This window comes from Prunus dulcis, chromosome 4, assembly GCF_902201215.1.
Source record: "Prunus dulcis chromosome 4, ALMONDv2, whole genome shotgun sequence".
In the NCBI taxonomy this organism is placed as follows: Eukaryota; Viridiplantae; Streptophyta; class Magnoliopsida; order Rosales; family Rosaceae; genus Prunus; species Prunus dulcis.
In genome coordinates, this window is record NC_047653.1 from 2,156,816 (window position 1) to 2,217,965 (window position 61,150).

At 37.2% G+C, this 61,150-nt stretch overlaps 7 protein-coding genes, 1 long non-coding RNA gene and 1 pseudogene across 10 annotated transcripts; 5 read left to right on the forward strand and 4 right to left on the reverse strand.

Moving 5' to 3' along the window:
* Positions 1-6,702: 6,702 nt before the first annotated feature.
* LOC117624186 lies at positions 6,703-7,311 on the reverse strand. Its single transcript, XM_034355328.1, has one exon. The coding sequence runs from the start codon at positions 7,309-7,311 to the stop codon at positions 6,703-6,705; it is 609 nt and encodes a 202-aa protein (XP_034211219.1).
* Positions 7,312-10,475: 3,164 nt separating this feature from the next.
* Positions 10,476-16,884, forward strand: LOC117624189 (probable RNA methyltransferase At5g51130). Its single transcript, XM_034355331.1, has 9 exons — positions 10,476-10,504; positions 13,371-13,455; positions 13,976-14,090; positions 14,347-14,394; positions 15,162-15,423; positions 16,126-16,213; positions 16,385-16,450; positions 16,607-16,675; positions 16,795-16,884. Exons 1-9 carry the CDS (start codon positions 10,476-10,478, stop codon positions 16,882-16,884), a joined length of 852 nt encoding a protein of 283 aa, XP_034211222.1.
* A 5,150-nt stretch (positions 16,885-22,034) lies between these two features.
* On the forward strand, positions 22,035-28,355 carry LOC117624190 (annotated as a pseudogene).
* Positions 28,356-28,418: 63 nt separating this feature from the next.
* LOC117623992 (bifunctional epoxide hydrolase 2-like) lies at positions 28,419-30,150 on the forward strand. Of its 2 annotated transcripts, none has more exons than XM_034355077.1 (5): positions 28,419-28,571; positions 28,694-28,908; positions 29,103-29,279; positions 29,377-29,612; positions 29,720-30,150. In XM_034355077.1, exons 1-5 carry the CDS (start codon positions 28,502-28,504, stop codon positions 29,964-29,966), a joined length of 945 nt encoding a protein of 314 aa, XP_034210968.1. In that variant the 5' UTR covers positions 28,419-28,501; the 3' UTR covers positions 29,967-30,150. The 2 variants fall into 2 exon arrangements, with proteins under 2 accessions (XP_034210968.1, XP_034210969.1); XM_034355078.1 differs by having other exon boundaries at positions 29,112-29,279.
* Positions 30,151-30,268: 118 nt separating this feature from the next.
* LOC117623993 lies at positions 30,269-31,993 on the reverse strand. The gene is made up of 3 exons (XR_004585260.1): positions 31,543-31,993; positions 30,972-31,138; positions 30,269-30,739 (listed from the first exon to the last, which is right to left on the reverse strand). It is a non-coding gene; the product is annotated as an uncharacterized LOC117623993 (long non-coding RNA).
* Positions 31,994-32,757: 764 nt separating this feature from the next.
* On the reverse strand, positions 32,758-40,378 carry LOC117624508. The gene is made up of 12 exons (XM_034355800.1): positions 39,509-40,378; positions 38,830-38,929; positions 38,303-38,642; positions 37,699-37,811; positions 36,908-37,033; positions 36,578-36,671; positions 35,786-36,501; positions 34,957-35,222; positions 34,294-34,441; positions 33,809-33,906; positions 33,649-33,730; positions 32,758-33,205 (listed from the first exon to the last, which is right to left on the reverse strand). Exons 1-12 carry the CDS (start codon positions 40,033-40,035, stop codon positions 33,122-33,124), a joined length of 2,694 nt encoding a protein of 897 aa, XP_034211691.1. The 5' UTR covers positions 40,036-40,378; the 3' UTR covers positions 32,758-33,121.
* Positions 40,379-45,351: 4,973 nt separating this feature from the next.
* On the forward strand, positions 45,352-54,100 carry LOC117624527 (RNA polymerase II C-terminal domain phosphatase-like 1). Its single transcript, XM_034355827.1, has 17 exons — positions 45,352-46,069; positions 46,960-47,436; positions 47,702-47,912; positions 48,010-48,167; positions 48,294-48,364; positions 48,473-48,575; positions 48,693-48,776; positions 48,959-49,543; positions 49,654-49,717; positions 50,090-50,220; positions 50,343-50,396; positions 50,972-51,068; positions 51,247-51,482; positions 51,615-51,701; positions 52,347-52,412; positions 52,506-52,573; positions 53,272-54,100. Exons 1-17 carry the CDS (start codon positions 45,791-45,793, stop codon positions 53,378-53,380), a joined length of 2,880 nt encoding a protein of 959 aa, XP_034211718.1. The 5' UTR covers positions 45,352-45,790; the 3' UTR covers positions 53,381-54,100.
* A 605-nt stretch (positions 54,101-54,705) lies between these two features.
* LOC117623796 (clathrin light chain 1-like) lies at positions 54,706-57,169 on the forward strand. The gene is made up of 3 exons (XM_034354779.1): positions 54,706-55,213; positions 56,199-56,352; positions 56,444-57,169. The coding sequence occupies exons 1-3, from the start codon at positions 54,828-54,830 to the stop codon at positions 56,921-56,923; spliced, it is 1,020 nt and encodes a 339-aa protein (XP_034210670.1). The 5' UTR covers positions 54,706-54,827; the 3' UTR covers positions 56,924-57,169.
* Positions 57,170-57,538: 369 nt separating this feature from the next.
* LOC117623795 (putative serine/threonine-protein kinase) lies at positions 57,539-60,725 on the reverse strand. Of its 2 annotated transcripts, none has more exons than XM_034354778.1 (7): positions 60,672-60,725; positions 60,358-60,554; positions 60,121-60,233; positions 59,330-59,540; positions 59,007-59,244; positions 58,573-58,723; positions 57,539-58,214 (listed from the first exon to the last, which is right to left on the reverse strand). In XM_034354778.1, exons 2-7 carry the CDS (start codon positions 60,431-60,433, stop codon positions 57,888-57,890), a joined length of 1,116 nt encoding a protein of 371 aa, XP_034210669.1. In that variant the 5' UTR covers positions 60,434-60,554; positions 60,672-60,725; the 3' UTR covers positions 57,539-57,887. The 2 variants fall into 2 exon arrangements, with proteins under 2 accessions (XP_034210669.1, XP_034210668.1); XM_034354777.1 differs by having other exon boundaries at positions 60,358-60,480; positions 60,672-60,724.
* Positions 60,726-61,150: the final 425 nt, after the last annotated feature.

Sequence of the window (61,150 nt, forward strand, 5' to 3'; positions counted from 1 at the left end):
AGATTATTTAGCGAGGAAATATGAAAGAGTGCAAAAATATTTGTATCTTCATTCTTGTTTATTTTTAGTTTGGGGCAACGTTTATATGGCCAATACTGGATTCGTGTTTATTTATCCAAATTATACTTAATTGTATAATTTTTTTTCCATATTAGTTTATTATATTCAGGAGAATGAAAGATAAATAGGCCACATTTTCATTTCTAGCCTAGGGCCACTCGAAAGTCAGGGCCGGCCCCCCTGTGTATAAGTACAACTAACTCTTGGTGAAGTTATGAACCCCATGCCTACTACGGTTGGAAGGTGAATCTGGTATGAATAGAAACATACTGAATTCATCGAAGTTGCAATTTTGCATGGCAGCGTTTGAACTTTGAGGTACAAACATACTCAATTCATCCACCCAAAAATGACGAAAAGAGAGAGTGGAATTGTAATTATGATTTCTAATGCAAATTGCTAAAAAAACGCATCTACTTTTATTTACCGTATTTTGATTTCCAATGTATTGTAATAGGTTACTATAACTACAAATCTTTGGCATCTGTTGCTATTCCAACTTCATTCTTTCTCTTAAATTTTGCAGATATATTTAAATTTGTTTGTTTAGATTGCTACAAGAAGATAAAATAAACTACCAAGTTTATTTTATAAAGTCGCTGGGCCCAACTTGCTTTTGGCCAAAGTTTGGCTAAAGACAGAAAACAAAGCCCCAATTGAACCAACAACCAGCATGACCAAAATTCAGCAACTTAAATTGATATAGCTTGGTTAAGTAAGTTCCTAATATAGCTTGGTTAAGACCAAGAGAAGCCAATGTAAATAAACCCCAATACACCTTGGTTAAGTTCCTAATGATATATTTTAGATAGATAGATAGAGAGTTGCACTGAGGTGAGGATCTCCTCCATATCCTGCTGCTGCTGCTGCTTAGGAAGGAAGACTCAAGGCTAGGCCTTTCTAACAATCTCCCAATACCTGTAAAGTTAGACTAGAGGACATGAAAAATAAATGAAGAATAAGTGGTTTGATCACTTTTTGTGGTTGCTAAATTAAAAGAGAAATTAAAAAATAAAACATAAAGGATTATTGATTTGATCACCTCCATAGTTTGTCCAGTTCTTCTTTGACTTCTTTAAGGCCTCATTTGGTTCATGGAATGGATTTGAGAGGAAATCACTTCCCATGTCAATTCCCAAGGAACGGGAAATGAAAGATTCATTTCCCACGTTTAGTACTGTCGGGAAAGTAATCAGAGATTTCACTTTGTTTCATTTCCCATGTTTGTTTTGAGTAGGAATGGAAAATAAAATTTGTATAATTTTTCAATTATACCCATATCAAATCAAATAAAAAAAGAATGCATTTAATGATACATTGTAATTCTAAATTGTTCACGGGGACAAAATAGTCATGAAAATTGTGCATTGAATGTTGGCTCATTTTCCCAAACTTTCCCGTGATGAGGAAAAACAAAACCCAAGTTGAGAGGAGAGCTTCACTTTTCCCCCTACTTTCCCATGTCCCAGGCAACCATTTCCCATGCCTGGACTTACCAAACTTGGAAAAGCAATTGAATTCCCATTCCCAAACCTCCTTTCCTATGAACCAAACGGGGCCTAAGTTCTCTCGCACAAGCGGAGTCTTGATGAGTGGGATTATCACCTGGAGGTGGTGGGGTGCAACAAGGGTCTTCAACGCCAGCTTCATTTATGTCCTTGTTTTTTAGTATAGTGGTGATTGCAGCCGCTGCATCTCTCTTCAGCATTGTAACTTCAATTGACAGCTTTTCCACCTTCTCATTTTCTAACTTGTACCTTCATCACAAGACAAATCAGGGAACTATCTTATTAGACTTTCAAGTTTCAACCTTACTAATACTATACTGCAACTTGTACACAAGGTCACTAAAATAAGAGTTCAGAATGACTAAGACATGCTATGTCACTAATTAACACTAATTAGCATATGATATCAACACTAATTAATATAACCAATTAATTCAAAAACAGAGTCCTTGCCTCTCTGCAAGCCATTTGGCCCTTACAACGGGATCATCGAGCTTCCTCTTCTTCCTACTCCTCATAAGGTTTCAAATCTTCTTCTGTGTTTATTCATACTCCATATGCAATATTCTCACCTTTCCATCACATACCTTGCATCAAGTGCGGGAATTAGATTCCTAAATTGATAGCCTTGTTCAGTAATGTGAGTGTGCAAAGTATGAATGCTTGGGCACGCCACACACATTGTGTGTTGATCAATCTCACTCACCTGCGTATGCAACAAAAGTGAAACAAAATGAAAACCCAAACTAGAAAACAAGACTATTTATAAAGGTGCACCATGACGACCCGAGCCCCCTCGAGCTGTGTAGGGGTGATCGATGGAAGCAACTTGTACTGGTCCACTTGATAGAAATCGCCTACTTCAATGACATTTTCTGTACCCATTTCAAAACAACGAGAAAAGATCAATCAAACAGTTGAGTTGCGGGTGTAAAAGCCCAAAAGCTCCAAATGTTACTCCAATATGCAATTTCCTTGGTTGGGATTCTCCCGAAAAACACCTTTGCAGCCACTTGTGGAGTCATCACATACCTTGCATCAAGTGTGGGAATTAGATTCCCAAATTGATAGCCTTGTTTAGTAATGTGAGTGTGCAAAGTATGAATGCTTGGGCACGCCACACACATTGTGTGTCGATCAGTCTCACTCACCTGCGCATGCAACAAAAGTGAAACAAAATGAATACCCAAACTAAAAAACAAGACTATTTATGAAGGTGCACCATGACGACCCGAGCCCCCTCGAGCTGTGTAGGGGTGATCGATGGAAGCAACTTGTACTGGTCCACTTGATAGAAATCGCCTACTTCAATGACATTTTATGCACCCATTTCAAAACAACAAGAAAAGATCAATCAAACAGTTGAGTTGCAGGTGTAAAAGCCCAAAAGCTCCAAATGTTACTCCAATATGCAATTTCCTTGGTTGGGATTCTCCCGAAAAACACATTTGCAGCTACTTGTGGAGTCATCACATACCTTGCATCAAGTGCGGGAATTAGATTCCCAAATTGATAGCCTTGTTCAGTAATGTGAGTGTGCAAAGTATGAATGCTTGGGCACGCCACACACACTGTGTGTCGATCAATCTCACTCACCTGCGTATGCAACAAAAGTGAAATAAAATGAAAACCCAAACTAGAAAACAAGACTATTTATGAAGGTGCACCATGACGACCCAAGCCCCCTCGAGCTGTGTAGGGGTAATCGATGGAAGCAACTTGTACTCGTCCACTTGATAGAAATCGCCTACTTCAATGACATTTTATGTACCCATTTCAAAACAACAAGAAAATATCAATCAAACAGTTGAGTTGCGGGTGTAAAAGCCCAAAAGCTTCAAATGTTACTCCAATATGCAATTTCCTTGGTTGGGATTCTCCCGAAAAACACCTTTGCAGCCACTTGTGGAGTCATCACATACCTTGCATCAAGTGCGGGAATTAGATTCCCAAATTGATAGCCTTGTTCAGTAATGTGAGTGTGCAAAGTATGAATGCTTGGGCACGCCACACACATTGTGTGTTGATCAATCTCACTCACCTGCGTATGCAACAAAAGTGAAACAAAATGAAAACCCAAACTAGAAAACAAGACTATTTATAAAGGTGCACCATGACGACCCGAGCCCCCTCGAGCTGTGTAGGGGTGATCGATGGAAGCAACTTGTACTGGTCCACTTGATAGAAATCGCCTACTTCAATGACATTTTCTGTACCCATTTCAAAACAACGAGAAAAGATCAATCAAACAGTTGAGTTGCGGGTGTAAAAGCCCAAAAGCTCCAAATGTTACTCCAATATGCAATTTCCTTGGTTGGGATTCTCCCGAAAAACACCTTTGCAGCCACTTGTGGAGTCATCACATACCGTGCATCAAGTGCGGGAATTAGATTCCCAAATTGATAGCCTTGTTCAGTAATGTGAGTGTGCAAAGTATGAATGCTTGGGCACCCCACACACACTGTGTGTCGATCAATCTCACTCACCTGCGTATGCAACAAAAGTGAAACAAAATGAAAACCCAAACTAGAAAACAAGACTATTTATGAAGGTGCACCATGACGACCCGAGCCCCCTCGAGCTGTGTAGGGGTGACGATGGAAGCAACTTGTACTGGTCCACTTGATAGAAATCGCCTACTTCAATGACATTTTCTGTACCCATTTCAAAACAACGAGAAAAGATCAATCAAACAGTTGAGTTGCAGAAGCAGAAGAATCAAAAACAGGGGAAGAAAAAGAAAAAGATAAAAAGATGGTAACTTGGTAGTACACAGAAGGGCCAAGGAGTAGTTGTTGAGGGCAGAGCATGCCTAGCCAAAAAAGGGCTTTGCAACTAGTTTTGGTCTTGCCTCATCTCCTCTGAAATGAAAACCGACTCTCACTGGTTTTAGTAGCTTTTTGGTGTAAAGGGGTGAATGAGGAGTGAGAAAGAGTTGATGAAGAAAAAAAGCCAAAAGGAAAGAGAGCATTTAATTGCTTGGGGCTTGGTAGGTGAAGCCCAGAAGACCAAAAAGCCTTAAAAATGATATTTGTTGTTACATAATCATATTTTCCTACTTGCTAACATTTCTTTTTTGTTTGACTGAAAATGTGGACATATTTGGGACTTTGAAATTGGAAACATAAGAGTGTGAATGAGAGTGTACGTTGGGATCATTTGGCATTTTGGTCATTGCAGATGAAACTGTTAATGAGCTAATCCATAGTGATCATTTTCTAAAGGCTTTTTATCACAAATGGTCCCTGAGGTTTGCCACTTTATAACCTTTGGTCCTTTATGTTTTTTTTTTGACATTAGTCTCTTATGTTACATCGCACCCATCAAAATGTTCCTGCAGTCACATTCCATCCACAAAGGTCATCAAATCCAGTCACGTGAGGTCACGTGCAGAGTTAAAATTGTCAAAACACTCCCCCTTCGACCTAACCCACCCCTCAAAACCCATTTCCCTATATTTTCTTAGGTTTTTGGATTCATTAACTGCTCTATATAAGAGAAAATTGCTAGATATCCATTCATTCCATTTCATAACAGCAAGCATCTTTAACGAGTGCACAACAATGGCTAACCGAAGAGAAGAAGCAGGGTTCGAAGCACCAACTAAAGGAGAGGACGACCAAGTCGTGGCTATGCTTGTTAGACACATGGTATCTCTGGAGGAGTAGCTGCGTGATGTTCTATATAAGGAGAAAAAGCTTTGGATTGTGCTGGTTCTGTCATGGATTTATTTTTCTATGTTTTTGGCATGAGAAAAAGCTTTGGGATGTTCAGTAATGGAGTCTGTGTAGTTTGGGATGTTGAGTAATGGAGTATGTAGTTTGGGATGTTTTATTTTGTGGTTGAAGGAATTGTAAGTTGTGGTATGTGTTTTGTATTTTGTGGTGGAAGGCCATTTTAGGTTGATGTAGGTGGATGTATTTAGGGCTTAACAGTGGCTGTATTTAGGGTATGACAATGGTTGTTTGAAGTACATCTTGTGGTAATGAATGAAATCTATTTAGATTTGAAAATATGTTGGTTTTTAAGCAACTAATTAGGTGTATGTTATAAATTGAGGTAAAAAAAGAAAAAGAAAAAAAGAATGCAAGGATCCCAACAAGGCAAATTGAATTATCCCAAATTCAATGATCCTAAATGCTTAAAAACCTAAACAACATGAACAATATCAAATGCTTGGTTTCCCAAATGCTTAAACAAGAACAATAGTAACCTGAACAATATCCATTCCCATTAGTTTAACTTATTCATGAACAACATAAGTTCTTATACAAAATGTCATCTTAAGAACATTAGTTCACATAAAAAGCTCCCATATAAAGTCATTGCAAAAACTACCACCCTAAACTATTTTTTCTTCACATCAAAAGCTATCAGTTCTATCAGTTCTCCAACATCAAAAAATATCTAAACCAATGGATATGTTAACTGCCATCCAAATTCACATCAAAAGCTGACACCCTAAACCCTTTCTTCTTCCAATTTCCTATCAACTCTCCATGCTCGTCCCCTTTGAGCTGGAAACTTCAATCTTCTTTTTTGGAGTGGAGGTGCTAAGACTTGTTGTGATGAAGAAGGCTGTGAAGTTGAAAATTGTTGATGTGATGAAGATGGTTGTGAACTTGGAGTTGAACGTGGAAGTTGTGAATTAACCCTTGTAGCTGAACTTTGAGGTTGTGAATTAACTCTTGAAGTTGAACTTGCTTGCCTCATCTTGCCTCCTCTTGTAACTTAATTAGAAAATGAAAAAACTTATACAAAATTGGCATAATATAATACTAACACTAATATTGACCCAAAAAAAAAACTCAAAATGATAAAAAGTAACCTTTAACTTCCGTGTCCTTTGCCTAACTTGAGCACTTTGAGGTTGCAAACCAAATCACAAGATTAGTACTTAATTAAGTACATCACATTTTTAAGAACTTGAGCACTTTGAGGCTGCAAACCAAACCAAATTAATACTTGTTTTTTTGAGGATGTCCCACATGTTTTCTTGTTGTGGCCCTCTTGGCCACATTTAGTGCATTTGAACTTGTCATAAACCCACCTCCTTAGTTTGTTTCCTGATGTGGGAGCTGGTGGCTCTTCTTGCTCTCTAATTCGCTTCTTTCTTGGCCTCCCAACTTGCTTCTTAAACACAAGAGGTAGCAAAGGGTGAGGACCATATGTTGTCCACTTGATCCATGCTAGGCATTGGTGATATAATAGGGTTATAACACTTGAGATAAGCATCCTTCTTGTAGTAGTCATGTACATAGTCATAAGGGTCTTGCTTTCTTCTAAAAATGCAACAAATTGCATGAGGACATGGTATTCCACAAAGTTGCCATCTCCCACAAAAACATGATTTTGTTCCTAGATCCACAACATATTGTCCTCCATGCATGTTTGTCACTTCATACTTTATATCCCCAGATAATATTGGATTGCAATATCCAGCCTCAAGCTTATTTTTCTCAACAATTTTCTCAATCCTTGGACTAACTGACCTTTTCCACTTCCAAGCAGCAACCCTCATGTTTTCCATCCTCACCATGAGATTAGTCCTTATAGCCTCAAGCATTCCAAGAATTGGTTTACCCCTTGCCTTCAAGATGGAGGCATTGAAAGCTTCACACAAGTTGTTTAGCAAAATTTCACACTTATAATGTTGTTTGAAGTGTGATCGACCCCAATGTTCAGCTAATTTTGGATGGAGCCACTTCCAAGCTTCCTCTCTTTCTATTTTCAGCCTTTTCATATGACATTGCCACCAAGGTTTAGTTGTTGCCCTAGCTGCATCCTACAAAATTTTCTTCAAACACAAGCTAGAATGTGAAGCCTTGAAATTGTTGTAGAAGTGCCTTACACAATGCCTATGTTTGGCATTAGGAATCAAATCAGCAAGGGCAAGTCCTAACCCATTTTGTTTGTCTGATATGAAAGCATAAGCATGCCCATTTTCAATGCCTAAATCTGCCCATTTTCAATGCCTAAATCTACTATCAAATTTTGGATGAACCATTCCCACATATCTTTGTTTTCTATCTCCACAACAGCATAAGCTATAGGGAACATTCTATTCTTCCCATCAATCCCAACAGCTGCCAATAACTGTCCTGGATGTGGTCCCTTAATAAAAGCCCCATCCATACCTATAACGGGCCTCCATCCCTCTTTAAAACCTCTCTTGCATGCTTCCAAACATATGTACAACCTATGAAATCTTTTGTTCTTACCATCCATTTCAGTTTTAAGCAAGATTGTGCTTCCTGGATTTCCCTTCTTCAACTCCTCACAATAGTCATGCAATTTGTGGAATTGGTCCACAAAATCCTCTTTGTTTAATTTTGTTGCCTTTTGCCTAGCTCTATAAATTTGTTGTTCAGAAGGTTCCATCCCAAAATCCCTTTTAACTGCAGATGTGAAACCTTTAATAGACCAATCCGGATCTGCCCTTAGCTCATAAGCATACCTCTCAGCCAAAAATGCAGCATTAAGCCAAAATATCTTTTGATCCATTGAACGTTCATGCTCCAAATTCATTGTTTTGATGACCAAAGTTGGTGAGTCATCAATTCTTGATGCATATATTACAAAGGGGCAACCTTTCTCACAAACAGCCTTCACTCTTCTCTTATCATTCTTAACAAACTAGACTTTTCTCCTTAACTTGCAAGTGTAGAGCACCACAACCTCTTTGAATTGAGCTTTATTGGGAAAGTGCATACCAATATCAAATATGGGATCCTTCAGCATAGACTTTCTTCTCCATTGTCGAAAGTTGGGAACATGCCTCCTTTTGCTTGCCACTGCATCATCTTCCTCAGAATCTTCACACTTATTTTTGCTATGAAGCCCCTTAGAGTTTTGAACCTCGTCTGAGATCTCTCCAGCACAACCCATCTCTTCAGGCTCATCTTCAACTGGATTATCCACATGTTCTTCAAAGACTGTGTCATCAATATCAACCTCTTCAGTCTCTCCTATTTGCTCATAGTCACTATCTATGAAATCTGGATCAAGTGGATCATCTTCATATGTTTCATCCTCACTTTGTTGCCCTTCATCCAGGTGAAATTCCCCTCCTTGCCCTTCCTTTTGTACCTAAGAAACCCCTTTTTTCCATTCTCCATGCTTCTCATTAAGAAGTTCCTCTTGTTGCTAGTCAAGAGTACCATGATTCCAATCAGTAAAAACATCATCCCAATTCAAAGATTGGGCCACATGAACCTCATGTTCCAATGATACTTCATTGTCCCATGTGTTATTTGACATATGTTTCATATTTACTCCTTGCTCTATAACAACATAGAGAGACACAATTTTTTCCTTGGGTATGGCAGCAACCATGTTCAACACATGTTCATCATTGAGTAGTGCATTAAAATCCCCATTCTTTATCTTGTAAAAAAAACCTATGTCATCCCCTGTATGTCCTGCTAGTTTGGCAATCCTCACAAGTTCAATCCATGACAGTTTATCTCCATCTACGTGGTCTGCAAATACAACCTCTCCTCCCACATATTTATCTTTGCTAACTACTTTCTTGAATTTGCCTCCATGGTGAATCTCAATAGTAAATATATCAATATATGTTAACAATAATATTCAATAAGCTTTTGTTTTTACTTAATTTACTATGCATATAGTAATAACAGACCTAACAATATACTATTCACTTCTATAATAAATACACATGTACACAGGGTATTGACTTATATACATACAAACAAACAACAACACATGTAGTAAACTACCAATATACAAATGCAAGAAAACAACAAAAGGCTCCCACCAATTATTAAACAAACAATTTCAGCATTTGAATATGATACAAACTCTGCAAAATGTTAGACAAACATGGACCACATCCGTGCAAAAAGCAAGACAAACAAGCATAAAGAAAACTCAATATCACTATCAAAATACGAATTCAGCTGCTACACGTGCAAACAACAACTTTTATTAAAACCGACACTTTTAAAAAGCCAACGAAGATACCTTTATACTTGGGTTGCTTTTCCCCTTTCCGAAACACTTCTTCAGGCTCTTCCTCCATCACTATTCAGAGATTCTGATTTCTGTTGTGATTTTGACTTCACGAAAGAAAGCTAATCAACTTTTCATATAAATCCCTAGAAACACCCAATTTTTCTTCTCCCTTGCAACCTTAAATTGAGAGGGACCTTTGGCAGTAGAGAGAGAGAGAGAGAGAGAGAGAGAGAGAGAGAGAGAGAGCAATGGAAATCGAGGGAAACGGGTTGTGAAGGGTGGGTTAGGTCGAAGGGGGAGTGTTTTGACGATTTTAACCCTACACGTGACCTCACGTGATTGGATTTGACGACCTTTGTGGACGGAATGTGACGGCAGGACCATTTTGATGGGTGTGATGTAACATAAGGGACCAATAATGTCAGAAAAAAAAACATAAAGAACCAAAGGTTATAAATTGGTAAACATCATGGACCATTTGTGATAAAAAAACCTTTTCTAAATTGTTGGGTGTTGTAGGATCATCATTCAATTCTGATTAGCGGTTTTAATGAGGCCACAAATTATATTTCTTATATCTTAATTAGTTGATTTATAAAAATAAAAACATGCAATGTTTACAATGTCCGGCATTCCTTTGGTAACTTATTTATGTATGTAAAAACACAAGTAAATTATATATGTGTCTTATTTCTAACCTTCAAAGTATCTTACCTATAATTTAGATAAATATATATATTACAAAGTCAAAAAAAATTATTACCTATAATCTAGGTATACATAAAAGAAAAACTATTTATTTGTTGTAGTTTGTGACTTATAGAATTAGATCATGACTTGAAAGAAGATCGATGCGATTAACCAAAACATATATAAAAAAAGTCGATACCATGGCTACATAGCAAAAAGAAAATGGCTCCCTAATAGACCATGGGCTTTGTGATTGGGGCGAACTCCATGTATGTCTGAATCTAAGTAGCCCTATTTGCTAAGACGGTGACTTCCCTTTGAATATCAACTCCTAACTTTATTATTTCGTTATATCAAATGTACAAACTGCATAACCTGGAGAACATTAAATTTGTTTCCCTTATTTAACTCAAGGGTAAAATGGGTATAGAGAATTAATAAATAACCTATATCGGAAAAATAAAATATGCGGATCATACATAATAACAACTATACTTTTGGACCCAAACAAAGAGTAAGAAGTTACTCAAATTAGCTTTATGCACTTTACATCTGTGTTTATTATTTTTTTCTTTTTCCAGGGGACGAGTGGCATCAAGCTCAATACGCACAAGGGAGGGACTACCTTGATGAGTGATTTACAGTTGCAACATTCCGATATGGATTCGTGAGCCTGAATGTTTGTTTGATCTCATTGTGTGTTTGATTATATTGGAAAAAATACCACAGGGGACAGTTCTGGGAGATACTTACTAGTCCTGCTTCAACAATAATTTATATGAGAAATTGTGGCTCCCCATGTAAATCATAAGCAAAAGCGCCTCATAGCAGCAAAGAAGAAACAGTGTGGTGCAAAAGAAAAGTCTAAAATAAACTTTAACTTAAGAACAATATGTGCATAAAGTTAATTCCAAATGATATGATGTTACATGCACACGCTAATTATCGGACTAGTCTAGCATTCTTGCAGTTATTTAGAGGAGTGCAAGCCCAAGATGCTACACGTTGCATAAAACTTCTACCAACTTCGTTCTTGGTATACCAAACAAAATAAGAGACGCACCAAATTCCTCAAATAGAATCCACGGTAGAGCTTGAACTTCACTGTGTAAGTAGAAAACTTTTTTTGATACGGAAAAGGGAAATTATAAGCAGAAACCTCGAAGTAAGTTGATCATATAGAATATACGTGTGGGCATATTTTATGATTAAGTAATTAAAAGATAAGAATTTTTTGTGTGTGCTAAAAATAAGAAAAAAAAAATTAAGTGGATAGTATAAGTAGGTATGATACATTTAACCAACAAAAAAAATAGTACGTACGACATATTACTATTATTATTATTATTATTTTTTATTATTATTATTATTTTATTATTATTATTATTATTATTATTACATACACATATACTATAATGAGTCAAAGTGGCCTAAGCCATACTATGTTTTAAATGCAAAAAATGAGTACAGCCGAACGGCTATACTATTTTTTAAAAATTCAAAAAAATAGTATAGCCGTGTGGCTATACTATTATATATATATATATATATAAAGGCCGGTCCATGGCCTAAGGCCACGTGTCAAGGAGGCCTAAGGCCACGTGTCAAAGAAGTAAAGCCATACTACTTTTTTAATGCAAAAAAGGAGTATAGCCGAACGGCTATACTATTTTTTTAAATTCAAATAAATAGTATAGCCGTACGGCGATACTATTATATATATAAAAAGGCCGGCCCATCGCCTAAGCCCACGTGTCAAAGAGGCCTAGGCCCACGTGTCAAAGAGGTAAAGACATACTATTTCTTAAATGCAAAAAAGAAGTAGAGCCGAACGGCTATCCTATTTTTTAAAATTCAAATAAATAGTGTAGCCATGCGGCTATACTATTATATATATAAAAAGGCCGGCCCATGGCCTAAGCCCACGTGTCAAAGAGGCCGAAGCCCACGTGTCAAAGTGGCCTAAGCCATTTTATGTTTTAAATGCAAAAAATGAGTACAGCCGAACGGCTATACTATTTTTTTAAAATTCAAAGAAATAGTATAGCCGTCCGGCTGTACTATTATATATATAAAAAGGCCGGCCCATGGCCTAGGCCCACGTGTCAAAGAGTCCTAAGGCCACCTGTCAAAGAGGTAAAGCCATACGATTTTTTAAATGCAAAAAAAGAGTATAGCCGAACGGCTATACTATTTGTTTAAATTCAAATAAATAGTATAGCCGTGCGGCTGTACTATTATATATATATATATATATATATATAAAGGCCGGCCCATGGCCTAAGCCCAAGTGTCAAAGAGGCCTAAGCCCACGTGTCAAGGAGGTAAAGCCATACTATTTTTGGATTGCAAAAAAGGAGTATAGCCCAACAGCTATACTATTTTTTTTAAATTCAAATAAATAGTATAGTCGTGCGGCTATACTATTATATATATAAAAAGGTCGGCCCATGGCCTAAGCCCACATGTCAAAGAGGTAAAGACATACTATTTTTTAAATGCAAAAAAGGAGTACAGCCGAACGGCTATACTATTTTTTTAAAATTCAAAGAAATAGTATAGCCGTGCGGCTATACTAAAAAGGCCTGCCCACGGCCTAAGCCCACGTGTCAAAGAGGCCTAAGCCCACGTGTCAAAGAGGTAAACTCATACTATTTTTTTAAATTGAAAAAAATAGTATAGCCGGTTGGCTATAGCATTATAAATATAAAAAGGCCGGCCCCTGGCCTAGGCCCACGTGTCAAAGAGTCCTGACCCCACGTGTCAAAGAGTTAAAGCCAAACAATTTTTTAATGCAAAAACGAGTATAGGCCCCCGGCTATACGTTTTTTTTGAAATTCAAAAAAATAGTATAGCCGCTTGGCTATACTATTATATATATATATACGTATATAAAAAGGCCGGCCCATGGCCTCGGCCCACGTGTCAAAGAGGTAAAGCCATACTATTTTTAAATGCAAATAAAGAGTACAGCCGGCCGGCTATACTATTTTTTAAAATTCAAATAAATTGTATAGCCGTGCGGCTGTACTATTATATAAAAAGGCCGGCCCATGGCCTAAGCCCACATGTCAAAGAGGCCTAAGCCCACGTGTTAAGGAGGTAAAGCCATACTATTTTTTAAATGCAAAAAAGAAGTATAGCCGAACGGCTATACAAAAGTAAGAAGCGCAAAGAGATTTGCCCTTACGGAAACTACAAACACTACTACGGCTATCGAGTAATTAATCCCCTACCCGCCACTTTTTTCCTTTTTGAGTATTCTTATTGCTCTACTTGGTTTTCCAGAAAGCTTTGGCTAGTCAATAACTAAAAATGCGACATTTTTGTGTTCCTTTTCTTTTAAGTAGATATGCAGGGTTAGTGGTTGATTGAATTTACGGGCACCCAAGTAGGTGCTTTTGTAAGTTTGATTGAAACATGGCATTTAATTTGAAGTTACTGGGGCTGTGTTCTGGATTTTTAATGCATTGCATGTTTTAAGCTTCTGGGTCGTTGGATTGAGTTTATGCATATTATTTGGACCTTTTCTGGAAAGGTATCCTGGGCTAAGTCTTGCCCATGATTTATTATTCATTGTGACCCAAAGTATTTGAGATAATCAACTTATAAAAGTCACTGATAAGTTATAGTTTCGGTCATTCTTCAGTCTGTAATTTTATAACAGTCTCAATGCTCTCTCTCTCTCTCGCTCTCTCTACAACAATGTGAAATCTTATTGCCTTCATATGATATTTTAGATTGGTCAAGAACTGGAGGAAGATCCTAGATTGAAGGTTTTCAAGAAGGAATGGTTCCAAGGCAAGGATTGTCTCGACATTGGCTGCAATTCTGGAATTATGACCATTCAAATTGGTACTTACTTTTCAGTTAAAATCATATTTGAAAATTTATTTTACGAGTTTTCTGATTATGCTTTATTGTCTCTTCTTCTTTTCCTAAACAAATGAAAGTAATCAATGCTTATATAATTCCATAGTCCCAGTCAGGGTACATGTAGTGAATTTCTTAGTTTTGTCTAGTTAGGCCTCTTTGTAGTTGTCGTTGAGATACTTTATTTATGTATGTGGTTCTCACAGTGGTATTAACATGTTTATGTACTTATATACAGCCAAAAAATTCTGCTGCCAGAGCATTCTTGGAGTTGACATTGACGCCAGTAAGATTCTAATCATGATCTGATATATGTTTGTGAAATTACACAGAAGTTGAAATATAAAGTTTTCTTCTATCTGTTAAATATAGTTCGAATTGTTGATATAATGTATAATGTTTTCTAAGCTCTTGTTGGCATGAGATTTAGGATGTAGAATTATGATATTATCTCTCATGCACAGTATTGCATGCTAACACATACACACACACGCATGAACATCCACATATATGTATATGCATGCTATTCATTTTACATATCTCTACAAGTTATTCTTAGCTTACTAGTGCAATATTCCCTAGGTACTAAATTTATGTTGGACTATGCAGTAACATGTCATGTGGGTGCCTGACACCTTGAAATTGAACTTGAACTTGAAAGACATGGTTCAGATGATGTGTCTTTATATGTGATATCTGGCATTATGGCATAGTTTGAGCTTATAATTTATAAAGACCACAACAGATGCCCATTTGAAAAGAATGAAAACTTCATTGGGTTGGGATGCAGTTTGGCATCCTTCGCTCTGTGTGTGTGATCAGACTCAGCTTTTACACTACTATTTATCTAATTAGCCCAAATCTTAGTCAATTTGGCTACTTAAGTTCAGGCTAATTGGGTTAATATGAACTCTATTAGTAGTATTGATTTTGGTTCTCCAATCTGTAAACAGGTAGAATGTTGATGTGATGACTGTTTTAGGCATCAGGGGTTTCTTTTTGTGTTTTTTTGTATTGGTAGTCATAGATAATGTAGGTTTCATTACCTTCCAGATCAAATTCAGGATGCATACTGGCACATCAGGAAATTTTTGAAAATGGAGGATGCTAGAAAGGTGCCTGGAAAGTCTTCTAAGTTGGAGGATGCAAATGGTTCAGAGAGCAGTATCAAAGGTTCATTAAAGGAAGAGAGGAAGGAGATCCCAAGGAATTGTTGTGCTGAGGAGAAAAATCGGCTTGACATAGTATCTTTCCAAAAAGAAGATTTTGTTAATACTCGTGATCCACCAAAGAAGCATTATGATACCATTATTTGGTAAGCTCCTCCTTGTTCTTGGTTAATATGTTTGTTTCAGTCCTATTAGGAAAAGCATGTGGAAACTTGCTATGATGTGTGCAGGCTTTCAGCTATATATATAAGAAAAAAAGTTGACTTATATTCCTTAAATTTGACTGTAACCTTTCTCATAAATTTTTTTGACTAGAACTTTTCAGTAACTGAACGAGATTACCAAACGAGAACAACATAAAGTATAGATTGCTAATCAGATCACTGTCAGAGACAAACAGCTCCAAATTATCTAAGTCATCGGAATACCATTGAGTTTTGAAATTTCAGATTATTTTTTTTTTCTTTTCCTTTTCCTAAGTCTAAGAAGCTGTAACCAGGTATGTCTATCCATAAGCACTGAATAGTAAAACGCTAAGAACAAGAATCTATTGTGAGACAATTGGTGGAATCCCCACTGGCCATACAAATATTTAGGAAAAGCCATTATCGTTACCCAGGTTTTTTTAAGTCTGCCTGTAATAATTGAACTCTAGTGAAAGTGACTCGCTTTCCTCTATCTTATAGATTGAAGTTGTAGTGGGTTTCTATTAATATATTTTGGGAGAAAAATTGCGTCATGATGCTTGCCTTTTCATATGCAATTACAAGCTCTCATTTGCTAGTTCAATTTTACTTAGCCTTACTGTGTTGCTTGGTTGTAATATTTATTTCTCTCCTGAAATACAGTTTGAGTGTAACAAAATGGATTCATTTGAATTGGGGTGATGATGGATTGATTGCATTATTTACAAAGGTTTGGAGGCTACTAAATCCGGTAATTGTTATAACTGTTGCTTTACCATTCATTTCCTTTCCGTTCTTCTTTTCTTGTCTGCTGTCAACTAACCATGGAATTTTAGTTCAAGATAATCTTCATTTATAGCATTCCCCTGTTACAAGATGGCCTTGGGCAAAAAGTTTGAGGAATTCTTCTTCTTGTGAGCAGGGTGGAATTTTTGTGTTGGAACCTCAACCTTGGAAGTCATATGAAAATAATTACAAAGTTTCTGAGGTAACCTTTTTCTTTGCAGCTCTGAGTTCACAGCTATTTAATCACTACTAAATCAGTTAACAAGTCAGAAAGCTTTTCGATTAAGTACTTTATGACTTGAAATTTTCATTGCTTTACTAAAATTAGGCCTAAAGAATATTTTGTCCCATTGTGCAGACAACCAGAACCAATTATAAAAATCTTAAGTTCCATCCGGAATATTTTCAAGACTTACTTCTGGACAAGGTATGTTACAATCTTCTTATAGTTCAAATTCAGGATGAAGTGGCAATAATTTTTTGGGCATTTTCCCTAACTATTTGGTTGAGATCCTGGTATACCTGACATTTAACATACGTTTACAGATTGGATTTAAAACAGTGGAGAATGTCACTTCCGGCGTGTCGGGCAGCAAAACTGGATTCAACAGACCAATTTTAGTGTTCCGCAAATGACTTAGCCTGGTAATGTACGAGGAGCAGGGTTGAGTGTTGATCCGAAAAGGAGGCGTAACTCAGACAATGTTGGCCGCATAGGTGCACTTTTGGTGGGAACCTTGACAATGTAGCCACAGATGTGCGTCTCTTACATTGGAAAGAATCAATGGGAACCCTGACACCATGTGTCAATTTTGTCAAGTGTTGTAAGAATCATACAGGCAAAAGAATGGAATACGTCCTGTCCCAATCTTGTAGTTGCTTCTAATACTGTACATATATACGTTATGATGCAATGCAATAGTGGTTACCAAATTTGTGAAGGGTAAGTTAATTTCCGTACTCTACATACAATTCTGCATTGATCTCCGCCTTCCGACCGGCGACCAATATGATTAAGGAAAACAAGGTTTTTACTGCTTAATATTGAAGCTTAAGATGTAATGTTTGACCTTGGTCAACAGAAGAAAAGGTATCCCTCTGCATGAACTGTAAAGAAAACGTAACCCACATTAGGTGAATAAATGCTATGCTATGCCAGTGGGTATTTGCTCGTATTTATTTCCCATTTATCATAATTTTTCCATTAACCGTTTCTTCTCACCCCCTACTAGTTAAGTCACTGTCTTTCTTTGACCTCGTGTTGTAACGTTTTGAGATAATACTGTGGCTTGCTTTCTAAGAAAGTACCAAAATGACTTGATGATTTGTTTATAAAAACCAATTTCTTCTTTTATCCATCCCCACGTTTCAACTTTGGCCACATGAACCATATGGCTGTTCACAGGCCTGAAAGAAGCTACACTCTCATGCAGTCATTGACTGTAGACCCTGACATCATGTCTGATGCCGAAGACGAAGGCGATGCGCTGGAGGAAGAGGAAGAGGAAGAGGAAGAGCAGTGTGCTGATGATTTATTCAATGATGAAGGGGTGAGAAAGAAGCTTGAGCTACTGGCTCAGATGGTTGGAGTTGACAGTTCAGAATCAGAAGCTGGGGTCCTGCTTGCAGCTGTTGAAGGGTTATCAAGGATTTAAAAGAGTCATTGTTCTTCAGTCATTGTTATCAGGGATTTAAAAGCTGTGGGAGATATCTATAGATATATCATGAGATACTTGAGCAACTGCACGGGCATGGCACCACCATCGGCATATATGTAATCCCCTTGATCAATGGATTCCTCTGGCGGATAAAAAATAACAATTACAGAGCATTGGTATGGATGGCATAGATCAAAGATCTTTACTAAACCAAAATCTTGGGTAATCCTGGACAGTCAAAGAACATCTGTAAGTTAGTAATGTCCCCAGGGCTTCGGCTCCTGGATGGCGACCGTGCCTCAAAGTTCAGGGGTGAGAACACCGGCCTTGATCCCCTTGAGCGCATACTACTTGGAATGTAGTAACAGTAAGCTAGCAGAGGAAGCCATATATATACAACACTTAAGTTGCTGATTCAGAAATCATCACCATATTGCTTGAGCTTTGGCTGTCGGATATATCATATGATTGACTAATTTTGAAATTATCAGTACTGGACAATTTCTAATTTTTAGACACATTTTCAGGATGCCGAAGGTGTACTTGTTGCCAATATTGGAAGCTACATGGGCGGTGTATATTGACATGTTGTATACACCATATCACCACATGTATCTTTCTTTTTGTGGTTTTAATAGGATGCTTCTAGTTGGAGCATGGTTGTAAATGAACCTTGTTCAACGTAGTTGGAAAGGGAACTTCATACAGTTTTGTCCATAATATATACTAGCCTCCCTACACGCGCTTCCGCGCCTGCGAGAGGCTTTTTTTTTTAAAAATTTAAATTTATTTTAGAATTAAAAAAGATAATGGGTGGTTGTGTTCCCTAAAAATAGGATCCATTATCTGCTTTTTATTTTTATTTTTATTTTTTTAAATATGAAAAAGTGTGAATTTAATTAATAATTTGAATTTTTAATGTTTGCATTAACCAAGGGCATTTTCTGGTATTTTGAATGTTTCACCATTCTCTGCCTTTTGCTTTATATATATAGATAAATAGGCGCTAAGAGGGTGCTTTTTTTTAAATTTGTTGAGGCCTTCTCCATCATCCACTCAAAAAGGATGAAAAAGGAGGGCTTTCCTCCTAACGTAATAAGCCTCCAAAGTTGGGCTTTTATCTTCTTTCCTTTTTCTCCAAGAATGCATAAAGAACGAAAAGCTTCCGCCCTTGGGGCTTTTTTACTTGTTCCCCCGTGAAGAGATAAAGAGAGAAGCCTGCAAGGTAGGCCCCTCCCCCTCTCTCTCTAAAAAAAATATATAAGGAAAAATCAGTTTCAAAAAGCAAATGGTGATTTTCTTCCCCTTCCTCCTTCTCAGTTTTGTTCATTCCATTTCCTAAGTTCGTTCATGCATGAAGCATCAAAAGGAACAGATAATTGAAAACATGAAGAGAGTTGACAAAGTAGCATCAAAGACTATTATTTAAGTACTCGAATATATTTAAGACGTACAGCCGCTCGGCTATACTATTTAAATATACGAATATTTTTGCTCAATATAGCCCCCAGCTATACTATTTAAATATTCTAATATGTTTAAGAAGCAAAGCCGCGCGGCTATACTATTAAATATTCGAATATTTTTTAGCAGTATAGCCGATCGGTTATACTATTTGTCTCACTGAATTTTGATACGAAACTAATCATGGTAGCAAGTGCTTTGGATTTGGAATGATATTTGTTTTACTTGTGAAACGGTTTCAGTTCTTTATAGGTTGAAGTGTTTGCAGTAAGTAGCACCTATTGGTAAGTAGCACATGATGAATTAAGTAGGAAAGGATGATGAGTTGGGTTGTCAAATGAGTTCAAGGCTTTTGATAATGTTATTGAATGATGAAAAAAATATTGGAGGATATATGAGTTTGAGCCTAATTTAACTGGGATTGGGCAGTTTGATGCTTATGTCAATGTAGATCAAACAAGTAGTCATTGAGGATGAACAAGAAGAATCCAACTGATCGCCTTTTTATCGTCTCTTCCCTTATCGCTGCTCTAGTTGGAATTTTGAATTTAGCCTACTCCCCATTCCAATGGAGGAGAAATATCATTCTAAGTTGGATGAAAGCAATAGCCAGGTCAAAGAAAAATCCAAAGGCACGTCACAAAGTTCCTATAGCTCCTCGTACTTAGGTTTTAGAATCGTTATCTTGTGGAAAGAACTTGAATTGCCGTGTATGCTTAAAGTCCATGTGCCTTTCTCAAACTCTTAGTCACCGTTGCAGTATTTGTGGTGCAGCGGCTAACCAAAGCTGCTCTTCTAGTGCGCAAAAGGATTGCAAGTATGCATCCATTACTCCACTGGTGGATTTTTGAGCTCCATTACTCCGGGGGCCAATGAGATAGCATCTTCAGTACGTGCAACTATAAGGAGTCAGAGCAACAAGTCCAATCATGGAAATGAAACCTCTGTTGACACGGGAAATAGTGGTAGTACTGGGGATATGTCCGCAGAAAGCACAGCTGATACTCATCAAGCTGTTAATGGTTCTCATAAAAATTGAGGAAAACCGTAAATGTGGATTTGCAGCGCCAAGATGAAGATGGGGATGTAGATAGGAAATTGGATTGTAAGCCTAGTTTCAAAAGGAGCTCGTCAAGCAACAAGAAGGATGAGTCTCAGGTTTTATGGATGAAACTAAAATACGAGTTGATTGATTTGTCACCAGATGCAAGACCCTTGTACCTTGTTAGTTTTTATCAACAAGAGGAGTGGGGCTCAGCGTGCGAATTCACTGAGGCAACGATTGAATATTCTTCTTAATCTGTTCACGTTTGATTTCTCAACCATCTTGATTAGTTTTTAAAAAGGGTATAGCCGTTGGGCCTCTTTGACACTTGGGCTTAGGCCACGGGCCTCTCGGACACGTGGGCTTAGGCCTTGGGCGCGTCTTTATATCTATATATATATATATAAACACATAAAATACTCTAGCCGCACGGCTATACTATTTTTTGAATTTTTTGTTAAAAAAGTATAGCCGTTGGGCCTCTTTGACATGTGGGCTTAGGCCATGGGCCTCTCTGACACGTGGGCTGAGTCCTTAGGGGGGTCTTTTTATATATATATATATATATATATAATAGTATTGCCGTGCGGCTATACTATTTTTTGAATTTTTTTTTGGAAAAGTATAGCCGTTGGGCCTCTTTGACACATGGGCTTAGGCCATGGGCCTCTTTTGTACATGGGCTTAGCCTTGGACGGGTCTTTTTTTTTGTATACATATATATATATATATATATAGTATAGCCGCCCGACTATACTATTTTTTAAAATTTTTTTAAAAAAAGGGTATAAGCCCACTATCATCCCTTTTTGATTTTTTACTTTTTCAAAGTTATTACCCGTATAAAGATTTTAGCACTTTCATGTTTAATAATGTATTATATGCGTACGCATAGAACTCTTATGTTTAATACACGTATTTTTTACAAAAATTTAAGTAAGACACACAAAATTCACGTATTACTGAATAAAAATAATATATAACCACAAAAAAAAGGGTACAGCCGTACGGCTGTACTCTGTTTTCCCCAATTGTTCTTCAAAAAAACGAGTATAGCCGTGCGGCTATATCCAGCCGCGCGGCTATACTCCTTGACACGTGGTTTAGGCCATGGGCCTCTTTGGTACGTGGGCTTAGCCTTGGGCGGGTCTTTTTTTTAAATACATATATATATAGCAGCCCGGCTATACAATTTTTTTATTTGTTTTTAAAAAAGGTATAGCCGTTGGGCCTCTTTAACACGTGGGCTTAGGCCTTGGGCAGGTCTTTATATATATATATATATATATATATATATATATATCTCTCTCTCTCTCTCTCTCTCTCTCTCTCTCTCTCTCTCTATATATATATATATATATATATTTATACACACATAAAATAGTATAGCACGCGGCTATACTATTTTTTGAATTTTTTGTTAAAAAAGTATAGACGTTGGGCCTCTTTGACATGTGGGCTTAGGCCATGGGCCTCTCTGACACGTGGGCTGAGTCCTTGGGTGGGTCTTTATATATATGTATAAAATAGTATAGCCGCGCTGCTATACTATTTTTTGATTTTTTTTTTTTTGGGTAAAAGTATAGCCGTTGGGCCTCTTTGACACGTGGACTTAGGCCATGGGCCTCTTTGGTACGTGGGTTTAGCCTTGGGCGGGTCTTTTTTTTTTATATACATTATATATATATATATAGTATAGCCGCCCGGCTATACTATTTTTTAATTTGTTTTTAGAAAATGTATAGCCGTTGGGCCTCTTTGACACGTGGGCTTAAGCCACAGGCCTCTCGAACACGTGGGCTTAGGCCTTGGGCGGGTTTATATATATATATATATATGTACACACGTGTTTCTCATGTTTAATACACGTATTTTTTTATAAAAATTTAAATAAAACACACAAAATTCACGTATTATACACATATTACTGAATAAAAATAATATATACTTAAAAAAAAGTCATAGCCCAAAAAAACTAGTATAGCTTGATACGACTTGAGGGCCATCCAATTCTTTAGCTTTATACTTTATTTCCGGGATAAAATAATCCATACAAAATATGTTACGTACTTTTTGGCTTTTCAATAGAATTAAGGGATTAAAATACCATGGCATTTTAGAATGTTACCAGCGCATAAAGTAAAGTGCGAATTAATCTCACACGTGGACAAGATCTTTTGGCTCATATAATATTGGGTTAACAGACATCATACTCAGCTTGTCTTGTCAAGTCATGTCACAAGCAATACACGTGACGTTATAAGATGAGAGAGGGAGCCTTCACCACACACCGCTCTCAACTCATTCTGAGTTCGCTCCCAAGTGGAAACGGCTCTGTGCCCTAAAGAGATCTACCGGGAATCAATGGTTCAACCTGGTTGATCATGACGGAGATGGTCGCATTACAGGTCACGAAGCGACTAAGTTCTTCGCCATGTCCAAGCTTTCTCGACAAGAACTCAAGCAGGTTTTTTAAGTTTCATTTTAGGCGCTGATAGTTATTTTCCATTTCGGTGCTTTTAGTTTATGATTTTGTTTGTTTTCTAGCCTAAACTGTTATACTCGACTTGGCAAGTAAAGAGTATTTGGTTTTATCCTTAGATCGGTAGTTTTTGGAAGCTAATTTGTTTGTCTTGTATTTCGTATCTTACACTCTGTTCTTAATTTTATTTATTTATTTCGTATCTTATTTTTCTTCTTCTTTTAGTCTAAAATGTTATTATCTTCGTTCCAGCATATTCAAGAAGTCTAGCTAAAACTCATTTTCTATTTTTAGGTTTGGGCCATTGCTGATGAAAAGGGGCAGGGCTTCTTAGCTTTCGTTTTTGCAGTGAAGGTGATTTTAGGATATTCTTTCCTTTTTCTTTTTTTGGTGCTGATATGTTTATTGTAATAGAATCTTACCTTCATCTGTGTTCGAATTGGATAGTTGATTTCCTTTGCACAAGAACATGAACTAACCCTAGACATCCTCAGAACAGAAGGCAAGTGGAAGATATTTGTTAATTAATACTTCCTTTTCTGTTTTTCATAAATTCAGAAGCATACAACATATACAATTGGACCAGGTCTCATTCATTGTTATTTCAAAGCCTTTCCTTGAGGCTGCCAAGAATGTTATTCTTTCAGAAGTCTTTAAGCCTTATTCTTATTTAATTGCAGTTGATTGGGAAAACATTAAACCTCCAGTTATGGAAGGTTTGGATGCTCTGACAGCCGTGAGTATTTTCCTTTTTCCTACTTCGTGCCTATGTGGCATACACTATGAATTTCACTTATTATTTGCTTGATTCTCTATCAACAGGAAATCATGAGTTCAGCGACAAAAGGACTTGAAGTAAAATAAATAGTTAGAAAATCCATCTAACTCTTGCGAATATAGTTGTAATGATCTTTTACTAGGTTTGTTTGGTGGTAATGAGGCAGCAAGCATTCACTCCGAATCTTGTACGCAGTGGTTTGGTTCAAAACGAATGAAGAAAGTAAGATCAGATGTCCTTTGTCCATTGGAGATTATGTTTTATTTTGATTGATTCACTTTTAAACTGCTGCAGTTTCATCTTTCCAAAATCTTTTTATTGCCATATATAGATAGTAACTTTATACTCGTTAATACCTTTTTTATTCAGTTGAATCATCTCCCTAACCAGTTTCTCTGCTTATTCAGTTAGAAGTAGTTAGTTTCCCTGTGTTCTAATTCATGGATATAACATTGTATTTGTTGTAGACATCTAACACTGAAATTTGGTAACATGTGTTCATTGTTTTGCTCCCAAATCTTTGGTAAAGGTGTTTTTTCTTTGGACAAAATTTTCTTTTAATCTACATATCAACTTGTTTTTACATATTTATAAAGGTATGTCTTCTTTTCCTTACTGCCTGACTTGTTCAAGTTGGTTTCTTCAGCTACCACTTGATGGCGTCACATCTATAGTTGATGGTTTGAAGATATTGTACGGAGAAACACTAAGGCCACTGGAACTTACATATAATTTCAATGATTTTGTATCTCCATCATTGGTGAGTGTATTCCCATATGTTTTCATGTATTTAGTAGGATATATATGATTTAGTTAGTTCACCTTATTATCCTTCTAACTGCCTTCGTAGCATATTGTTTTGTTTAGGTAGAACATTTGCTAAATAATGGCTGATTTATTCCTTTGCAGACCGATGGCGATTTTGATGCTAAGCCGATGGTCTTGCTCTTGGGTCAGTATTTGACCGGAAAAACTACATTCGTTAAACATTTGCTAAATGTAGCTATCCAGGTTGGTTAAGTTTTCTCTTTTATTTTATTTTCAAATGATTAATGGACAACCATACCATACGGCTTACATTTGCTTTGAACAGGAGCTCATATTGGACTAGAACCTGCAAATGACAGATTTGTGGTTGTGATGGTATAGTTTCTTATAACCATGCTTCCTTTCTAAAAACTAATTTAGTTTGTCATTGTTTCTTTGTAGTCTTAGGCTTATTGTGTGTCACATAGTCTTTGTAATTCTAAACCTTACTCAAATTTTTGTACTTAGTCCGGACCTGATGCAAGAAGGAGCATACCTGGAAATACCATAGCTGTGAATGCAGACCTTCTTTTCAGTGGTCTAGCAAGTTTTGGAGGCTCATTTCTGTCAAAATTTGAGTGTTCTCAAATGCCTCATCCGGTGAGTTTTGAATTTTGAATTTCTTCAACAGCTCTCCTGGATTTCATGCTCAAGCATATCATCGACCGCTTGAATCAATTTTTGCTTCTACCTCTCAAGTTTGTCAACGTCATAACCTTCCAACACCTCTCTAAAGCACACCACATCTAGGAAATCACCTGCTGGTAGATGCAACTCCCTCTGAACTTGTTTTGGAAAGCTTAATATGAGCAAACATCATTGGAAGATATACGGGTAGGAATAATTGTGTTAAAGAGAACCTTTGCAAATTCATCTTCAAGATTGTCAATTAGTCGTTGTTGAGCCTTAGCTTTTCCCATCACGGCATGCATCATTTTTTTAAGATAACAAATTACATATGCATGAATCCATAGCACGTTTAACGAATTCGTTGATCAGCAAATGTAAAACCCATAGGTACCCCATCAACATTTCCATAAGCAGTGATGAGATAAATACATTCACATCAAAAATTTATTAGTTCCGGTGAGAGTTGAAATTTCAATAACCATTTGTTTTTATAACATTTTCATCAGTGTGTTGATCTTTCCTTTTGACGATTATAATTGCTAGATGAAATTACATTTCTGTCCAAAATTCTAGTTTCTAGATGAAAATGTTTCCTTTTGATGATTATAGTTGTTAGATGAAATTACATTTATGTCTCAAAATTATATCCGCCACATCCAGTGAATTTTGAAATTTCAATAACCATCTGTTTGTATAACATTTTCATCAGTGTATTGATCTTTCCTTTTGGTGATTATAGTTGCTAGATGAAATTACGTTGGTGGATACTCCTGGAGTTCTATCCGGAGAAAACCAACGAGCACAAAGGGGCTATGATTTCTTTGGTGCCATATCGTGGTTTGCTGCAAGATCTGATCTCATTCTTCTTTTATTTGACCCTTATAAGCTTGATTTCAGCTATGAATTTAAGCGTGCAATTGCATGTCTACGAGGTCATGACAACAAGATCCGGGAGATCCTAAACAAAGCCGATCAAGTTAATACTGAACAAGTGAGATGCACTTCCAGTTTATATATTGTTTTGGCTTCCTGCATTTTACTTTTTGTTGATAACACTCTCTCATCAATGACAATGCATAACCAAAGAAGTAATAAGTTGAAAGTGTTATGAACAAAAAGTAAAATGCAGGAAGCCAAAACAATATATAAACTGGAAGTGCATCTCACTTGTTCAGTATTAACTTGATCGGCTTTGTTTAGGATCACCCGGATCTTGTTGTCATGACCTCGTAGATATGCAATTGCACGCTTAAATTCATAGCTGAAATCAAGCTTATAAGGGTCAAATAGAAGAAGAATGAGATCAGATCTTGCAGCAAACCACGATATGGCACCAAAGAAATCATAGCCCCTTTGTGCTTGTTGGTTTTCTCCGGATAGAACTCCAGGAGTATCCACCAACGTAATTTCATCTAGCAACTATAATCACCAAAAGGAAAGATCAGTACACTGATGAAAATGTTATACAAACAAATGGTTATTGAAATTTCAAAATTCACTGGATGTGACGGATATAATTTTGAGACATAAATGTAATTTCATCTAGCAACTATAATCATCAAAAGGAAACATTTTCATCTAGCAACTAGAATTTTGGACAGAAATGTAATTTCATCTAGCAATTATAATCGTCAAAAGGAAAGATCAACACACTGATGAAAATGTTATAAAAACAAATGGTTATTGAAATTTCAACTCTCACCGGAACTAATAAATTTTTGATGTGAATGTATTTATCTCATCACTGCTTATAGAAATGTTGATGGGGTACCTATGGGTTTTACATTTGCTGATCAACGAATTCGTTAAACGTGCTATGGATTCATGCATATGTAATTTGTTATCTTAAAAAAATGATGCATGCCGTGATGGGAAAAGCTAAGGCTCAACAACGACTAATTGACAATCTTGAAGATGAATTTGCAAAGGTTCTCTTAAACACAATTATTTCTACCCGTATATCTTCCAATGATGTTTGCTCATATTAAGCTTTCCAAAACAAGTTCAGAGGGAGTTGCATCTACCAGCAGGTGATTTCCCGAATGTGGTGTGCTTTAGAGAGGTGTTGGAAGGTTACGACGTTGACAAACTTGAGAGGTAGAAGCAAAAATTGATTCAAGCGGTCGATGATATGCTTGAGCATGAAATCCAGGAGAGCTGTTGAAGAAATTCAAAACTCCTTATGAATGATTAAAAATGTTGGCTTTGTATATCAGACATGTATGGATAGAGTTGTATCTTTGATCTTCCATTTTACTGTTGGTTGAATACCTTTTGAGAAGTGCGAATTAATAGAAAAAATACCTATATGTAAATCTCACAAGTGGACAAGATCTTTTGGTACATATAATTTTGGGGAGGGCAGAAAGCATTAACAGGCATCACACAAGATCTTTTGGCACATATAATCCAGTCATGCTTTTTATGAAAGGAACGCTGAGGATTCCAAATGTAATTTAGCTGAATGTTTTGTTGACATGTTGAAGGTCATATTTGGAAGTTTCGATCTTCTTATGAACAGTGAAGTCATGGTGGGGATACAGAAGCATTCAAACTGGCCAATGTTACCGCAGCTTTACTTTGACGGGAAGGCTCATGGTTTGTGTCACATAAGAACTTAAATACGTGGTTGTCGTGAATCAAAGGAAGTTTCAAGAGAACATAACTCACAGAATTAACTTTGTTACAGTAACCAACAATAATCTTATAAATTTTCTACAATCCAAATCTCACAAATTGCATCTTCTTCCTAGAGCATAATATAGGACCCACGGATTGTTCAACAAAGAGATCCACATCTTCGTTGTTCGAAATCCACATTTGACATGGGGTTCTGCAGTCGTAATATTTTTTAAAAATACAAATGATATCAGAGAGATGAGAATCAGATTTTTGACTTCGGATACATAAATAAATATTTTGAACCACTTGAATTTGTACAAACATATTGCACAGTCACAATTATTTTAGAGTTGTATCAAACAACCATGTCAAATTTGATTCACACTTGAACTCGCCGAACGTCAACTTGGACTTTAGGTAATTTTAATTAGAGAAGTTGAGTCCAATTCGGCCCACCAATTCGTTTCAGATATGCAAGTGGCGCCATTTTGGACGGCATGCAGTTTTTGGCTCGTCACTAGACAAGGGAGGAGCCCAAAACTAGAATTAATGCGATGCAATGTGAGTGTACCAAATCCCTGGTTTATTTAATTATTTCTTCTGGGCCGGCAAACATCCCAAGTTTTTTTTTTTTTGGGTCAAATCCCCTGTTCTTATCATACTAACCAAAAACGATAAAAAGGAATTTGTCCTGTTTAAGTCTTCTTTTGGTTAAGACTATCATTATCCTCCGAACTTGAACTGAACTGAGCTCTATCTTGTCTGAAATGGAGGAAATTCAGCACAAGTACATAACCGTACAAGGCCTAAAGCTCCACGTAGCCGACATCGGAACAGGTCAGAAACCATCCACCAACATACTTTGTCCTTACGGTACACCGTATTCATTCTTCTTCAAATGATCGATCGAACGCCGCCGTCGTTGGACTTGGTGGTGCTTTCTCTCTTTTGTGTTACAGGTTCCAACGTGGTCGTGTTCCTGCACGGCTTCCCGGAGATTTGGTACTCGTGGCGGCACCAGATGATTGCTCTGGCCCACGCCGGCTTCCGGTCCATCGCGCCCGACTACCGTGGATACGGACTCTCCGACTCGCCTCCCCAACCCGATAAGACCTCCTACCGTGACCTTGTCAGCGACCTCCTTGGAATTCTTGATTCCCTTGCTATTCCTAAGGTACCAACTTCATTCTCTCTCTCTCTCTCTCTCTCTCTCTCTCTCTCTCTCTTACATTTTGCAGATATATTTGTTGGGATCTCTTATACTTTTTAATATTGCCTGAACATATCAATCAAATTATGCACTGAGAATAAGATAATTGATTGCCTGTTCAGATGCAATGTAACACTTTGGTCTGCTCTCTCATAAAATTTACACAGGTTTTTCTCATCGCAAAAGATTTTGGACCTCGGCCAGCATATACATTTGCTCTTCTACACCCCGAGAGGGTCTTGGGAGTTGTGACAATGGGAGTGCCGTACATGCCGCCAGGCCCTCGTGCATTCGAGAAACTCCTCCCTGAAGGTTTCTACATTTCAAGATGGCAGGTGTTGTGTGCATTTAGTTGGTCTTGGTTATCTGTTCAGTATCTGCACACGCACGACTTGCTTGAGAGTTTGCAAATAACTGTTACCTCTATTGTAGGAGCCTGGCAGGGCAGAGGCTGATTTTGGGCGACTTGATGCGAAAACAGTTGTCCGGAATGTTTACATCCTGTTCTCCAGAAGTGAAATACCAATAGCTGCAGAAAACCAGGAGATCATGGACTTGGTGGATCCATCTACCCCTCTTCCCCCTTGGTTCACGGAGGAAGATCTTGCAGCATATGGAGCTTTGTATGAGAAATCGGGCTTTGAAACTGCACTGCAAGTTCCATATAGGTAATGCAATTGATCATAGATTCACTTATGAGTGACCAAAGGGATCTTTAAAGTAGTTTATTTATGCTAATTTGACTGAGTTGTAAGTACATACTTGTTATTGACAGGGCACTTAGAGAAGACCCCGGCATAACAGATCCAATTGTTAAAGCTCCGGCGCTTTTCATAATGGGAGGCAAGGATTATGTGAACAAGTTTCCCGGGATGGAGGATTATATAAACAGTGGAAAGGTGAAACAATTCGTCCCCAAGTTGGAGATTGTATTTCTGCCTGAAGGAACGCATTTCGTGCAAGAACAATCACCAGAAGAGGTTAATCAGCTGATCATCACCTTCCTTGGAAAGCACATTTGATTGGCAAAGAAGAAGTATTATCCATGGCTTTAAAGAGGTCTATGTGAAACCTTGGGAAAATGATGCAATTGGGTGTAGAATCTTATACATAAAATAAACTTTGGAATTTGTTGTGGCATGTAACGTTTGAATGTTTGTCAAATACTTACAATAATGCAAATGCCATGATACTCATTGTTCCAGTTTTCTGTTGTTGGGTGATCACTCTTGTGTGAGAAAAAGAGCCTATAATTTGCTTGCGAAAAATATTTAGATTGGCCCATGAGAGAATTCCCGTCTTTTAAGAAAATGCTAATCACATGGACTATGGACGAAAGTTAGACATTTTCATTAAGCGATCATATTCGTATACAAGTATGTCTCTTGCCTGCTCTAGTATGGTGAAAAACTAGAAAGATACAAAAGAACAAAAGCATAAAGGAGGGGCCAAAAAGAAGAACAAATACAAGCAAACAAGCAAACAAGCCTACGTCAGTTCGATAGTTTGCGGCTGAAATCGTAGCTTTATGAGTGTCGTGGCGTTGGGTAAACAACAATCTATCTGAAAGGAAAGCCAAATCTGTACAGGATTTCCATTTCCGAAGCTCCTCCCGTGGGTGTACAAAATTTTGATATGTTAACCTCATGCTTCCTCTATATCAATCAAGGGTGTTTGATCAGTAAGATGTCTATTACTCTGATCTGATGATCAAGTTCAATGCTTCAAGTATTCTCACTTCTCTCACCTTGGTTCAGAACTTCATCCTCAGGCTTTGATGTCAACTTCAAACTGCCTGCACAGAAAGTTAAGAGGTTTGATACATAAGGTACCATCAAAAGGTAGAGTAATTCAATCTTTTTCTGTCTGCCATTAAAATGATGCAAGTGCAAAAAAATCTGTCTACCATAATTCAGCAAAAAAGCATGTGGCCGAAGCACAAAACTAGAAAAACTGGTGACAGAACCGACAAATTTTCAGCGCAACAACAAATGAACTAACAACCTTAGAAGGAATCAAGATGGTACCTCTCCCAGCTCTAGTCTTGTGCCCATGTCTCTCAAAGCGTGTTGCTTCTTCTAGCTTTTTTCAAGGCTCACAAATGTGCACAGGCGAATCACCTTGCCCGCGTAAAAAACATTCTTTGCTGGGTGCAGCTGTTGCAAAACAAGCCCCCACACCTCCGGCAATGATGCTGAAATTCCACATTGCATATAATCAAGAATCAGAAAAAGACCCAGAGAATAGAAAGAAATATCACATTCAATCCTAGAATAACCTGCAAATAAGCTCAAGTTGGATGGATAACAAACCCTTTATATAATTAGAACCTATTTCTTTGCACAACACAAACTATAAATCCCCAATAAATTCTTAAACTAAATAAGCATGGGCCTGTACAAAATAAACAATCTACGGTTTCCACAAGGTTCAAAATGGAAAGCCACGAAGCGCAGTATTGAAATCACGGTTGAGTTCACATATAAAATTAAAAAAGCAGAGATTTTGAGGCATGGGTAATGAAGAAACAAAAGAACTTGTCAAGAACTCATAGATGGGTCATTGGATCGGAGATGGAGGGAAGGAGAAAAAATGAACCTGGCGATTGATGAAGGTGAACTGAGAAGTACATTGCGTCAACCACCCAAGTATTCCCTCTCAAGGATGGCTTTGCACGCAACCCAATCTTCTCCAATATCTTTTTGCTTTGCTTCACCGAATCAATCAAATCAAATCCAAGCCAAAAGCTTTATATAAAAAAATAAAGAATAAAACGAATTTCTCTTATTTGCATATTTATTTTTCCCCTTCGGATCTTATGCTTTCGTACTTCAAAAAATTCATAATTCGATGGGTTTGATGCATCCAGAAGAAGGGAAGGAAAGCCGGAAAGGGAAAGAAAGTTGTGACTTTTATCTATGTGATTGATGACGACGACGAATTCATTTTGGGTTTGGGTTAGAAGACGCATCAAAACACCGTCGTTCGACTGTTTGATGCCGTCGACAAACCAACGACTAGTTCGGTGGGAGTCGGACAAGTTTAAGTTTCCAACGATATGGACGGAAATTTTTTATTTTTTATTTTTTATTTTTTTTAGAAGGGCCCGCCTAGGCGGCCGCCTAGCACCTAGGCCGATTTTTCGAAATTTAACCATACAACGTCGGCAGGAGGGTCAGTGCAGGTACATAATAACGCCAGGCCCTAATCTTACAGGTCTAAGTGGGCCTTCACTTGGGGTCCTTTTTAAACTTGTTTTAGCTAGATTTTGTTGGATCCTTAATTTGGGCTGTTCTGTAATTCTGAGGAACCAAAACCAAAACCAAAACTTAGATAAAAACAAATTAGAAAATGACAAGCGGCTAGTTTGGGTTTTTTCTTTATAAATAGGCTATATATGGATATCTGTATAATATGTCACGCTAAAATAGACTCATTTGTAAAAACCTATTTTTCTTTTTGTCAAATTCAATTTTTTGGTTTAGACTTTAGAATTGATGATGGTGTAGCATCCTATATTCTTAAGACTTAGAAGCACAAATGAAATGCGAAAACCCAATAATGGCCTGCCCTAATGTTTTTGTAAATTAGTAGGGTGAAAACGGCAATGCCATTGCCATCATGTTCATGTCATACGCATTATTCCACATTTTCTGATTCTAATTGATCGCTGTTTGAGTTTAAGACCCTCTAGTTAGTTGCTTGTGGAAAAATATTTCGCTCATGATATGCTAATGCTGATTGTGGAGGAGGTTCTGAAGTTGGCAATAAAAATGTTGCGTCCACACCACATTGATCAGAAACCATGAAAGAAACACTGGAAGAAATGCTGACATTTAAAAAAGAGTAGAAGACTTACAAAAATTGCTAATCACACACATGGACAACCGACGAAAGTAAGACATTTTCATTAAGCTATCATATTTCGTATACAAGTATGTCTATCTTGCCTGCTCCAGTATGGTGAAAAACTAAAAAGATTCAAAAGAATAATAGCATAAAGGCGGGGCCAAAAAGAAGAAAAAATACAAGCAAACAAGCCTGCAGTCAGATCGATTCGATAGTGTGCATGCAGCTGAAATCGCAACTTTATGAGTGTCGTGGCGTTGGGTAAACAATTTATCTGAAAGGAAAGCCAAATCTGTACAGGATTTCCATCTCTGAAAGGAAGCTCCTCTCATCGTATCCTACATGACTCAATTACTTCGCTCACAGCTTTATGAGTTTCTGGAGATATCATGTTTAACGTCAAATGGAATGCCTGAAGAAGAAATCAAAGTTGCCATTAGTGAACAAACTATGTGCACCATTATCAAACTTTTCCATGTTACATAGACCACATGTTATGCATTTTCATCTCCCGGAATTATTATCAATAAATTATTTCGAGTTTGTTGGAAGCACTTTATAGCACCAACTACAGATTTGGTTCCCGCCAGCATGCCGCAATACAGTGCAGAAGATGCTGAGAGATCAGTTGACCAGAAAAACAGGGTAATTTGATAAAGACTCCTTGAAGGAAGACCATGCAGTTGGGCAGACTATAGGCCATTGCTGTTTTTGGCCAAAGTCCAACAGGTGGCCCCATGATGAGGTGAAGAAATAGAAAGACCCTCCGGACAATTTTTTATATTTTTGACTTTTTTTTAAATAAAAAATAGGGTATTTTCGTTACTGAAAAAGAACAGAAGTTAAAACACATACCACAAATCTGTCCAACACAGGTACTAGGATAGCCAGGCTGCGATCTGGGAGACAGTCAGCAATCGCATCACGTATGCTCTTACTGAGTACAGCAAAGAAATTTTGCATTGAGGATATGTCAAAGAAGCTTGATACACAGAAAGAGAGAAAACAAACCAACCTTTCAGTTGAAAGGAATGCTAGAAGAAGGGCAGAATAAGCTTCCACTATCATTTTCTCCGCTTCTTGTTCCCCTTGTAATACAGCTGCCTCGTCGTTCTGTACAAAAACAACAAAACCAGAATTAGAAGACTATGATCAGATGTCTAGTAAACACTAAAGTAGTAGAACACCCCAGAATATTGAAAACACCCCAGAATATTGAAAGTAGACGAGACACCCAAAACATAGAAATAACAAAAATATGTAAAAAAAACGGAGAGCCTGTTCGTTACATTTTGCAAAATGGTTTATGTTTTTGGAAAGTAGAAACTATCTAGTATGGGCTGATTCTAAGAATACAAATGCTCCACTCTCTGACCTTGGAAAGGAAAAATTAAATTTCTCATTTTTGTTTTGGAAGACAGGCCTTTGTGTTTTCAAAAGAAATCACAATTAAGACAACGAAGCGGAAATTTTTATAGAAAATAAGAACATGTCACCCACTGGCAAAATCATTTCTTCTGCACCTCCCTCGCCTGCACCTTGGTTGGCAAGGAAAATAGAGCAGATAAGCAGAATTAGATCCTTGCGGCTCTCCTCTTCAAACCCTTCTGAACTAGGTACATGAACACTAGCTGCTGCAAGCCGTGATCTGGATGGAACACCATTATAAATTAAAAGCGTGACAGTAATAAAATGTGCCAGTGTGAATTTACAAAAAAATACAAGAAACTAAGACTGTTTAATCTGCAGCACAGGTACTAGGGTGTCTATAATTATATAGCATCTTTTGTTGTCTGAAGTTATTGAGATACAAGTGGCCCAATGATGAAATTAGGACTGGCTTGGAATACAGAGGAAATGTTGAAGATGACAAAATATAACAGAGTTTGGTGTTTTCTTCCCTACAATATATTTTCTACCCTCCCAAGGACTCCATTTCATTGGACCAACCATGGTAATGGGTTCTCTACGTTGATTCACAAATTGAGGTTAAATATGAACAGACAGGGAAAACAATTAAAATGCTCACTCTCCAAAATGTAAAGGAAGGTTGGTTGTTAAGGGGGAATAGAGTACAAGGGTAACAATGTATTGTTCCAATAACAAAAGCTTGAAGAACAAAATACATAAACAGCTGGACAAAAATGGAGAACTCCATGTTACCTGTTTTGGCCATCTTTCTCAACCAAGTTCACAAGCAGGCCCAAAATAGCAACAAGAAAGTCTAGCTCTTGATCAGTAAGATGTCTATTATTCTGATGGCCAAGTTCAACGCTTGAAGTATTCTCACTTCTCTCGCTGAAGGGAGATGATAATGAGCTGAACAAAGGGAAGTGGTTGGCAATCAAAGAAGACAAGGTCTCCAGTCCTCCATTGGCAGCAATTTGCTGGCAGCCAACAGGATTATCATTTGCCAAGTTCATCAGAACCTGCCAAGAAAGACATTTATGAGTTTATACAGTTCAACGGCTTCACCTGTAAGAAGAATCTAGATGGGGTTGCAATTAATGGAAACAGCATTCTTCTATTATTCAAATACCTGATGAGTATTAATAAACATAAAAGTTACACTGAGAATAATTGAATAAGTCATTGTTGAGAGCTAAAATTAAATCATGCGAACAGTAACCAAAGATATATCTTAAGGTTCAGAGAAAGGGACCCTACACCTACATATCATCCAACACAAAGCATCTAGCAATTGTTTTTTAGAGAAACAGAATTTTATTATAGTAGGAAAACTAATTACAAAGTGTATAAGGAATTCACAATCTGAAGAGAAAAGAGAAAATACAATAAAAGACCACTCAAATAATGGTAAGTCAGAAAAGACTCAAAAATCGAAAAATCTAGTCTCATGTCACAGCTGCTAACAAATCCAACTTTATAGAAGAATGACAATAATCTCTAAAATCAGCATAAAAACCAATGCCCATAAGCTGCCCAGAACCTCACCCCTAAAGAGGTTTAAAATATCGGATTGTGGAATTACCTTGACAGCAGTAAGAAGGCAGTCCGCTAGAAGACCGGAACCTTCTCTACCAACAGCCCCTGAATAGGATGTCTCATGTGCCTGATGGTTTTCTCCATTACTTGATGCTTCTTGGCTCATAATCAGCTGCAAAGTGTTATCAAGTTCTCTGTATGCTGCCTCATTCTGTTGCGATAGAGATATCTTTTTCTTGCCAGATAATAGGTCCCACTTGGAAGGTTTAAAATCATCTTCATCAAATGCAAAAGGATCTTGACTCTCCTGTGAAAGATCAATTTTGGAGTCTTCAGAAACATACGATCTTTGACTGAGACCAGAACGTTTCCTGGAATCATCATAGCTAAATGCAAAAGGATCCTGACTCTCAGAAAGATCAATTTTGGAGTCATCAGAAATATAGGATCTCTGACTGAGACCAGCATCCTTCCTAGAAGCACAGCTAAATGTACAGGTTCCACCATTTAAATGCCTTGATGTACCACTGGATGAACCATATCTGGAAGAATTGAGTCCCGTCTTCACTGAATAAGTATCAGTCATGGAGGTGCTGGTAGTTTCCGAACTGGATATAGAATACACAGAGCGAGCAGTGGGCAAAAATCGGCTGCCCTGACATACATCGGAGCTCTTCTCAGAAGCATTTTTACTCCCATTAGAAAGATTTAAAGACTTTTCATCATTGGAGGCAGAAGAGAAATTTTTATGTAGATAAAGACCTAGGAAACAATGCATTAATTATTAGAAAGCCAAAAAGAGTAAGAATCATCAGTAACTCCAGAGATTATAAGTTACCTGATAGAATATTGATGGCACTTATAACAAGTTCTGTAAAAGACATGGGATTTCCTGCAGGATCCAAGTGTCGTTTCATTCCTAGCAAATGGCTCTGTTAAGAAAGCATGGATGCAAAGATTTTATTTCCACTTTCAATAGTTATTAATAATAATAACCCAACATCATAATGCAGTATCAGTTTGAGTTTGTATGCAGTGTGAATTTTACAAACTAAAGAGAAAGAAAAATAAATCATTTTATATGAGAGAGAGAGAGAGAGAGAGAGAGAGAGAGAGAGTGTGTGTGTGTGTGTGTGACTAACTGACCCTAAATCACATCTAAACATACCTGATTCTCTTTACTCAGGAACGTGGCGTTTTCCATAATCTTCAAACATTTCAAAAGCAGAACCAGGCTCCGCACCATGTCGATTTCCTTTTCCCATGCAGAAGGCGAGCTATCTTTTAACCAACCCTGCATATTAATTACATACACTTAAAAAAATATACATTTTCCCAACTAACAATTGAGTACCATAAACCCCAGGTTTTGGATGGAAAACCAAGAGAGGATACAGGGGAAACAATTATTTAATGACTACTTTGTTTGGTTACTAACTTATCACAACTCAAAACGCATGATGCACATGTAATAAGGAAAGAAAAAACAAAACTTCAAAAGTAGATATTGAATTGATAAAGCAGTGACTGAACAGTGATGTCATTAGCATACATAACTACTCAAGAAAATCAGGAACGATGATGAACAATAAATAAGCTGACGATAACGGAGGGCAAATAGATAACTGTTCATTATTACTGTAAAGCTACTAATCTGGTGTCATAGTTCATCAATAAACTAAAGAAATATATACGTGAAAGAACACAAGAAACTTGCATCTCTATTAAACTGGATGGAGTAAGGCTGCATGGTGTTATTGCTGTTCTTTCCCATTACATGCATTATTTCTTCACAGAAATTTATGATTTACACAGGGAACCACAACTTCTCATATAAATTATTATTGAAGCAGGAGTAGTAAGTATCTCTCAGAACTGTTTAAAGTATTATGGCCCCTTGGTATTTCTTCCAATATAATGAAACAGACAATGAGATCAAACAAACATACAGGCTCACACCTCCATATCGGAATGGCAACTCACGGAAACCTCAAAGACAGCATCAAGACCTCCAAGCTCTCGTAATTTTTCCTTAAAGTTGCTCCCAGACTTCCTTACTGTACCAGAGGTTTCTGAAAGCACAGTCCAGTTAAGAAATGAACCATCCAGGGACAAATCAAACGGGAAAGCGAAAATAATGCAGATGTAAAGATAAAGAAACACATTATAATTACCGACATATCCCAAAGGGTTAAGAAAGAACAATTTGAAAATTTAACGCATAGTCATCGGGAATATCAGAATGTTGCAACTGTACCCTCTACATTGCATATACTAGACTGCATAGTGGATAGTGAACAAAATTGAAAAGCAGTTTATGTAATGATTTGCACTATCCCAAACCCCAGCTAAAAGTTTGACAAGAACTTAACCAAGAAACATCACAGAATTTGAAGTTCTTACTTATAAATTACTTTGCTCTTTACAACCAATAGGAAGCATCAATCTCATGCCTAGATTTCTCGTTCACAAACAATCTAACTAATGCTTGAGATCCAGACTTAATAAAATGTAACAATATTATCATAATCAGAAAACCATCAGCTTCAACACAGAACCAGACCTTCAAGAGAAATAGTGGATAAGCAAGCTTTCTCCATAGTCAGCAAAGCTATCCATTTTGGGCATAACTCTGGCTTTCCCATTTCACCATCATCCGCACAACTTGGTTTCAATTCCTTGCAACCTACAAGAATTTCTTGAACTTTGGAAAAGATGGCAGCAGAGCTGGAGTCTAATCTTTTCGTTGTACATTGCGAGATGTCAGCACCCATACGCAATGCTAGAAGCTTCCGTCCAATTTTAGGTGCTTTATCTTCAATAGTGTTTGAGACAATTGGTTTGCAAAACCTAATCAAAAAATTAATAGAGCTCGGTGATTCCAGAAGGTGATCATCCTGACCCTGCAATAGTGAGAGGTGACAAACCTTTAGGATCGTTATTAAGAGAAAAAGGAACTTCATTGATGCATATATACTTTTGAAGCATCACAGCAGACACAAGTAGTACCGGAATGCCCCAGAAAACAAGCCAAAATAACTCAGAAGATCATATTAGAATCATCACTTGTCAATAAACTAAGTGACTTACATCACTTGTCAAAACATAGAAAATAGTTGTGGCAGCCAGATTGCTGGGTGAATCATCAAAGCTGAGACCCAATATAGCCTCGATTATTGTTTTTGCCATCCTGAAAACAAGGCACTTCAGATCAATGTATTCCCCAAAAATGAAACAGCAATTTGGATAGAGAAGGACTTTGCAAAAACTTGTGAACGACAATTTCTAGTAGGCACTCACTACATAGTTTCTAGATTATTGGAGTAAACAGACCCTAAATGATATGCCAAAACACCTGATACTTTGGGATGAAAAAAATTAGCAATCAAATATAATTTTCTAATACATTATCATGTGACCCTAGATACATTCAACACAGCAAGTCATACACACACTCGGTAAGCAAATTTCAAATAAATTCTACGCATCTCTAACCGCACATCTCCAAAACCTCATTTTAAACTCACAACCCAATCAAGATGGACTTAAAATACAGAGACACATATCTCCAAGCCACATGCCTATCAAGAACTACTTCTAATTCGCACACCCCACGTATCCAAAAATCAAATATCCATCAAGAACGACTGAAACTAACATTACCATTACCCATCAAGAAATTCTTGACATTTGACATAACCCCATTTCCAAAATCGAATTTTTTTAATCCAAGAACCCATCCAAAAGTAGTTAAATCAACCTAACCTACCCCTGCGTCCTGAGAAGCCGTCTCTGCTGAGCCGTGCCACAGATAGACAACAAGGACAACAAGCTAGCCCTTCTGATCCGAACTGGCTGACCCTTCCTAAGCCCATCCAAAGCGAAATTGACCTCGTCCACATGCTCCATCATCTCCCCAAATTCCTGTGCCTCCATCAAAGTCGACGTCGCGAGAATTGACGGCGGCCTGGAGTTCTTGACCACCTCCTTTCGAGTCTTGGCTTTCTTGGACCTCCTAACGGCGCCGTTTACCGGACCGTCGAAAGAGGAGCGCTTCAGAGAGTCCTCGGGGACGTAGGGGTCCGAATCAAAGTGGGCCCACTGGGAAGAGGAGTCTTGAGATGAGAAATTAAGACTGCTGTAGAGGTGGTCTTGGGAGCTTTCTTGAGGTTGAGACACAGAAAATCCGAAGGGGTCGTTGCTGTCGTCGTCGTCGTGAACGGCGTCGTTTAACGTTGAGTCGGAATAAGTTCTAGGAATGCCTCCCTTGCGACGACCGTACGTTCTCACGATCATCTTCGTTTATACGGCGGCGTTTCGGCTGCTTCTGCTGTATCAGTTAGGGATGGGCATGTTTGAACGAAAAAAGAAAAGGGCTTTCGGGGAATCAAAAAGATTTGAAATTGAAGGACGGAATTGGAAAACGAAAGAGTTGAGCTGGAGCTAGAGCTATGGCCAGGTCTCTGAAACTCTCAGCTCAAGAAGAAGGAAAAGGAGGTCTTAGGACAAATTGATGAGAGAGATGGAGAAAACTTTGGGGTTTTTTGGGTTTGAGACTGAAAGGTTTTGGTGGCTTCGATTTGATTTGGTTTTGAAAGGCTTTGGGCTGCCGTTGTTTGTGAAATTCTGTGCCCTTTTTCTTCTTTTGCCCAATCACCCTTTTCTTGGTTGTATCTATTCGAGGGTATTTGTGTCTTTTACGAAGTTTGGGTCATTTCGAATTCGGATCCTGCTGCTCGTGGGCAGATCGCCTTGGGGGAACTAACTATAAACTGGCGAAAGCACCAACCACGGGTCGTTTACCCGAGTCTTTTTAAGGTTTAAACATAAACGACAATTGTTTCTATTCCTTTATAATTTTATTAAACAAGTAATACGACATCATCCATTTATTACTCACTTAAGCCATCCAAAACATTCATTCTACTACTCACTTAAGCCATCTCCGGGTGGGCAGGGTAACATTTAGCCCTCCAAAACATAATTTTATAAAGAATGGTAATGGTATCATGCTACATTTTAATCGTTCTAGTAATAAAGGGCTAAATTTAATGTTTTAATCATTTTTAGTATATTTATTATGTAATTTAATTAAACTACTATTCATATCCTATTTAAAATATATTTTAGAAGAGAAAAATATTTTAGGTTAGGATTTTTGACATCCACGTGTCAGCACATGATTAGCCCTATAGATTTATGATTAGATTTTTTCTTGTTCTAAAAATAACTTTAAAATTAATTTAAATGAAAAAATATGAAGGAAAGTTTGTAAAAGAATGAAGAGATTGTGATAAATTATGTAAACAGATGAAATTGAGGGAAAAAAAATATGTAAAATAATGAAGATGTTGTGAGAAATTTATGTTAGAATAGGTAGGTATTTATACCCACACAAAAAAAAGGAATATTTTATAAATTTTTTCAAATTTTAAAAAAAAATTGGCGTCCCCTCACCTCTAGGTGAAGTAAGCCGGGCCCCATCTAAACAATACATAGTAATGAATTGTATGAGTGTTGTACTATAGTTTGTCTCACAATAATAAAATATAGGGGGCCCTAAAATATAGTCATACATTGTTGGAAATGAAAAAAATTTAGCCCTACACTATTTTTTAAAAAATTAATATTTTAGAGGGATAACTTTATAGTCATCGACTAGATTTAGTCATATAACTAGAGATGACCTAACATATTAAGTTTATTCTTTTGTTTAATTTTAACTAGCCTCTCTGTATGCGCTTCCACGCCTGCGATAGGCTTTTTTTAAAAAAATTTAAATTTATGTTAGAATTAAAAAAGATAATGAGTAGTTGTGTTTCATAAAAATATTATTCATTATCTGAATTTTCTTTTATTTTTAATTTTTTAATTTGAAAAATTGTGAATTTACTATATTATCCTCATTTAATTAATAATTTCAATTCTTAATGTTTGCATTAACTATGGGCATTTTCTAGTATTTTGAATGTTTCACAATTCTCATCATTTTCCTTTATATATATATATATATATAGATGAACAATTTCTTTTTCTTTTTAAAGGACAATATTTTTCACATCATCTCATAATTTATGCGACCTATCTTACCGATGGCCTGTGCCTAAGTGCGGTTTTAGTAATTTATGGGGATTTGGTTACCATGTTTTTGTTGTTGGTGGTGATGCAAGTTACTGTAGTCAATCACAATACAATTTTCTAGCTAGGGGAGATATGGCTCCATCCGAGCATTTGACAATACTGCCATTTCTTCTTATGAGCCTTTTTTTCAAATGGCAAGTAAAATTGGGGGAAGGGGTTGTAGTGTTTGGGAAGAAAAAATGCAGTAAGAGAAACCTAATTTTATTTTTTTTCTTTAATTTTTTGTTGTGAATTAGAACAACTATTGGGTTCAAAATTACAAAGCTTAAGACTCAAAACTTGATTAATCCCTTAAATCCAAGTTTTTTAAAATTTAGATGATAAAAAGTTTTGTAAGAATTTTATTTTGTGAGTTTTCATTATTATGCCGAATATAAAGGCCCAAATTATTATTTTAAAAAAACTAAATGAAATGAACTTTAGAGATAGAGACACACCAAAAGTCTATTTACAACATAACAAAGAGACTTCAAACTTCCTGTAAATTATAAAATTGTCATTAATTTCTTAAAACAAGCCCAATTCTAAAACCTCATTGAAAAAACCTCAAAACACTCAATATGACATCAAAGTAATTTAATAATCAAAATTAAATTCAATGGGCTAGCTGTCTTTTTTTGAGTTTATTTATAAAAATTAAATAGTGTAGGTCACTAGTGCTAAAAATTAAATACCTATTTTATTTTTTTATTCAATCCTAGTCCTAGCTTTCCATGATCCAATCCATTTGTTGCTTCGGTTAGCAATTGAAGCCCTTTTCGATTGGGCTAGCTGCAGAAAGATATATGGCCCAGTCCATATCGTTTAATTTTGTTTTACGAAATAAAAATGGAAACGACATAAATAAGTTCAACAGGTTGATAATTGGTAGGGTGGGTAAGGTTGACCAGCTTATTTAACCAATAAGTTCAAAGTCATATTTTATTAAAGGTTAGGTGGACCATGATACGTTCATGATCGCATTGATTTCAAACACTATTATGCATACTTGTTTTCTCAGTACAAACTCAAATTCTGCATACATTTCCTTCGCTGCAGTGCAATTCATTCGTCTTTAGAGTCAATTAGATACACACAGATACTTATGAGGAGAAATTGATCATTCGAGATAATAAATAAATAAATAATCAATAAAGCCAGTTTTCATTTTTTGAGTTTTTTTTGTAGAAAATTAAATAGCATAGAGTTTATCTATAGTATTAATGCTAAAAATAGATATATGACTAAATATATTATTTAAAATGTATCTTAACACATTGTCTATTTAAACAAAAAAATAAAATAAAAAAGAGTGTGTGTGTGAAAAGAGTGAGTCCAATTTATCTAGGAAACAATTAGGAATATCACCAACTTATATCCTTTTTTTTTTTTTGGGCGATAATATTCAAAGTTTTTAAAAAGCTCAATTGATGTGATATAATTTATTTTTTTTATGTTATGGGTGAGGTTTGAACCAATTATTTTTTTACCAATTCATTCCAATCAAAATTTTTATTGGATTATAGATTTTACAATTTAATTAAATGTACAATGAATTAGATTGGATTGGATCATCAGTTTGTATGAAAAAATAACCATCACAAAAAAACTTGATAATCTTTCATTACATATAATACCAAATTCAATCCAATTAAATATCTGACATTAATATATTAATGTATACATTGAATTGGTTAGGTTGGATTTTCAATTCTTAATTTGCTATCCAAACTGATTCAATTGAATTTATATTTTTATGATTCAATTCAATCTGTCAATGTTGTTAGAATCAATAAAAATTGGATTAAATTGATATGTTTTAATGGATTAAGGCTTAGTTTGGAATTGCTGTCACTTTTAAAAAAAGTTGCTTCTACTGTACTTTGAAAATAATTAGCTGTAAAGTAAAGTGGCTCCATCTTTGGTAAACAATATTTTTAAAGAGTTGTTAGTACAAAAAGCAGTGTCAAAACCATTTGGTAAAATTTAATATAAAATTATTGTAACTGTAAATAATGACTAAAATAGACGCAATGTTAAAAGTGTTATGTACTAATCATGTGGTGATAGTGGTGGTGATGGAGTGGAGGTGGTGGTGATAAAGGTGGAGTTAGTGGTTGTGGTAGTTATGGTGGTGGGGATGGCGAAGGTGGTGGTGGTGGTGGGGTTGGTGGCTTTGGCTGTGGAGGTTTTGGAGGAGGTGGTGGTGGTGGTGGAGGTGGAGGTGGAGGAGGAGGTGGTGGTGGTGAATGAGGTGATGGTTGGGGTGGGGGTGGCAAAGGATGAGGAGGAGGAGGATGTGGTGGCGGTGGTTGTAGAAGTAGTGAATGTGGTGGTGCAAGTGGTGGAGTTGGATGTGGAAGTGGAGGTAGTGTCATTTTTTAAAATGAATGATGGTATTTTGGGAATTAAAAAAATTCATTAAATGTTCATCTCTGTTTCTTTTGAAAGAAGCTTTGAAAAGCAACCTAAAGCCAGCTTTTAAAAGTTGCTGTCAAAAGGCCACTGCTTTTAAAATAATCGGGATATTTTACTTTTATCAAACACCTTAAACTGCTTAACTTTAAAGTGAAATAGATTGTTGGCAAAAAAAAAAAAAAAAAAATCCAAACGGGGCTTAATTTGGATCTGCATTGCACAGCCCTAGTTTAGTAACTCAAATGCTACATGCAACATAGTAGTACACGTAAAATAAAAGTTGAGATATAGTTTGTGCCCATAATGTTACTCTATCCAATTCTTTTTATGTTGAGATGTGCAAACTCTTAAAAAGTAGAATTTAATAATAATAGAAAAAACATTCAATGCACAGTTTATTTTGACAAAAGTCTATATTCTTTGAACCGTAATAAATTAATACATTCAATATCGCAATTTATTTTGATGGACGAGGTTTCGTCAAAAATAGTTTTACCAAATTTGTAACGCTTTCACACTATGTGTATACTATAATTGTATACAGCTCCGATCTCTTGGATTACAGGGGTCTAAGAGACTGCGATCACTCATCATTGGATATAACATCCAACGGTTCAAAAAAGTTTCTTAAAAAGAGTGCAAGAATGAATAAACCGTTGAATTTACATCCAACGGTGAGTGACCACAGCCATCTATATTGCCCAAGTGTAAATCTCCATGCGAGCGGGGGCAGTCAAAGATTGAGAATCTAAAACCACAGCCATCTATCGCCATAAAAAACCACAGCCATGTATACTGCCAACCAACCACCGTCTGCCACGTACTATACCCCCAAAATCTAATCCGTCAACCCCGTCACCCAAAACTTTCCAAATTCCCAAATTTCCCCATATTTATGAACTTACAATTCACCTAAGCCCCTGATTTTTTATACACGTCACATTAACTTAATATTTGTGTAATAATAGAAGATCTAGAAAAATAAGATATTTTTGAAATTTCTATTAATAGCATGAGAAAAATATAAATTAGGAAATTGGCCCAAGAGTCGGGTGTCGTTTATTTTATATTAAAGTTTTTATAAATACAATTATCTGACTTACGAATTGCAGTGCTATTTTGACCTTTCGCTATCTGGATCTAGGGTTTCTCTTCTTGACGACTCCTTGTTTTTCATCATCATCATCAATATCACCAAACCCTAGCTTTACCGCCACAATTCAGATAAAAAAACCGATTTCTATTTGTAAAGGCTGGATCACCAATCACGGATCTAAGATCTTCTACTTGAAAATAACCCCTAATTTTTTTTATTTGATTTTTTTTCTCCAAGGATCAGTGATTTAAAAGCAAAAATGGGATTATATTAAGTTTGTTTTTGACGACGACGTTGATTTTGAAAGAAAATCAAAGAAATCGATGATGTGTTTATTGAATGTAACTTTGATGACAAATCAAAGGAGGGGATAAAACTTTCAGGGTTTTTTGGATGGTTTTCGGCCGGTGAGGGAAAATGTATAAGTCGTTGGTGTATAAAGGTGAAGAGTTACTTGGGGAGGTAGAAATATACCCAGAAGAGAACGAGAACAAGAACAAGAACAAGAATTTGGTTGATGAGTTGAAGGAAATCAGAATAAGCTATTTTTCGCAATCAAGTGAGAGATGTCCACCAGTGGCAGTGCTTCATACCATAAGCTCTCATGGTGTTTGCTTCAAAATGGAGTCAAAGACCTCGCAGTCTCAGGACACGCCGCTCTTTCTTTTGCACTCCTCGTGTGTCATGGAGAACAAGGTATAGCACAACAACATTGAATTAAACTGCTCCCAGAAGAAAATGAAAACTCAAGAATGAAAAAAAAAAAAAAAAGAAGAAGATATAAGCAAAAGTAATGGAAACCCAGATTCAAATTGAACCTTCTTTATAAGAAAATATTCAGATTAGAATGAACCCTATCCCTCTTCCTTCATAATGTTATTACAGAACTCTGAACAATTTCACAGGGGACCCATTTGTGTAATTTACTGTAAATTTTGAAACTTTCTTTGAACCCAGTCAATTTTGCCCCAAATTACATGAGCTGTCTGAACTTTAACTGGTTCTGCATGTTGTTGAAACTGTTTTGAACTGAAGTTGTGGACTTATTTCATAGAACTGAAGTTGAACTTTATTCCTAAACTTACTGAGTTATGTACTATGACAGAAGTCTTTGATGCTAAGAATATACCATAGGTTTTTTTTTTGGGTGACAATTTCGTATTGATCTTACTGTACATGTGGTTGCTGGATTCTCTTCCATGGAGAGATGATGATTGCATGAATTATCTTTTACAAGAATGGATAATGTTGATTTGCTGCAGGTGGATGTTTTGAGAAAGAACTCCAGAATTCTGCAGGACAAGTTTTCAGTTCTGTTATCTGTTGGAATGCAGTTTAGAGCGTTTATGAAATGGAAGCAAGCAATTGCTCTCTTGTTCTGTTGATCATTTAAATTTTTTTGCGTTAATGTTAATTGGTTTGTAATCGTTTTGGTGTTTTAGAATGTCATTTTTGTTTTGTGCCAATGATATTTGTCATATTGCTCTGCACATCAGTAAAATTTATCCTTTCCTCCTCAAGTTTGATTCTTGTGAATGGTAGTTTGTGCAAACCTTGAGAATGATTTTCATCATGCTTATCCACAGACTGCAGTAATGCCGCTAGGAGGGGAGGAGCTCCATTTGGTTGCCATGCGCTCCAGGAATGGTGATAAAAGGTATCCATGTTTCTGGGGATTCAGTGTTGCACCAGGACTCTACAATTCTTGCCTTGTCATGCTGAACCTTAGATGTCTTGGCATTGTGTTTGATCTTGATGAAACACTCATTGTTGCAAATACAATGCGCTCGTTTGAGGATCGAATTGAGGCCCTACAGAGGAAGATAAGCAGTGAGGTAGACCCACAACGCATTTCTGGCATGCTTGCAGAGATCAAGCGATATCAAGATGACAAGTTTATATTGAAGCAGTATGCTGAAAATGATCAAGTTGTTGAAAACGGGAGGGTGATCAAAACTCAATCTGAGGCTGTTCCAGCCTTGTCCGATAATCATCAACCTATTATTCGGCCACTTATAAGGTTACACGAGAAAAACATTATACTGACTCGCATTAATCCACAGGTATGTAACTTAAGCCCATTGAGCTGCCTTTTTTTCCCTCTTGCCTCATCTATTAAATTATGAAAGGAGTGTAGCAGTTGATTATCTTCGTCATTTGTTTATCCTCATCTGGTCATTTTGTCATTTTAACATCATCTTGATCGGTTCGTCTGTATGGTGTGGGAATACCTTTTGTTGTTTTGTTGAAGTATCTATTCTTTTGCCGTACTTTGTTTCTGCTTCATCATTATAAGGTGTCATAAGTAACGTAGAGTTTCTGTCTTAGATTCGTGATACAAGTGTTCTTGTGAGGTTGAGACCTGCATGGGAGGATCTTCGGAGTTACTTGACTGCAAGAGGGCGTAAGCGCTTTGAGGTTTATGTTTGCACAATGGCTGAAAGGGATTATGCTTTAGAAATGTGGAGGCTTCTGGATCCTGATTCAAATCTGATAAACTCGAACAAATTATTGGATCGCATTGTGTGTGTCAAGTCTGGTAAGTGTAATAATTCATTTATAAATTTGTCTTGCAATTGGAGAGAAAAGTATGTACATTTCTCTGTTTAATTAACTTATTTAATTTATTATAATAGGTTCAAGGAAGTCGTTGTTCAATGTCTTCCAAGAAAGCTTATGCCATCCTAAGATGGCATTGGTAATTGATGATCGCTTGAAAGTGTGGGATGACAGAGATCAACCTCGGGTGCATGTTGTTCCTGCATTTGCGCCATACTATGCTCCTCAAGCTGAGGTAAAGGTCTTTGCATTATTGCATATGGCTATTAACTTTGTTAAAACTGCTCTATTGTCAATGATACACGTTTGCTTAACTTTTTTTTTCTTTATCTTTAACTGATTGTAACTCCTTATGCTATAGGCAAATAATGCCGTTCCTGTCCTGTGTGTTGCAAGAAACGTTGCCTGCAATGTCAGAGGTGGATTTTTTAGGTAAGAAAATAAAACCCCTAGACTGTTTTTATATGAAGCCACTCATTGTTTTATGAGTGAAATAATGTTTTTCTGTTAGCATGACACCACCTTTGGATGTGATGACAGAGAATTTGATGACAGTCTTCTACAAAAGATTCCTGAAGTTTTCTATGAAGACGATATTAAAGATGTCCCTTCTCCTGATGTGAGCAATTATCTAGTTTCAGAGGTCAGTTGCAATTTTTTTTTTTAAACTGGAATTCTTCCGGAAAACTCAACCATCACACCATGCTTACCTTTTTTTTTATAATAATTATAATTACACTAATAGTTTTTGGCTCTTCAGGATGATTCTTCTGCTTTAAATGGAAACAGGGACCCTCTTCCTTTTGATGGCATAACAGATGTTGAGGTTGAAAGAAGAATGAAGGTAGTTACAGATTCAATATTGATACATGTACACGTATATTGTTTTATCTGGAATCTGGAAACATTAAGAGATGTACCCTTTGGCTTGACATGGGAATTTTCCACTTTGGCTAAATGTATTTGCATCTGTATATGCAATTTTTGTTAAACTAAACTAAATTTTAACCTGTTTCTTGTTTGTAGGAAGCAACCCCAGCTGCTTCAATGGTATCTTCAGTAGTCACTAGCATAGATCCAAGGCTTGCTCCTCTTCAGTACACAGTGCCTCCTTCTTCTAGCACACTTTCACTGCCAACAACTCAGCCATCAGTGATGTCTTTTCCTAGTATACAGTTCCCTCAGGCAGCTTCACTGGTTAAACCTTTGGGTCATGTTGGCTCTGCAGAACCAAGCTTGCAAAGTTCTCCTGCTAGAGAGGAGGGTGAGGTACCTGAATCGGAATTAGACCCCGATACAAGGCGGAGGCTGCTGATTTTGCAGCATGGCCAAGATACAAGAGATCAACCACCAAGTGAGCCTCCATTTCCTGTAAGAACTCCAATGCAAGCCTCTGTTCCACGAGCGCAATCACGTCCAGGCTGGTTTCCAGTGGAGGAAGAGATGAGCCCACGGCAACTGAGCCGGATGGTATCCAAAGATCTTCCTTTAGATCCAGAACCAGTGCAGATTGAGAAGCATCGACCTCATCACTCGTCTTTTTTCCCTAAGGTTGAGAATTCGATTCCATCTGATAGAATTCTTCAAGAAAACCAGAGATTGCCAAAAGAGGTAATTGGTACTTTGTTGATCTGACTTTAATCCTAAACTTTTATGTTGAGTGGTTGATGTTGCTAGTAATTGGTGAACATTATCAGTGCTAAAAGATTATTGTTTTCCAGGCATTTCATAGAGATGATCGGTTGAGATTCAACCATGCATTGTCTGGTTATCATTCATTGTCAGGTGAGCTATGACATGCACATTTGAATATTAAGATGACTCCCATGGTTTTTTTATTATTCTAGTACAAATTCATTGATGATGCTGTTTTCAATGCGTACATTTTTAAAAACTACTTTTACCGTCAGCTGTGTACTATGAAACTATACCATGGAGGTGATTGTTTTTTTTTTTTTTTTGGAAGTTGATTAATTGAGTATTAATATCCAATTGTGTTATCATCTCTTCAATTTGAATTTTTATCTAAATGGAGCTTTATTGGTTCTTGTCTTTCTTAACTTGTGTAAATTTTGTTTGCAGTCTTTTTGTTTATATGCAATTATTGTATTTTATAATGAGAGTGGTGTTATATAAAGGGAATGTGAATTTTTGAAGGTGAGGAGATTCCCTTAAGTCGATCCTCTTCCAGCAACAGAGATGTTGACTTTGAATCTGGACGAGCTATATCAAATGCAGAAACTCCTGCTGGAGTTTTACAGGAAATTGCAATGAAGTGTGGAGCCAAGGTATTTTGCGCTGTTTGTCTTGCAAAAGAAAAGTTAGTCTAGCATATTTGCATATATCAAACCTTCGGGCTCCATCTTATTTCTTTTTCCCCTTCCTCCCATTTCTAAATGGGAACTTACAGGTGGAGTTTAGGCCAGCTTTGGTTGCTGGTACGGAACTGCAGTTTTATGTTGAGGTACTTTCAATTCTGTGACTTGCTACCTTGTAATTCCACTTTAGTCTCAGGGATATCATGTTTTGAACTTATCTAACCACAGTATAATGTTCTGTTGAGGAGAGCTCGTGTGTAAACGGTTAGTTAAATAATTTAACATGTCTTTTGATATATGAAACAATTCCTGTGAGTTTGAGACAATCTTTGTACATTTCAACATTTATTTTTCTGAAGACCTATAAGAAAATTGTAGAGATGAGGGAAATTTCTAGTATCTTTGGGACTTCGTCCACAAATTGATAACTTGGTCTCAAAATGAAGAGGGAGTCACATTCTTTTCTTATTAAAATAATCATACTGGAGAGATGATATAAAATGGAACTCTCAATAAAATATTGTTCTCATAGTTAATGCTTTTGCTTTTATAGTACATGTTACTCACTAAGCTTTGGTGATTTATTAATTTTATAAACCAGAAATTGTAAATATATAAGATCCTTATTTCATAGAAATACATTACAATTGAAATGTTGCCTATTTCTTTGTGGAGAGAGATGTCAAATGTGAATGAGCTTAGCCCATTTTTCCTTTTGTAGGCTTGGTTTGCTGGAGAGAAAATTGGTGAAGGAAGTGGTAAAACGAGAAGGGAAGCTCATTACCAGGCTGCTGAGGGTTCTCTAAAAAATTTAGCCAGTAAGATTTCTTATTGTTGTATTTATTGCCACTAGCTAGGGTGATCTGCCATTCTCGGTAGTTCTTATTGTGCCTGTTTGGGGTTGTAGTTGCTGCAGCTTATGATTAGAAAAGCTCCTATCTTTAATCTCTTCTTAGTGGACAATGTGTATGACCGTCGTTGACAATGTTTTTGCAGATATATACCTTTCCCGTGTCAAGCCTGATTCTGTGTCCGTTCATGGGGATATGAACAAGTTTCCTAATGTTAACAGCAATGGTTTTGCGGGTAATTTGAATTCTTTTGGGATCCAGCCATTTCCCAAAGAGGAGTCCCTGTCATCTTCAACTTCATCAGAGCCTTCTAGGCCACTAGATCCTAGGCTGGAAGGCTCTAAAAAGTCAATGAGTTCAGTGTCTACACTCAAAGAACTTGTAAGACTCAAAACTTGATAGTTGGCTCTACTCTCTCTCTCTCTCTCTCTTCCCCCAAACAATTAGATTGCTATTTGCAGTGGCTGAATGATGTTATGATTATTGACGGTTCATGATTTTGTGCTACTTCAGTGTATGATGGAGGGCCTTGGTGTAGTTTTCCAACCACGACCTCCACCTTCAACTAATTCAGTCGAGAAAGATGAAGTTCATGTACAGGTTTGTATTTGAGCTCACTTGTGTCTTCAAGTTTCTATATTTCATTGTCTGGAAGTGCAGAATATTATGACCCTTCTCGGAATTCCTGGGTAAACTTTGTTATATGTTGAAAGAAACTACGGAAATGAAACTAATTTTAAGAACTTCAGAATACAATTTTTATATATAATGTGAATTGCAAAGCAGATTCCATTGGTATTGGGATTGCTTTTTTTATTTTTTCCTTTTCTTTCTCATGTACTGGATCAAGAATAATACATCCCTCTTCGCTTGGTTGATCAGTAACAGTAATTAAAAGGTGGTTTAATTGAGTTTTTGGTATGAATGAATCATCATCATGAATACTGATCAGGTCTTTGGGTTTTGGTGCAAAGGGAGAAAATGAGAACTGAGGGTTTGAAAGTTGTTTTGGAGTTCAAGCAAAAAAAACTCGTGAGCTCTGAGAATTGTTTTTGGGCCCTCAACTTCCAAGGGATGTCTGCAGTGAGAAAGTATTAATCGTGTTGGTTGTGCTTTTTAGAAGTGTCGATGCTGGCAGTTGTTTGGGATTTCAAAGCTGCATGATTTTAAGGATAATCTTTTAGCATCCTTGAGGCATGCTTCTTTTTTCTTTCTATAAAATTCTCTGTCGGTCTCATGTTTCAGGTTGAAATAGATGGAGAGGTTTTGGGGAAGGGAATTGGATTGACGTGGGATGAGGCTAAGATGCAGGTAATATATCTTGTGCTCCAATTGATTTCCCTTCTTGGGGCCTTAATTATTTTCAAAATATTTATCTGAGCACCTAAATATTCTTTTCCTTAGGCTGCTGAAAAGGCGCTCGGAAGTCTAACATCAACGCTATATGCTCAAAAACGTCAGGGTTCTCCAAGGTGTGTGAATTCATTAGCTGCAAGTATTTAGTTATTTTCGTCAATTTCATAATGAAGTTTGAACTATGGTTGGGTCAACCAGCCACAGAACCTTGCTAGCACTGTGTTTGTGGGGCTTGATGGTTCAGTTCCAGTTTACTTTACTCGCTCTACAAGTGGTCCTTTGAGCACCAAGAGACCTCATTTTGGAAGAGCATATTAGTTCATTCTTTTGTGACGCAGCTCATGCTGTGTGCCCAGTCCTGGGGTATTTTACAAGCCCAGCAACAAGGTTAAGGAATTATTCTCATTTCTTTCCCTTCTTGGTTGGATTCTTGGAAACATATCCAATTATTTGGTGGGATTTTAGTTCATCTCTCGACTCCTCTTTTTTGTTTTGGGGTTGATTTCTGTTGCTTCACGTTCACTTGGCATGAGAGCTCTTGCAACTTAGATAAACGCTTTTATAGCTCCTGCCAACAACTTAAATCTAGGGTTATGAGGATAATTTGAAAATGAATTGTCTGTTTAGTTTATTCCAAAACTCTCTTGCTTTCTTTGTCGACTTTCTGCAGAATAACAAAATAACACATAGGACAGACTTTTTCCTTGTCTTCTTGTAAATTTTGTCAGCTGCTAGTCAATATCTTCTTTATATGTATATTGTGTATTCTCCCTCCCCTTTCTAATTTTTGGTGTTTCTGGTAATGAGAAAAAAGGTCATTGCAAGGGATGTCCAGTAAACGTATGAAGCAGGAGTTTCCACAAGTTTTGCAACGAATGCCCTCTTCTGCTAGATATCCGAAAAATGCTCCACCAGTTCCCTGAAAGTCATACCACCATTTCATCCCAATTTGGTATAACTACTGATGTGACATGCCTGCAGTACATATTATAGAGAATGGTTAGGACCATGGAGATTCAGAAGTGCCAAATGGCCCTAACCTCTTACAACATGTGGGCTGAAGAAGTCACGTGGACGAGATTGAGCTTGCAGCTTCATTTAAGATTCTTGTGAAAGAACGGGGAGGTGCTTCCGGGCAATAAAGTCCTAACATTCTTGGGGTTTTCTGTCATTGTTGTAACTTGTAACAGTTCCCCCTCCCCAACACCAAATGCTTATAAGCCATCCTCGCAAGTTTTTGGAAGGCGATGCCGCCTTGTAACTCCACTTTTTTTGTGTGGTTGATGACAGATTCCTTCCAAGACCATTGAAAGAGCTTATGTAGGTCTGGAGATTTGTGACACACTATTGATGTTTATATAGCAGAAGTAGAAAGAAATTTGGCTTGGACAGCAGCTTTCGGCTATGCTCAGAGTCACGACTACGCATAATAGTCACGGCACACACTAACCATTGACGGTAGTTACTGTAGTCCAATTGCCAGTTTTCTTTCAGTGCCCATCTCTGTGGGAATTGGCAATACTATAATGTGTCAATTCTGGACTGTCACCTGAGGTGGAACTGTTTAGTGATGTAAATTGAGACAATGTAATACCCTTTTCACTTGTCATATTTGATGGAGTGGAAATTTTTCAACACATTAAGCTAATGTATTAAATTTGATTGATCACAATGAATTCTAAGCAGTTCAGCGCAACACACCTGCTGTATCTATGCCGTGCAACGAGCCTTTTTTTTTTTTTTTTTTTTTCGGTCGGTGCCGTGCAACGAGCTTATGCTGGCACAGACACAACACATCTAGGTTTTTTTTTTTCCTTTAATTAATGGGACGGAGAATTTCAAACTTGGTATTTCTTTCAACTCGGAGAAGAAGGTACATTTAGCATCGGTATGATTGATGGATCAAATTTAATTAATTATTGATTAAATCAACAGCTCCTAAAATAACTAGCTTATTATTGTTATTTCAATTTTAAAAATACTAAAAGTAAATTAAAGATCAATAATATTGAAAAAAAAAGTGTAAATCAGTTTGTTGCCAGTTGGTGCTTTGTACAATTTGAAGTGGTTGCCCAATATCCATCATCCATCGATCAACCCATGTGTAAAATTTACAGCGAAATTCGCTATTGACAAGGCAAGACTAGTTTTCAAATAATATAATCCGTGGTAAAAATATTTCTCTTTCTTTTTGTCGTCCGCCTTCTCCGTTAACTATATAAAAAGGGAAAAAGAGTCAAAATATCAGCTTGCATTAGTTCCCAAGCAAAGCTCTTCTCTCTCTCTCTCTCTCTCTCTCTCTCTCTCTCTCTCTCACATTTAAATATCTTTTACACTGAATCGTCTTTAGACGCAGAAACACAGCGAAGAATGGCTTCGTTCGACGCGTTCAGCATTGACGGCGACGATCTCAACGCTTCCAACAGTCACTTTGACCAAGACGACGTCGTCGTCGAAAACTACACCGACTACGCCGAGTACTCCAGCTTCTCCGGCGGAGCTCCGACTGACGCCGAAGTTACCGCTGACCACGCCGCCGGTGCCCCAACGGATGTTTTCGGATTCGACGATCCGAGCTCCAACTACTCCCACTCGACCCCGTTCGATTCGGTTCCCGTTGAGAACGGTAATGGAAATGGATATGGTGTGGGCGAGCACGCAATCGACGATGACGTTTTCACATCGGACGGTCCCGTGCTACCTCCACCGAGCGAGATGGTGCCTGAGGAAGGTTTTGCTCTTCGTGAATGGCGGCGGTAAGATTCGGATCTGATTCCTTTTGGTTACTTAGTTACTTGTTTTGTGAGTTGCTTTAGATCGGTGAAATTCAGCATCTTTAGGAAAATTTTATGTATTTGTTTTTGGATGTTGGGCTAGTTATAGGTGTTCTCTATTGGAATATGATTAGATCTGTGATTTCCTTTAGTTGTGATATCGGGAAGAGGTAAATGTTTGTTTTTTAATTGAACCTTTTGGAAAGAGATTGATCAACTTAAGCTTCGGAGGTTAACCATTATACCTTGAAAAAGATCTACTTCCTTACAATACAATCCATGAGGGATTGTTAAGTTCTTACTGTATGTAAACATATAGATCAGTGGTTCATTGTGTGTTTGCATAGATCTGTGGTTCATTCTTACTGATTGTCATAAGGAAAATGCCTTGCACTGGGCATCTTAAAGAACATGATGGTTGTACCGGACATGATATGCAAAATTAATTTTCAGATAGTCATTGTGAGGTTAATCAAAATTCATCTGAGTTTTCATCAACTCAAGGGAAAAAAAAGGGGTGGTTCATTAAAGGCTGCCCTTACGCAGTTTGTTCCAACCATCCTGTCATTAGGAGAAAGACTTGGGTATAACAGTTTAACTGCAACAAACCAATAATGAAGTAACACGTAATCATTGTTCTTGGGACTCGTATCATTTATTAGGGAAATCCGTATCATTTATGTCATGTAACAACATGTTAAATTTGAATACTCTGGTTCCGATCATTTCACTATTGTTTTGTGAAAACGCTGTAGCATGATGATGTGGTAGAATTGTTGTACTTAAGAATTTCTTAGGTTGGTTCAACTTCAAAATGACAACGGTAAGATGATCATAGTTATTTGATCATGCTTTTTGTTTACTAATTTTAACACACTTTGGCTGAGCTGCACCAGCAAACTGCAAGTGAAGTGGTGTTAGATTTCCCACTGGAAAATTAATGTCTTATTTGAGTTTGCTGGTACAGTCTAAATGCCCTCCAGCTTGAGGAGAAGGAGAAGAGGGAGAAAGAACTAAGGAACCAGATTATTGAAGAAGCTGAGGAGTACAAACGTGCATTCTATGAGAAAAGGAAGCTTAATGTTGAGACCAACAAGGTTGAGAACCGAGAAAAGGAGAAGGTAAATTTTGGAATGCAATTATCAATTACTCATTTTTCAACACCAGCTCTTGTGTTCTTAATGCTAAGAAATTGGTTCGTATGTGGAGCAGTTATTCTTGGCCAATCAAGAGAATTTCCATAAGAACGCTGACAAGCAAAGTTGGAAAGCAATAGCAGAGCTCATTCCTCATGAGGTTCCCAACATTGAGAAGAAGAGAGGCAAGAAGGATCAGGACAAGAAACCATCGATCACAGTCGTTCAGGGCCCGAAGCCTGGAAAACCCACTGATCTTTCAAGGCTGCGGCAAATACTTTTGAAGCTGAAGCATAAAACTCCACCTCATATGATTCCACCCCCACCTGCACCTGCTAAAGATGCCAAAGATGCCAAAGATGGAAAGGCTCCAGCTAAAGATCCCAAAGATGGGAAGGATGCCAAAAATGCCCAGAATGTAAAGGATGCAGCATCTAAAACTAATGGGTCCTCAGAAGCCGAGGTGCCTGCTTCACAAGCCAAGGATGCCACCTCTAACGGTTCTTCGGATGCACCCGAACAAAGCACTCCTTCTATCGAGGACCTCTCTGCTTAACTCAAACGCTTCCATATTTTTTTCATCAATTTTATTATTTTGAGATTCAAATTGATCATCGGCTGCCTTATCACTGGCTTCTGTTGCTACTGATTATCGGAATATTGTAATATTTGGTCTCCATTAGCCCTAGCTTTCAGTGTGGAGGTCTTTATATATTTTGATGTTGGATGTGTTGTGTTTGGGATTTGAGACTCTCATTGTTTACACACATTTTATGAATATTACTTTTCTTTTTATCAGCAAGTCTTTTTTCGGGTAATCATTAGAAAGCAGTCTCACGTTGTTATGATGGCTTTTGGGCGTGTCAATAACAACGTTTTTGTATAATAAATCCTGGATTGATGTACACTAAAAAACAATGACATAGCACTCTTAACATTATTAATAAGGCTGACGGTCAATTGAATGCATAGTATTTTTGTCGTGTGGGTACTGCAAATTGTGACCTTAAATATTGTAGATTGCATCTGCCGATCACATCTTATCCACTTTTATAAACATTCGAATATGAATTATTGTATGTTGACCAATAATGTAGATCAAAATTTGGAATTTAGACATTGTAGAATCCATCAAGGTCAACTTGTTTGGGTCTGTTCTTGTTCGCATCTAGGAGAAAAAGGAGTCAAGAGTGTGTATTGATTAATTTCTGTTTCACCATACAACCTTCTTCTCTTCCATTGTACTCTTCTTGAGAAGTACATAAGATAACGATTGAATCAAAAAGAAAAATGAAAACAGCATCAGACTAACATAACATTACAGATTCGCAACCTCAAATTAATTCTGCTCAAACCACCCTCTCGCTTCTCAAATTGGCTAACAAAAGACGAAGAAGCGAAACTGTGTAAAAGGTTAAAGAAGATAACTGTATGAACCATTGGAATAACTTGTTGTGGACTTTGTAAATTCATTTGTGTCTTCCTCTAAATTGCAATAAGTGCATTATTCTTATTCTTCTTCAGCGAGGTGCTACTTGAGTTATAGTGTCAGGGACAGAACTCATCTGATAGCTAGTTGTGTCGGCAGATGATTTTTTACTTGAAGAAGGTCCGCTGAGGCTCCCTGAATTGTTGAAGAAACCTGGGGCTGTAAGTTGCTTCTCATTGATTCTGATGTTCCTTGAGAGCATCTCAACAACCACACTCATCATTGGCCTTCGGCTTGCTGCTGCTTGGGTGCAGAAAAATGCAACCTTCATGTACCTAAGGAGTTCTTCCTCAGGAAATTCCCCCATCTCTGGGTCGACAAGCTCCAATAGTCTCCCTTCTTCATGGAGCTGCCATGCCTATAGAAGAACAGAGAAAGTTGTAAAAGGAAGCAGAACAAGTTCAATATGAAATAAGTCCATGCAGGTAACCACCCGTTGTGTGTGTGGCTTAGAGAAGGAATATCAACTACTTCAATTGAACCAAAAACAATAACTTGCTGTACAATTTCCACCTGTTCTCTAATTGATTGTGCAGCATGTCAATAATTCTCTTAGTAGATCAGATAATTAAACTAACTCGAGCATCCCTCGTTTAACAATTTCCAGTAAGAGTTAATCCATTAATCACCAGAAATGATAAGACCTAAACCCTTATAAAGGGCACAAAAACACGCAAAATAAGACTGCGAGTATGATGATGGAAAAACCAACTCACCCATTCGAGGAGAAACTTTTCTGTCCCTTCCCAGTTTTCCTTGGCACTGCTTCTGCCACTAACTATTTCAAGAACAAGAACACCGAAACTGTAAACATCAGCCTTCTTGGTTAACTGACCTCCCAGAGCGTATTCTGGTGCTAAATAACCACTGCGGAAAAACAAAACTAAAGCATAAGATGGCAGCTAGTTTCTTTCACTTGCGTCTCCAGTATCAACTGGACTGACCCATATGAAGTTACACTAAAACACACTAATCTCTAATTTGCCAAGATCAATTACTGAAGAAAACAAAGATCTTCTCCTCCCCCCCCCCCCCCCCCCCCCCCAAAAAAAAAAACCTACACAACAGATATCTCCTAATTGAATCAAGCAAGGAAAATGGAACGTTAACAAATGAATAACAATCAACTACAAATATGAAAGTAACGTACGTTGTTCCTGCAATCCTTGTGCTAATATGAGTGATGTTATCAGGGAAGAGTTTAGCCAACCCAAAGTCTCCAATTTTGGGGTTAAAATCTCTGTCTAGAAGTATATTACTAGCCTTGATATCTCTATGGACAATATGTGGCATCAGTTCCTCATGAAGAAACATAAGACCCCTAGCAGTACCCAAGCAAATGGCTGATCTTTTTTCCCAATTGAGTATGATGTTTTTACTCTTTGAACCTACAAACATAAGGAAAACAAATTAGACTTATAGTTCCTTTCCCAATTCAGTCTTCCTTTCATGCTGAAGGATTTGATCAATTACCTAACAATGCACGATCAAGGCTGTTATTCTCAGCATATTCATAGACCAAAACCCGATCCGCTCCTTCAACACAGCACCCAATCAACTCAACAAGGTTTGGATGCCTGACATTTGATATAGCAATAATCTCATTTAAGAATTCACGGACTCCCTGCTTCGACCGAGCGGAAAGTGTCTTCACAGCAACTTGCTTTCCACTTTTCAGGGTTCCCTAGCAAAATGTAGCTAAACTACTAAGATAATATGAAATGGCGTGGACGAATACCATCTAGATATCCTGATTAACATAAAATCATAATCAACGTTTGGCCTTTACAATATAAGACCAACCACTAAAGCTGCAAAACTAAGTACAAGAAAGAACTGTGTCTTAAAAAGTCACAGAACCTGAACCGAATGGGTGGCTATTATTCTTGATGACAACATGATGAATTACCAAACTCCATGCCCTAGACATTGGCAAAATCTTAATACTGGAAAGATAAAAAATCTCTACTTTTCTCCAATCTAGAACTACAGGTGAGAGTTTCTAGCATACCAAGCAACGTTTCTATGTGTTGAAAACGTAAGATTAGAATTTGAAGTGTTCTAAAAGCGCAAACCCAACTCAAGGTGTCAGCAATCAGATTTCAAATGCTTGATGTAAATAGTTTTGAGACAAGCCAACCCATTCACAAATTTGGAGCCAAAACTACAATATAATTCAAATAACAGATATCATTACTTCTTTGTAATGGCTGAAAACTTCCCAACAGAATTATTGCGATAAGACGTCTGCAAAATCCAAGTACCTTGTAAACAGTTCCAAAACCTCCCCGCCCTATCTTATTACTGGAATGGAAATCATCGGTCGCCAATCTTAATTCATTGTAGGAGAAAGTTTTAATATTTTCCAGCAAATTTCCTACACAACACAAGACAAAAATGAATAAGAATAATCATGATGATGCAAGAGAGTAACATGAACAACAAGAAAAGTGTAACGGACGGAAAACAGAAAAAGTGGGAGCATTTATTCATGTCCATACCATCAAGATCATGGCCAAAGTGACCAGACCTTCTTTTCCTGTCAGCAACTAAAGTACCAAAGCAGCTACAACCCATTCTTGTCCACAATAAACAACTTCTTCTATCTTCTGGGGTTCTATAATCTAAAGAAAAACAGCTCCACCAGATCAGATAAACCCTGCTAACAAGATTCGGACCGACCCATATTGCCAAAATCCTATGTTTTATAACCAAAAATCATAAATTTTTCCTCATAATATCAGACAAATGAGCATCAAACAACCAAAGATGAAACTATCAAGCTTGTAAAATAAGAAAATCTGATAAAACCCACCTCGTGGATTTGCAGATGGCCAGTCAAGTTCGATCCTTGATCTCTCCAAGCTGGGTTTTTAGCACTTGTTTCTGGCAGCAACCACGGCGAGCTTGAAATTGTTAATTTATTGAAAAGGATGCTTTTTTGTAATGTGAAAACGAAAAAAATGAAAAGAAAGAGCAAAGCTTTGCTGGCCGTCTTCCTGTTATTAAAATAAAGGAGGTTGGTCCGGCTGTTTTTATTATCACGAGAGTCGTTGCACGAGCTCTGCTTCCTTAGTTGGGCGTGTTCCCATCTCCAACTCTTGTTGAAACTTGAAAGTGACCATTTTTCCCTCTCTGTGTTCTTTGCCTGCCCATATTTGCGTCATTAATTAGTGATTCTCTCTGTTGTATGGCATCATAATTGCTTTTTCTTTGTTAATAATGACATCATAAGGTTGTTTCATTCCATTCGACCAAAAAAAAGGTTGTTTCATTCCTTTTGTTTTCAATACT

What these genes read in the sequence shown, in the direction of transcription:
- LOC117623992 (XM_034355077.1), top strand. Translation starts at nt 28,502, where the DNA reads ATGGAGGAAATTCAGCACAAGTACATAACCGTACAAGGCCTAAAGCTC. An exon ending in CGTAGCCGACATCGGAACAG is followed by an intron (nt 28,572 to 28,693) that starts GTCAGAAACCAT and finishes TTTGTGTTACAG; the next exon opens with GTTCCAACGTGGTCGTGTTC. An exon ending in GCACTGCAAGTTCCATATAG is followed by an intron (nt 29,613 to 29,719) that starts GTAATGCAATTG and finishes TGTTATTGACAG; the next exon opens with GGCACTTAGAGAAGACCCCG.
- LOC117623795 (XM_034354778.1), bottom strand. Translation starts at nt 60,433, where the DNA reads ATGGGTTGTAGCTGCTTTGGTACTTTAGTTGCTGACAGGAAAAGAAGG. An exon ending in ACAAGGATTGCAGGAACAAC is followed by an intron (nt 58,724 to 59,006) that starts GTACGTTACTTT and finishes GTTTTTCCGCAG; the next exon opens with TGGTTATTTAGCACCAGAAT. An exon ending in AAAAGTTTCTCCTCGAATGG is followed by an intron (nt 58,215 to 58,572) that starts GTGAGTTGGTTT and finishes GTTCTTCTATAG; the next exon opens with GCATGGCAGCTCCATGAAGA.
- LOC117624508 (XM_034355800.1), bottom strand. Translation starts at nt 40,035, where the DNA reads ATGATCGTGAGAACGTACGGTCGTCGCAAGGGAGGCATTCCTAGAACT. An exon ending in CGGCTTCTCAGGACGCAGGG is followed by an intron (nt 38,930 to 39,508) that starts GTAGGTTAGGTT and finishes CCTTGTTTTCAG; the next exon opens with GATGGCAAAAACAATAATCG. An exon ending in CTGTGTTGGACAGATTTGTG is followed by an intron (nt 33,206 to 33,648) that starts GTATGTGTTTTA and finishes TTTCTTCTTCAG; the next exon opens with GCATTCCATTTGACGTTAAA.
- LOC117624189 (XM_034355331.1), top strand. Translation starts at nt 10,476, where the DNA reads ATGGGCTTTGTGATTGGGGCGAACTCCAT. An exon ending in AACACTACTACGGCTATCGA is followed by an intron (nt 13,456 to 13,975) that starts GTAATTAATCCC and finishes ATGATATTTTAG; the next exon opens with ATTGGTCAAGAACTGGAGGA. An exon ending in AAGACTTACTTCTGGACAAG is followed by an intron (nt 16,676 to 16,794) that starts GTATGTTACAAT and finishes ATACGTTTACAG; the next exon opens with ATTGGATTTAAAACAGTGGA.
- LOC117623796 (XM_034354779.1), top strand. Translation starts at nt 54,828, where the DNA reads ATGGCTTCGTTCGACGCGTTCAGCATTGACGGCGACGATCTCAACGCT. An exon ending in GCTCTTCGTGAATGGCGGCG is followed by an intron (nt 55,214 to 56,198) that starts GTAAGATTCGGA and finishes TTGCTGGTACAG; the next exon opens with TCTAAATGCCCTCCAGCTTG. An exon ending in AGAACCGAGAAAAGGAGAAG is followed by an intron (nt 56,353 to 56,443) that starts GTAAATTTTGGA and finishes TATGTGGAGCAG; the next exon opens with TTATTCTTGGCCAATCAAGA.
- LOC117624186 (XM_034355328.1), bottom strand. Translation starts at nt 7,311, where the DNA reads ATGAAAAGGCTGAAAATAGAAAGAGAGGAAGCTTGGAAGTGGCTCCAT.
- LOC117624527 (XM_034355827.1), top strand. Translation starts at nt 45,791, where the DNA reads ATGTATAAGTCGTTGGTGTATAAAGGTGAAGAGTTACTTGGGGAGGTA. An exon ending in ACCAGAGATTGCCAAAAGAG is followed by an intron (nt 49,544 to 49,653) that starts GTAATTGGTACT and finishes ATTGTTTTCCAG; the next exon opens with GCATTTCATAGAGATGATCG. An exon ending in TGTCTACACTCAAAGAACTT is followed by an intron (nt 51,483 to 51,614) that starts GTAAGACTCAAA and finishes GTGCTACTTCAG; the next exon opens with TGTATGATGGAGGGCCTTGG.